Source organism: Carettochelys insculpta, chromosome 2 (genome assembly GCF_033958435.1).
Source record: "Carettochelys insculpta isolate YL-2023 chromosome 2, ASM3395843v1, whole genome shotgun sequence".
NCBI classification, from domain to species: Eukaryota; Metazoa; Chordata; order Testudines; family Carettochelyidae; genus Carettochelys; species Carettochelys insculpta.
In genome coordinates, this window is record NC_134138.1 from 223,018,589 (window position 1) to 223,089,885 (window position 71,297).

General features: G+C 43.9%; 1 protein-coding gene across 2 annotated transcripts; it reads left to right on the top strand.

Moving 5' to 3' along the window:
• The first annotated feature begins 43,369 nt into the window (after positions 1-43,369).
• Positions 43,370-60,188, top strand: AGR3 (anterior gradient 3, protein disulphide isomerase family member). Of its 2 annotated transcripts, none has more exons than XM_074986197.1 (8): positions 43,370-43,449; positions 47,024-47,168; positions 50,352-50,415; positions 52,162-52,214; positions 52,990-53,066; positions 53,238-53,301; positions 58,709-58,792; positions 60,061-60,188. In XM_074986197.1, the coding sequence occupies exons 2-8, from the start codon at positions 47,063-47,065 to the stop codon at positions 60,108-60,110; spliced, it is 498 nt and encodes a 165-aa protein (XP_074842298.1). In that variant the 5' UTR covers positions 43,370-43,449; positions 47,024-47,062; the 3' UTR covers positions 60,111-60,188. The 2 variants fall into 2 exon arrangements, with proteins under 2 accessions (XP_074842298.1, XP_074842297.1); XM_074986196.1 differs by lacking the exon at positions 43,370-43,449 and adding an exon at positions 43,656-43,713.
• The last annotated feature ends 11,109 nt before the right edge of the window (positions 60,189-71,297 follow it).

A 71,297-nucleotide genomic window follows, 5' to 3' on the forward strand; every position in this document is an offset into this window, starting at 1 on the left:
GCGGCGGCAAGGTGCGTCAATTTCGAAGTGCGGCGGCCGCCCACATGCTAATGAAGTGCTGAATATGCATTTCAGTGCTTCATTAGTAAACTTCAAAATGGCCATTTGCGTGGCCATTTCGAAGTCTGGGGCTCATGTAGACGTAGCCCAGAAGACTTGTCATTGGGAATTTGTAATAATTAACCCCTCCCTCTTCTTTCTGTTTTTAGGAAACTTTCCTTATTTTTATCTTTTTCTGGAACATGTAGCCAGTGCTTGTGTTCCTGACAAAACTGGGGGGCTGACAGAATTGGTAGGTCCCTGGGCAAGGTGAGTGGGGCAGCCTGGTCACTGCTCCAGAAAGTGGCAAGGCCAGGCAGCCAGTCCTCAGTGGTATCTGGAGCCCACTGTGCTTCCCTCCCACAAGCAAGCCTCAGCACTGCCTGGACTGTGCTGCACAGGGCTCCACTGGCAATTTAAAGGGCACAGGGCTCTGGTCACTATCCCTGCCGCAGTAGCAACTATGTGTATGTCCTATCCCCAGTCACTCCCTTTTAGCCCCATGCTGTACTTTCTCCTTATAATCTACTGGTTCCTGAGGTTTCCTCAAGTGCTTTCCTCTTTGAAAGAGCATTTTTGTGTCTTAAATTGATTTCAGAAAATCTCTAGCTGCTCCTGGAAAGTTCTGGCAGTGCTGTTATTATGAGCCAACAAAAGCCAGGGTGAATGTCACCCAAGAGGAATTAACAATAAAATCCAGATTAAAATAGTCAGCTATGCAATTACTTCACTTTTATGGATCAGGCAGAAGCCTAGTTTTCTATAAAAGGTTCACACTCAGCTTATTTTTGAACAGTTGTCTCTGAGCTGACACAGCTCTCCCTTATCCAGTTAACAAAAATTTACAAATGATGCTAACCCTGCCTAAAAAATAACTATGAATATTCATCGCTTCATTGAAGGTCTCAGTCCTTGAAATTGAGGCCACTAGAACAGTAGGTGACTGCTGCATTTTAGACATAAAGTTGTCCTAGAAGATTTTCAGGAAAAAAAAAGGGAACGTGATTGACTAAACATCCCTTTCTCATTACTACTTACTATTTTTATACTGCACTAATATCCCAAGACCAAAATAAATATTAGATTTCCATCATGCTAGGTGCTGTATAAAAGTATAAAATTAAAGTCCCTTTCTCTGCGCTAACTGAAATTATGGTATAGTTAAATCATTTGCAGGTATTGTAATATGTGTAGTCATGACACAAATGATAAATAAAGCCACTGAAAATGTGTACACTTTTCTTTCTCTTGTTCAATGTGTTCTGCCCCACTACCATGCCAATACATCAGCTCAAAAACACTTCTAAGTCTTGGCTCCAGCATTACTCAAATCTGGAAAAACATATTAAAAATAATAACTTGTTTTAATTAGCACAATAGCAGAAAGTCACTGCATGTCAACACATTAAGCACTGTAGTTTGAATCCGCATTGCATAATTACGTTAGAGCAATACTTTCTCCATTATAGTGTAGTTATTTGTAATGCAGTCAAGAATCCCATTGGCTTTTTAAACTGCTGCTGTGTGTAGGCCAAATATCTTTGCCGAGTTCTCAACCACGAATCCCTAAGGGCTCTGTTAAGTCGCTACAGCACTGAACTGCAAATGGAGGAGGAGGAGGAACACCACGTGCCTGGGGCTATTCAAAGGTATTCTTCCTGTGGCAGCCAAGCACAGTAGGTCTGATACGCCCCTGTTGTACCTTGTGCTGACGACACTTACACCCATGCAAAGTAACTCCAGGAGTACTTAGAAATGCAAGCCCTCCCCAGGGCTGTAATGCTACCACACATACAGTACTCACCACTACATTCGTCCTTTCACTTTTAACACAGAACTTAGCTATTTTGTATTATTCTTTGCTTGTGATAACAGTTGGCCAGCCAAACCCTGCATCCTCAGATGAAGTCACCAAGGCACTGGGTCTCACAGATTCCCCTGTCCTCCTTCACATGGAGAAGAGTAGCAGTAGCCTCCAGGCAGCATCCGTCACATAACTGTGAAACTTAATTTCAAGTTTTTTTTTTCTCATTTTCAGAGTTGCCTTGGTCACTTTCACCTTGACTCACTCCTACCACCGCAGGCCTTAGAGACCCAGCCTTGCTTTCATCCTCGTCCCTCCATCTCCTTGCTCTCTTTTACTCTTCCCTACACCCCTTCCCCTCAGTCTTCCTCTCTGTTTACAGACAATGCTCTCTTGTGCCAATAATCCCTTCCTATGCCCTGATTTAACCTCAAGTATCTTCCCACCCCTGCAGGAACAAGAGACATATCTGATGGCACATGCTACCATATGCTTGTATGCAGTGTCCATTTTCCTCCTCTGTGTTTTTTCATCAGTGCTTCAGGATGGGGACCTCTGATGTGTTTCCCTAGCACACAAAGTTTCCGGTCCTGACTGGGTCCTTTGGTGCTGCCTCAATATAAATACCAATTTACCATTATCCAGCATTATAGCATTTTTAAATATAGATCCTGAATATTGCCATGTGTCATCTATTAGACATGCAATGCATCTTACTTTTGTACATTCAGAAATTTATGACAAAAATTAGTTTCCACATGGAGGAATGAACTCTACTTTCTTCTAGCTGCATTCAGAGCTCCATTACCACATCTGAAAGTGTTTCTTGTCATCTCTTCTTGTTTATTATATAGATCCAGTCTGCTACCACAAATGTCCCAGATGAGGCCAGATATTTTCAACTATTCATTTCATGAAGATATTTTTTCAGTCACAGCTTCTTACTTGCAGCACAGCTGCTTGGGCCACATTTCACTTTAAGAGCCAAACTTCCTGATTATTAAACATTTCTGTCTGAAGCAGTTTCAAAGTGAGTACAGTCAGATTGTCTATGTAAAACTCTTCAAACAGCAATTTTTTTATTTTAAAAAAAAGCATTACTGCAGACACACAATGGCAAACTTTCACTGAAAGGATGAGAACCTTAAGAGGGGTGTGTTTATTGTCACACCTTCCTCAGGTTTGGGTTTTATTTGACACATGTGGCTATGGCCAAAATAGCACAAGCTCTACACTTAAACCATTCTAAGATTCCCATTAAACCAAGTTCTACATCCATATATGTGGCTTTTTAGGGTGTGATCCAATTACCTCTGAAGTCAGTGAAAAGACTCCTGGATGACCATGGGATTTGGATCAAGCTCTTATTCATGGAATCATAGAATTCTAGGGCTGGAAGGGACCTCAGGAGGTCATCTAGTCCAGCCCCCTGCTTCAAGCAGGATCAACTCCAACAAAATCAACCCCACCATAGCTATGTCAAGCCAGGACTTAAAAACCTATATGGATGGAGATTCAACCACCTCTCTAGATAACACATTCCAGTGTTTCACAACCCTTCTGGTGAAATAGTTTTTCCTAATATCCAACCTACTCCTCTCCTTCTGCAAGGTCAGACCATTGCTCTTTGTTCTGCCATCTGTCACCATTAAGAACAGCCTCTCTCCATCCTCTTTAGAGTCCCCTTTCAGGAAGTTGAAGGCTGCTATCAAATTGCGCCTCAGTCTTCCCTTCTGCAAACTAAATAAGCCCAAATTTCTCAGCCTTACCTCATAGATCATGTGCTCCAGCCCCTTAATAATTTTCTTTGCCCTCTGTCTTTGACTCACAAGTAGTACTTGCAAAAAATTCCCTAGAGTTACATACTTTGGGAAATGTGAGGTGTTGCTGATGGACAGCTACAATTTAACAATACTTCTGTGTTAATCAGCAAGACTCTTCCCTGTGTTTCAGTCTGCAAAATTAAGTATCTGCATGGAGTGTGGTTAGAGGATAAATATAGCCAGTTACAGAGCAGAGGAAGCCATGAACAGGATTAGAAAACCCTACCATGGTGCACCGTAATCCCAAATCTATCCCCCAGTAATAGATTTGTTTTACAGTCTGTGTGAATTCAAGCACTGAAATACCCTCTCTAAGACTACATCTCCCATCTCCTTACAGCACCCAAGAGCAGCATAGAACATATTCCAGTTTAAGAGACAGTGCAATCTCTGTAGCCTCTTGCATGCCTTCTGTATAGGGGCAAGAGCAGGAGAATCCATGTAACAGTAGGTCCTCATGTTGCATCTCGAAGCCACCTGTTTCCCAGTCCCATCTTATATGCAAGGGGTCTCCATGAGGTTGAATGCTGTACTATCCTTTATGTAACCACCCCAATTCTGCCCTTCCTCAGGCACAGGAACCTCATGCCGCCAGGAGCCCTGTACAGCTGGGAAAGAAGGACCTGGACCTGCCAATAACTGCATTACACACTGGAACTCAAACTTTGATGATCCTTGTCACATTTAAAACAAGACCTATTTTATAAACACAAAATAAAAATCAATTAATGATACAGAACTACCAGTGAAAACAGACAGTATATTATAAGGTAGGGAAGTTCCATTAGGTTATTGCTTTTCAATCACAAAACAACTAATGCGCCGTGAAGGAAATCCTGCCTAGATCCTTTTGGCCAGATCTGTATTTATATAAGATAGATAGACAGATGGATAGATAGATAGATCTATCTATCTATCTATAAATACAGATCTGGCCAAAAGGATGTATATATAAAGGTCTAGGTACTGTGGTATGAGTAGTTTAGTTTATACCACCTCAAGGTTTGTCAGCCTTTTCTTGCTGACATCCTGTTCTCTGAAATGATGAACAATGAGGCAGTTATAAAAAGTAACATGAAAAACTTCAGTGGGTACATTTTCTGCCACATCAAATACTGTGAGGTCATGTTCCCTGTCTCTAAATTTAAGGGACACTATTTTTCCAACACTTTCTTTACAAAGCTGGTTTACTTAGAAACCAGTCTATCAATGTAATGTATTTTATTTTTATCCCATGTTCTTTGGTATTACTGATTAGCCATATCAAAAATATAATCGTTTCCTAGAAGTTCATCTGTTCCTGTTGCTTTTTTTCCCTATATTGCGTGTTTCATATCAATTAGTTGCTATGGAAGCTATTGCAAAGTTATTAATGTATCAATACGACATCAAAATAGAGGAGCAAGTGGGAAACACTGAACTCTGTATGAAGAGAAGTTGTGTCAGAAACTGGGACATGAGTAGTCATGCCTAGTGATTGGAGCAGGCATTAGTAATCAGGAAAGGGCACGTGGATCAGAACAGGAGTTAAAGATCACAGGCTGATGCCAAGGGTCAGAGCAACGGGTAGAAGTCAGGAACTGGAATGGAGGGCAGAGCCAGGAGTGAGGTGAGACAGGGACAGGTGCTCTTTCAGCCATAGGCAAATGCTTTGAGCAGCCGCCTGTGATGCTGGCATACCAGGTACTTCATACCAAGGCTTAAACTGAGCGCTGACCCATCCATAACTGGAAATCAGTCTCACACACCTGTGTTAGCCGAGTTAAAATAGGTGTTAACATTTTGAAAATGTGTTTAGATTTTGTGGAATGCTTGTAGGATGCACCATGCAGTCATCTCACTTAAACATCTGTACTCCATGTTCCACGGTAACATCGAGTGTTTATTTGTAAATTCTCATCATCATCATCAACCATCATAGGCTCAGGCCCTGTTGGTGTCCAATGCTGCTCTCACTATTTACTTCCACCTTTCCCTGTCCAGTGTGGAGTGCATAGTTTCTGTAGCCTAGCCCTGCACCAATCTACCATGTCATCTACCCATTCTCTGTGGGGCCCGCTTCTCTGAACCGTCCATTATGCTGAATCCGGGGTCTTGAATTTTCATTCACCATTCATTCTGCAGATATGACCGAATAGCTTCCGTTGTATAATCTTCAGCAGTAGCTTCTCCTGTGGCTGTATCTGCATTGTAAACCTCTGTAACTGTAACAGAGATGTAGCCGTGTCAATCTGTACGCCAACAAAACAAAGCAGCAGAAATGTAGCACTTTAAAGACTAACAAACTGATTTATTCAGTGATGAGCTTTCATGGGACAGACCCACTTCAGTGGTATCTCGGAGATCGGTAGGAGTGCTGGTGGCATGGGGTTTGAGCAGGAAGTCAGCATTGCTGGATGGTCTGGTAGTAAGGGTGCCAATACCTGAAATGATAGGGTGTCCTGGGTTTCCAGGTTTGTGGGTTTTAGGCAGTAAATGGCATAATCCAGGTTGGGGCTCAGATGGTGTGTCTGAGTGAATTTGGTCTGGAGCAGAGGCAGGGAGTTCTTTAGGTAGATGGTGTAGTTTCTTTTGGAATTCTAAAGTGGGATCTGAGTAAAAAGGTCTGTAAAATGTGTTGTAGGAGAGTTGTCTGTCTGCCTCCTGTTCATAGTCTGACTTATTCATGGTGACTATATCACCCCCTTTGTCAGCCAGCTTGATTATAATGTCCGAGTTATTTTTGAGATTCTGGACAGCATAGCATTCAGCACAGTTGAGATTGTATTTCATTTGGTGTTGTTTGTGTGTAATTTCAGTTTGTGCACGGTTGTGGAAGCATTGTATATAGAAATACCACTGACTTCCTGAGGAAATTACAGACCATTGGAAACCTTCCTGACAATTCCACCCTTGCCACCATGGATGTAGAGGCTCTCTACACCAATATTCCATATGAAGATAGACTATAAGTTATCAGGAATACCATCCCTGATGTTACCCCAGCAAATCTGGTGGCTGACCTATGTAACTTTGTTTTCACCCAGAATTATTTCCAATTTGGGGACAATTTATACCTCCAGATTAGCTGCACTGCTATGGGCACCCATATACTAATATTTTTATGGCCAACTTAGAACAATGATTCCTTAGCTCTAGTCCCCTACTACCCCTCCTCTACTTACACTACATCGATGACATCTTTATCATTAGGACACATGGTAAAGAGACTCTGGAAGAATTCTCCAGAGATTTTAACAGCCTACATCCTACCATCAATCTCAGCCTTGACTAACTATTTCACAAGAATAATACATTTCCTGGATACCACAGTACAAATCACTGATGGCCACATCGACACCACCCTCTACTGGAAACCCACTGACTGCTACACTTGTCTACATGCCTCCAGCTTCCATCCAGCTCACACCACATGATCCATCGTTTACAGTCAAGCCCTTAGATACAATTGCATCTGCTCTGGTCCTATGACAGAGACCGAAAATTATAAAACTTCTACCAAGAATTTATAAAACTGAATTACCCACCAGGAGAAGTGAAAAAAACAACTCGACAGGGCCAGATGGATACCCAGAAACCAGCTACTTCAACATAGGCCCAATAAATTCAACAACAAAACATCACTTGTCATCACCTATATCCCCCAACTCAAACCCCTGCAATGCATCATTAAAAATCTACAACCTATTCTGGATCAGGATGCTACACTCCAGAAGGCTCTAGATGACAGGTCTGTCCTTTCCTATATACAATCTCCTAACCTGGGAAAGACTACCACCAGCAATCATAGGCTACACCACAATAATACGAATCCTGGAACTTTTCCTTGCAACAAACCCTGCTGCCAACTTTGTCCACATATTTATTCTGAGGATACCATCACTGGACCTACCCATGTTAGTTACAAGATCAAAGGCACATTCTCGTGCACTTCCAGCAACATTATATATGCTATTATGTGCCAACAATGCCCTGACACTATGTACATTGGATAGACTGGGCAAAACCTTAACCAAAGAATAAATGGACACAGAGCAGACATCAAGAAACTCAATACACATAAGCCAGTCAGTGAACACTTAAATGGAGTGGGCCATTCTGTTAAAGGCCTGAGAATTTGTGTCCTGGAACGTAGAGAATTTAACAACAGATTACAATGAGAGATTTCTGAGTTAGAATACATATTCAAATTTTACACATTAACATGTAGTATGAGCAGAGACATCAACTACCTCACGCATTACAAGGACTGTTTCACTTCCTTTGATGCTTGTAATTAGCTCAGACAGGACAATTAACATCCCCCGACCTCTCACCACCTTCCTTCTGTCCTATTTGATTTGCCAGTTTTTATTGCATTATTTTTTCTTTTTGGTCCTCTGTACTTATCAATGTCAGTCTGTATTGGAAATGAAATTGATCTGAGGAAGTGGGTCTGTCATCACCAAATAAATCTTTTGTTAGTCTTTAAAGTGCTAAATTTCTGCTGCTTTTCTCTGTAACTGCGGAAGTCATCCAACAGGTAAGAAACATTAAGCCATGTATAATGCTGGCTTTCTACCAAAAGTGTTAAGACCTGCCCACCAAGAATGCCCATTGAAACTAAATAAGCCATTGTAGAACATCAAAGAACAAAGACTTTGTTAATTACTCCCTCCCCGCAGCACACCCTGAAGAGAAGTAACAGAAAGGTAGCAGCATTAACCTATATTCTATCACAACAAACCAGCAGTCTTCAGATCTGAAGAAGTGGGTCTGTCCCACTAAAGCTCATCACCTAATACATTATTTTATTAGTCTTTAAAGTGCTACATGACTGATGGTTTACCCTGAAGATAAGGCACACATGGGGACCTGTCCCATCATCAAGGGAAGGGAATAAAAGTCCCTGACTAGAATCTGGATCTCTGGGCTGCATGGCCTTTGGAGGGTAAGATTTCTGAACATCAGTAAGGCATCCTCAACTGCTTAGCCTGGGTTAGCCCTCCAGTGTGAGAACGATGTCTGCCACTGGGTTTGTGGCTGGGATTTTAAGTGGCTGAGAAGCCCAGTTCATTTGCTACAGATTTTCCCATAGAAGTGACAAGTGTAATCTTGGAGGAGACATAGGTGTTGTCTGGACAGTTGTGCCCTTTGTTTCCTTCTTTGTCACTCTGTCTCATAAGTATGTCTGTTCTCCTCAAAAGCTGCGTCTACACGTGCACGCTACTTCGAAGTAGCGGCACCAACTTCGACGTTAGGCGGCGAGACGTCGAAGTCACTAACCTCATGAGGAGATAGGAATAGCGCCCTACTTCGATGTTCAACGTCGAAGTAGGGACCGTGTAGACGATCCGCGTCCCGCAACGTCGAAATTGCTGGGTCCTCCATGGCGGCCATCAGCTGGGGGGTTGAGAGATGCTCTCTCTCCAGCCCCTGCGGGGCTCTATGGTCACCGTGGGCAGCAGCCCTTAGCCCAGGGCTTCTGGCTGCTTCTGCGGCAGCTGGGGATCTATGCTGCAGGCACAGGGTCTGCAACCAGTTGTCAGCTCTGTGTATCTTGTGTTGTTTAGTGCAACTGTGTCTGGGAGGGGCCCTTTAAGGGAGCGGCTGGCTGTTGAGTCCGCCCTGTGACCCTGTCTGCAGCTGTGCCTGGCATCCCTATTTCGATGTGTGCTACTTTGACGTGTAGACGTTCCCTCGCTGCGCCTATTTCGATGTTGGGCTGAGCAACGTCGAAGTTGAACATCGACGTTGCTGGCCCTGGAGGACGTGTAGACGTTATTCATCGAAATAGACTATTTCGATGTTGGCTGCACGTGTAGACGTAGCCAAAGTGAGCTATGACTTGGTGTATGGTATAGCACCACTATCTTCTGTTCTGCACTGAGTCCTCCCAGTTTGTTGGGTTGATGCCTCCCTTCTAAGCTGTCCTTTCAGAATGTCTTTGAAGTGCTTCCACAGCTCTCTGGGAACACTTCTTCCATGATTTACCTGAGAGAAGATTTAGCAGGCAAGTGTCAGAATTATGTACACAATGGCCAGCCCAGCAGACTGGTGTTTATGCAGTCTGTGCAGAGCTGGCTGCATACTGAACACTGATGATAGTGTGTCTGTCTTCCCAGGCAATCCTGAGAATCCTCCTGAGGCAGTGCCTGCTGGAACCACTCCAGATGCTTGAGACTTTGTCGGTAGGTTACCCAAGTCTCACACCCAGAGAGAAGGGTGGGGACGGCAACTACCTTGTAAACCAAGATCTTTGTGCCTGCTTGCAGGTCCCTACTACTGCAGGTGCATTTGAGTAGCCTTTCAAAGAACGTGCTGGGCACAGTGGATCATGTATTAAATTTCTGTCACTGCTGGCTGTTTGGGAGAGGTGACTGCCAATGGAAAATGGTCCACCTTTTCCTGGTGCTCTCCACTGATGGTCATTTGTAGAGTGCAAAGAGTAGTGGTAGAGTGCCTTGCTTTTCCCAGTGTTGAGAGAGACATCATGGCTGTGGTAGGAATATGCAAGAAGATGCAAGATGACTTCGCAGGTCAGCCTCTGCGTGCAGGAGAATGATGCAGTCTTAAGCATACTGAAGGTTAGTGATGCCAGAGACCGAAGAGTTGGCCATCCATATAATACTCAATCCTGATTCCTTTGGGAAGGTGGCCACAGACAAGAATCTGGATCACAGCTAAGTATATGGAGAAGAGCGTTGGAGCAACGACACAGCCCTGCTTGACATCAGTGCGAATGATGAATGATTCGGCCTCTGAGCTGTTGCACAGAATGACGGCAGTCACAGAGTAGTCTGATGATGGAAATGTATTTTGGTGGACAGCCAAAACCACACAACTACTTCCATAGGGCAGGGGTGAGCAAACTTTTTCTGTTGGGCCCCACTTTTCATCCCCGCAATTAGCAGCCCCTCCCCCCACACTGTCTAATGTAACCCAAACTGATGGAAGTTTCAGTTATGTTCGTTAAAAAAAATAAACATTTTGGGGTATGTAAGGAAATAAGTCCGTAGAATGTAAACACTTCATTAATCTGTGGATAAATGTGAATGCACACATATAAAAACAGTGACTTATTTCAACAATTTTAACGAGATGGAGGAGCCTGACACCCAGCAGCTGATTGTGCTGTGCCCCCTTACAAATTTCCATGCCCCCCAGGAGGTGCACCCCACTTTGTGCACCCCTGCCATAGCGTATCAGAGTTGATAAAGTCAAAGGCCTGGGCTATAACTGATGAATGCCATGAACAGCCCCTGGTTTTGCTCTCTGCACTTCTCCTGAATCTCTCGTGCCACAGATGCCAGATGTGCCACACTGTGATTCCTCAGCAAGCGGGAGAAGGCAGTTTAGTAGGATCCAGGCAAGGATCCTCCCTGTGATGGAGAGGAAAACAATACCTCTATAGATCCCTGTGATGGGGTGTACCCACGTGCACTGGACAGTGGGTTGGGGACAGGCTTCATGGGTGGTAAAAGCCCTGCCCCCACACCCCTACTGGGCATGCTCCAGCAGCAGCCCTAATACAAAGGCCGGAGAAGCCAGTAAGCTGAGGATGGCCACCAGGGGAGAAGGAGATCCTGCCTTAGCACAGGAGCAGCCACCAGAGGCTGGTCAGAGCTATGCATCTGGAACAGGTTAGGAAGTAGCCCAGGGCAAGGAACCAGGAGGCTGTCCTGGTGAGCTCAGCATGTTGCAAAGGAATTTGCTGTTGAGCTTGTGGTTGGGGCCACACCCACCACCAACAGGGACCTGGGCTGGGGCTGGGTGGAGAGGGAGGGCCCAGGCCCCCCTGCCCCACCCCTGTGACCTCAAGGAAGGTGGAGCATGAACTGCTACTATTGCCTGGGCTGCTGAGGCCTGACTAGGGGTTGGAAGCCCTCAAGAGAGGTGCAGGGCTGGAGGTCCTGCCACATTCCCACACATGGATTTGTCCCCCTTCATGAACATTGTAAAGATACTGGCACTCTTAGGGCTTGTCTACACTTGCCCCCAGCTTTGAAGGGGACATGGTAATCAGGGCGATGGGAGATTACTAATGAAGTGCGGTGGAGGATATGCAGCACTTCATTAGGCTAATTTTCCCCAATGGAAACTTTGAAGCATCAAACTTTTGAGGCATAAAGGGACTTTGAAGTAGTGTGGACACTTTGAAGTGCCCGTGTCTACACTCATGCCAACACTTTCAAGTTTGATGCTTCAAAGTTGCCGTGGAGGAAAATTAGCCTAATGAAGTGCTGCGTATTCACCGCAGCACTTAATTCATAATCTCCCATGGCCCTGATCATCATGCCCCCCTTCAAAGCTGGGGTCAAGTGTAGACCTAGCTTTAAAGTAATAAGGAATATCTTCACTGGCCCAGATTTTGTTGAGGAGTTGGCAAAACTTGTACTGGTTCATTGTTGTACTAACTTTGAAAACCTCAGCTGGGCTGCCATCTGAGCCTGGTGTTTTGTGATTTTTGGTCTGTGTGATGGCATATGGGATTTAGTAGGCTCTCAAAGTATTCCTTCCATGTTTTTTAATGGCTGCTTTGTTCTTGAGGAAGGTGAACCCATGTATATTTCTTCACAATAACAGAAGTAGGAAGGTAACAAACACATGGTTTGATTACAGCTCAAGTCTCTAGAGGTTATTTAAATGAACTTAGTATCTAAGAGAAAATGGAAAATAACCCAAATGAAGCCAATAGAAGGAGCATAAACTATGGTGGTTGATGTTGAAGAGAGATATTAGGAGATATAAAGAGAATCTAAAAGAGCAAAAATCCAAAGTTATTAAACTTGTGAGAGAAATGCCATGTCTGCTGAAATCACAGAAGTAAAAGAGATCAGTTAAAGAGAATAAGCTAAATGATTTATTTGCATCAAGTCTTCATTATACAGGATGTTGGAGAATCATCTACCATGAACATTCACTTTTTAGGTGAAAAAAGGTGAGGTATTATCAAAGACTGTCCAAAAATGAGATACAAGAAACAACTAAACTTAAAAGATATTTTCTAATGCACTCACTCCTTTGTAGTGCTGGGAACTTTTTCAGTGATATGCTTTTCTGTAGAAAAAATCTGATGTATGAAAAGTCAATGGTTAGTGGAAATATGCCAATTTCAGTAAAATTTCACTGAAAAACTATCTGAGAATTAACTATTCCAATAACATCTGTTTCATTTCAACCTTTTCCAAAGGAAAATATTTTGGTTTCCCATTTAAAAATGACTTCTTCTTTTTTAAAATTTTATAACAAAATGAAAAGTCAAAATCAGCATGTTTTTCAGTTTAATTGAACTAGACATTTTGAGTGACCCTAATTGATTGTTTTTCAAAATTTCATTTTTTAATCGTTTTTTGGTTTTAGTCCACTTTGAGAATAGAAAAATATACTGGTTCATTATAATTTCCCATGAAACAGAAAAATCACCCAACTCTATTTCTTTAGTTTATTCCCATATTTTAGCCAGCCTCTGGAACCCAATAAAATCCCATTTCACTGATTATAGGCCATCACTGGAGTTTCTCTGTTTAGCCTCCTCATTGACAATCTTTGCTGAACATTCCTTGCTTCTTCCTTACATTAGATTGGGTGACTCCAGTCCCTCTTTGACCTCTCCCTTCTAGGCCATGTCTACACGTGCTCGCTACTTCGAAGTAGCAGCGCCAACTTCGAAATAGCGCCTGTCACGGCTACACGTGTTGGGCGCTATTTCGAAGTTGAAATCAACGTTAGGTGGCGAGACGTCGAAGTCGCTAACCCTATGAGGGGATGGGAATAGTGCAATACTTCGAAGTTGAACGTCGAAGTAGGGCACGTGTAGACGATCTGCGTCCCGCACCATCGAAATAGCGGGGTCTGCCATGGCGGCCATCAGCTGAGGGGTTGAGAGACGCTCTCTCTCCAGCCCCTGCAGGGCTCTATGGTCATCGTGTGCAGCAGCCCTTAGCCCAGGGCTTCTGGCTGCTGCTGCCGCAGCTGGGGATCCATGCTGCATGCACAGGGTCTGCAACCAGTTGTCGGCTCTGTGGATCTTGTGTTGTTTAGTGCGACTGTGTCTGGGAGGGGCCCTTTAAGGGAGCGGCTTACTGTTGAGTCTGCCCTGTGACCCTGTCTGCAGCTGTTCCTGGCACCCTGATTTCGATGTGTGCTACTTTGGCGTGTAGACGTTCCCTCGCAGCACCTATTTCGATGTGGTGCTGCCCAACGTCGAAGTTGAACGTCGACGTTGCCAGCCCTGGAGGACGTGTAGACGTTATTCATCGAAATAGCCTATTTCGATGTCGCTACATCAAAATAAGCTATTTCAATGTAGCGTGCACATGTAGACGTAGCCCTAGAGTGACATCTTTCCAGGGGTCTTGTCTGTTTTCTCGTCCATGCTCAAGTAAACCAAGTGCCTGTAAGCCATATTGGAAAAGTTCCAAACCTGAATCACTGAGGTAGATGTATCTTTCTAGCACCAATAACCATATAATATAGGTATGTAATGGGGTTCAGGGGTCCCCAAGCGCTGCATCCCATCTGCAGGCAGGAGTGACACTCAGGCTACGTCTACACTAGCCAAAAACTTCGAAATGGGCATGCAAATGGCCATTTCGAAGTTTACTAATGAAGTGCTGAAATACATATTCAGCGCCTCATTAGCACGCGGGCGGCCGCGGCACTTCGAAATTGACGCGGCTCGCCGCCATGCGGCTCATCCCGACGGGGCTCCTTTTCAAAAGGACCCCAGCTACTTCGAAGTCCTTATTACTATCTGCTCATAGGAATAAGGGGACTTCGAGGTAGCCGGGGTCCTTTCAAAAAGGAGCCCCGTCTGGACAAGCCGTGCAGCGGCGAGCCACGTCAATTTCGAAGTGCCACGGCCACCCGCATGCTAATGAGGCGCTGAATATGTATTTCAGCACTTCATTAGTAAACTTCGAAATGGCCATTTGCATGGCCATTTCGAAGTTTTTGCCTCATGTAGACACAGCCTCAGTCAGCAGGAGAACAGCGGGTTTATTAGCCAACAGGGCACAGCATTGTACAGAGGAGTCAGTACAGCAGGCAGAGACAGTCATTCCAATCCATGTTGGGGAGAGGAGGCCCCCGAGGAGGCCCCAGAGCTGGGGCCTTCCCCCCTCCTTTGTTTCTCTCTTCCAGTGCAGACTAACCACTTTCCAACATCCAGTTCCAATTCAAAATCCTCAGGCTCCACCTCCTCCTTTGTCTGCAGTCTAGAGGTGTCACCTGGTTGCCTAGGCTACCCTCAGTTGGAGCCCCACACCCTCTGTGAGCCACACATGCAGACCCACATATCCCCCACTACATCACAAAGTATCAATTTCCTGTATCAATTATCATTGGAGTCCAAAAATATTCCTCGTACTCACAGGCTGATATTTTGATTTATTATGGGGGTATTTTTATATAGTTAGCCCCAAGAGCTAAAATTTTGAGGAGTAAAGGGACTTCGAAGTAGCCCAGGCACTTCGAAGAACCAGCAGGTTAGCTGTGGCTACACACAAGCCAGCACTTCGAAGTTTAACACTTCGAAGTTGCTGCGGGGGAGAATTAGCTTCATGAAGTGCTGAATATGCAGTGCAGCACTTCGTTAGTAATCACCTGGCACCGTACTTACCATGTTCCCTTCAAAGTTGGGAGCTAGTGTAGACACAGCCTCTGTGATCCAAAACTTGATTGTGATGTAGGATATTTCATTGGCTAAGTTTCTACTAAGATGCAGTCCGATGGAATGTGGCAAAGTAGAATTTTGAAGACAGGATACAATAAAGCTAAAAATATTTATGTAATTAGTAGTCTCAGTGATTAACAACCACTTTTTCTTAGGGAAATAAATCCTTTCCTTTCTTTTATTTTCCCTTCTACATACATGAATCCATGGGCATTAATGTTCTCCTGAGAACAATGAAACCACCAACTTTCAGTTATGCCTTGGTTACTTTTTCTAGTATATCTCAAGTTTGACTAAATTGGAAATACTTTGAGAATCATCTCCTGGTGATATTTTAAAACTTCCATTTCCACACATAGTTCCCATGATTTTCAGAGGTATCCAAAACAGTTATAACAAAATATATTTAGAAGGCTAACTTACAGATGGTCAGTTTTGTTCCTGAACTATTTGCCCACCCTACAGGGCCCAGCTACTGAGAGTGGCACCATGCATAAGGCAATAAACTAAGAAAGGTAATTACAGCTGTAGTAGTGAACTGTTAAATCATCCAGACCTTTTAAGTCAATGGCTGTTTTCAATTTGAGAGTCATAATATGTGGCTTCGTCCTGTTCTAACCCTCTCTGCTTTGTTTGACGTTTGAATATGGCAAGGAATTATATGTACAGTAGATCCCCGACTTTTGTGAGGGTTGTGTTCTCACAAGTCAAATTCCCCGCACAATGCAGAGGAGACAGGAAACTGACCAGGGCAGTTTCCCAGCTCCAGGGTGTGGAGGGGAGCAGCGGGGAACAGGCGGCAGCCTGGCTCCCATCTCCCTTCTGCTTGCAGGAGCTGGGCAACTGACTGGCACCAGTGCTGGTCAGTTTCCTGGATCCCACAGTGAGGTATCCACTGGCAGGATTCAGGGAACTGACCAGCACATCACTAGTCAGTTTCCTGGCTCCTCGCCACTCTGGGAGACAGGTGCGGCTTCTCCCCAGCTTCTCCCACCTGGAGAAGCTGCACCAGGCAGACACCTGCAGCACAGCTTTTCCCAGCTGGGGGAAGCCAGAGAGAAGCTGCAAAAGCACATCTGTCTGTTCGCCTGGTTTCCCCCAGCTGGGGGAGCCAGGTGGGCAGACAGCCGCAGAGTGGCTTCCAGCTGCACTTAACTCACATTAATAATGCAAGTTAAGCGCAACTCAAAGTTGTGCATTTTGGGGGTTTACTGTAATTTGTTGCAATCCTAACTTTATTTAATGATATTTATAGATCATCAACACAAACTGGCGCAGTTAGAAACAAGGAACAAAACTTCTCTTTGACCAACTGAAGAACTTGATTCCTTGATTCTTAAGAGCTGGACTGAAACAAATCAAAGCAGTGCAAACTGCTGGCCAAATTAATTAATTAAAAACAGGGAGTAAATAACTGGTTTTCAGACTACCTCATTGTTACCTTGGCATTATCCCAGCAGTGTGAGTAATTCACCACACATAGCAGAGTTTGCCAATGAAAGGTTTTGTTTTTCCACAAGATGAAGAGAATTGAGTAAAGTTAGGTCAGAGAATGGTACAACAATCAACTGATGTTTGATATTAATACTGTGACTCATGTCTTATTCTTATATTTTCCAAGTGAATAGGATGCTGCCTTAGGGGAGACGATGGTCAGCTTTTTATCCATGCAGCCAGTACAGTATGGATGTATTTGTCTGCACACTGCCTGAATCCTCTGCTGAATGCACCACTAGGCTCAAATATATGATATCCATGTCACATACATTGAATAGTTACTGCAGCAGCAGGTTTAGCATCTGAATGGACAGCAGTCCAGGATGAAATGCACTGAGACTAACCTCATTTCACTTATGCTGCTTTTTGGCACTGCCAGCCTGAGCTGAATATCAGACTATGACCTCAAAAGTTCAGTCTTCACACCCCATTAACAGTCTCCTTACCAGTCCAGTTCCCACTCAGTAAACCGCTTTACCAGCTAATGCTGTTGTGATGTTTCACTGAGAACCAAGTTCATTACACACTCCAACTCATGTTCACTAACAATATGGCATGCTATAGTTTTTCTCACCAGGACATTTTCCATTGACCACAGCTGTGTGATTTGTCTTGGATCTTCCTACTCTAATTAGATCTTGCAACTGGAGGTTGTTGGGTTTGGGTTTTTGTTTTTGTTCTTTTGTTTTTGGTTAATTTATTTCAACTTGCCTTTCCTGGAATGCTGTACTCTGTCAACAGGGGCAAGTGAACTATGTCCGGGGCAGCTGTTATTTCATTTCACAGTCTCAGCACTCTAATCCCATAACCACTGATGGAAACTAAGTCAGTTTTCTTCTCTCTCCCATCCCACTCAAGGAATGTCAAAGTGTAAGTTTTCTATGTCTCTTAAATAGTAAGCTGTCCATCGTTAGCTCAGCTTACAAGTTTAAATGTCCACCAGGCTCCTCCAACTGCCAATCCTGTAAACACAACCACAATCTGAAACTCAGGTTGCCTTCGTTTTGGCTGACATAACACCACTAAAAAAAATATTCACTCAGTTAATCGGCTGCAACTCCCATTTACTTCAGTGAGTGTTGTTTCCATATAACCTGAGGAAGAAATAGGCTCCTTCTGTCTCCAGTGGGATTGTACAAGTATAACTGAGGGCAAACTTTAGTTCTAAATCTGAAATTTAAGTCTTGTTTACAAACAGACATCTAGGAAAATTACTCCGGATGTGCTAAGGGTGTGAATTTAAAGGAGATTGCTTAAACAACATTAAATGTCCATACAGACCGTATAGAGATCATACCTCTACATTGCGGGAAAAAAGATGATGTCAGTTAGTCTTGGAGCCTGTAGCAATTTTCTTGGGCTCACACTACAAGGCAAAGAATAGCAATATAAATGATCCCATTCCGGCTGAAGCCCTAGATTAGATACTCATTCTGGCTGCTTGTATGTGAGTGGAAGGGGTAGGACAATTGTATTTTGTTTTCTGCAGTGTAGACATCCCCACAATTAAAGTGTCTTAATTTAGTTCATTTAATCCAATTCCAGCGTAAATTAAGCTACACCGATTTAAGGCCACTTTAATTATGAGTAACGACATTCACACCATTTCATTTCAAATTCACACCTTTAGTTAGTTCAGATTAATTTGCTGGATGCACCTGTGTAAACAAGCTGAAAGTAAGTACATTTGTTGCCAGAGCAGAATCACACTCCATTTTCCCATAGCTCTACTGTATCTTTAGTGCAAAGAAGATTACAAAAAGAGAAGAACACCTGTGACCTAGCTGAATAGCTATCACAGATGATATTTATACCATCATTTTCAGAGTGGAATCATATTCTAGAGGAAAACATATTTATGAAAAACATGGTTATGAACAGATGCTTCGAGATTGCAAAGAGAAGGCCCTTAGCCAACAAGTGAAACACTTTCTCTCTTCAGGGAACAAGAGCATCAACTGTTTTCATCATCAAATGGAGCCCCAGACCACTGGAACCAAGTAGGTAGGAGGAATTTTTAAAAAAATAATAAAAAAGGTGTGTTTTGAGGACAGAAAAATAAGTTTATCGAGAGAACCCAAATGACATGGAAACTGCTTGGATCCAAATGAAATAGAGGACACCTATATTTGGGGAAGTGGGGAAATATTGGCAGCCTAGGAAAAGCAGAATTTTTTTATACAAAGAATACAGAATCTTTGTTTTCCTGGTCCTAAAAATCTCACCTAGATCATAATAAGAAAAACCTCTTCTGGTCCATAGAAAAAAACATTGCAGGAGAGGATTTACAAATCAATTTCTTTATGACCAAGAGTAGCATAAGCCCAACAGAAGCAAAGTTTATTTTTTTGTGGATCATGAATCAGTAGGAAACTTTGTGGATAAGCAGTCAAGACATTGACACTAGCTTTGGAGCTTAAATACTCAGACTTGGTATCACCACGTAGACTCATAAGAAGGGCACTGCTTTCCAAGACACAAGTGCAGATCAAGGATTTCCATTCCTCTACTTTGTGTAACCATTTTATAGTAATGAGCTGAAAGATTACTATTTTGGGTGACATCCTGGCTCCATTGAGGTCCTTGGGGCTTTTGCCAGGATCTCACTATTTGCATTTATGTGAAGGAACGTCCTGGAAAATAGTTGCAGATTCTTGGTAATTTAAGGTTTGGAGAGGTACCTGATATAAGTGTAGGAGGCAAGTGCTTTAAAATGTTCCTTACTATGAATTTGTTCCTGTTTTGACAATAATATTTTGCAATTCTAGCCTTTAAGATCTCATGCTACCCCATTAGCCTACAAAATGGCAATCCTTCCTTTTGTAGACACAGAGAAGGTTCAATACTTTGCCCAGAGTCAGTGCAGAAACACATGGCAGAACCCAGATGTCTCAGCAAGTAGCCCATACCTTAACCACAAAATAGTGTTTCATAAGGCACCATATGTGGCATAAAAAGGAGGGGGGATACAACTGTTTGAGCAATATGCATGACAATTGCAGAGAGCTAGACTGTATAAAATAGTGGTGCATCCTTCATAACATCAGGGAAAGGAAGAAACAGCATGCTGGTTTCTCTACCACAATGGAATAGTCATCATGATTAATCAACAGTGGCAAACTTTTCAGTCTGAATCTGTAACTCCCTTTCATTCTGCGGTGTCTCACTCACAGCATTGCAAGAATAGTCCGTATTCTGGAAAACCATTTATGAAGAGCTGGGTGCATGCTTCCTGTACCATCTGGAAGCTATCACAACTGGGGCCATGAAATAACAATTGTCAGAGCAGGTGTATCCGGCTGGTCAGTTCTAACCAATGTCATAGCTTTAGCAGCTCAGGAAGATTAATGTATGTATCTATAATGTAGTTACAATGTTTAACCACGTGATGAAATGTATGGAGCTTTCAGTAAACTGTCCCTAACACTGGAGAAAATTCAGCCTTGTTCTCTACCCAGTGTAAAAGAAATCAATTTGCATTTGAGAATGTTATAACTGGGGGGTTGAGAGCTGCCATGGGCCCTGGGACAAGGTGGAAGGTGTGGCCAGCTCCATGCCCCCAGAAGGGTCATGGCCAAGGGTGGAAAGAGCTGGGCCTAGGGCATTTGGCCCTCAGCACCACCTGGACTGTGGTGCTGGCCCCTGCCGCACCCTCACAGCCATGTGCACCAGCACAGCAGCATTGCTGTGGCAATTCAAAGGGCTCTGGAGGTCCAGCTGATACTGCTGTCAAAGTAGCAGTGGTGTTGGATGGAGCTCTGGGCCCCGTTGAAAAGCCGGGGCCGGGGTGTTACTGACCCCTTTGCCCCACCCCCTAGTGACAGGCCTGATTACAACCCTTGTTCACCTATTCACCTTAATGCTTATTCTACATCTTCTGCCAAGTCTGAGCTCTCATCTTAATTCTTTGCTATCAAAGCTATCGAGAGCAGCAGTAGTATGACAGATAACTCTCTAAATCAAATCCCTGTTAGTATCTTACCATTCCCAAAGTGTCATTTCCCTGACAGAAACATCTGTGATGTACTTCCTGGAATCATGTTCAAAACCAAAAATGTGGCATTATAAACACACAAATATTTTACTGAATAGCGAGATGGCAATTAATTTGAAGAGGCTTTTGTGTGTTGTGCTGCCAAGAGAAGCACAGAGGCCGTGTCTACACTAGCCCCAAACTTCGAAATGGCCACGCAAATGGCCATTTCGAAGTTTACTAATGAAGCGCTGAAATGCATATTCAGCGCTTCATTAGCATGCGGGCGGCTGCGGCACTTCGAAATTGACGCGGCTCGCCGCTGCGCGGCTCATCCCGACGGGGCTCCTTTTTGACAGGACCCCGCCTACTTCAAAGTCCCCTTATTCCCATCTGCTCACAGGAATAAGGGGACTTTGAAGTAGGCGGGGTCCTTTCGAAAAGGAGCCCCATCGGGATGAGCTGCGCGGCGGTGAGCCGCGTCAATTTCAAAGCACCATAGCCACCCTCATGCTAATGAAACTCTGAATATGCATTTCAGTGCTTCATTAGTAAACTTCGAAATGGCCATTTGCATGGCCATTTTGAAGTTTGGGGATAGTGTAGATGTAGCCAGACAGATTAAATAATACATCGCACTGTGATTGAACAATCTGAAAATGTTCTGCTCAAATGCAATAACATGTAACACAATTAATCATCTTCATTAGACTAAATCTAACATGGGATAGAGTCAATGAGTTAACCTATAAAAACACTGAATTCCTTCATTGACCAATTTTATTATAGTATCAAGGTGTTGCAGCAGAGATCTCAAAGGTATCTTGTTTCACTGTATCGTTCACATGTCCAGATCACTTTCAAAATTACATGTACAGGTTGAGCCTCCCTTTTCTGACACCTTGGGAGCTGGCTGGTCCCAACCAGGGAATTTGCCAGACCAGGAGAAATCAATGCCAGCCTCTGTGCTGCCGAGCTGCACGCTGGTGGCAGCAGAGGGGCCGATGTTGACAGAGCAGGAACAGAGAACACTCAGGGAAGGGGCTGTGCCTCCATTCCCCTAGCTGCCAGCTGTAGGGCTCTACTCCCAACCACCAGACAAGGACTCCACTCCTGGACCCCAGTCACAGGGCCCACAGCTGCCCTGTCTCTTCTCAGAATCACAGAAGATTAGGAGGGGCAGAGCCCTCAGGTCATCCAGTACAAACCCTTACTCAAAGCAGGACCCACCCCCATTAAATCATTCCAGCCAGGGACTTGTCAAGCCCAGCCTTAAAAACCTCTATGGATAGAAATCCCACCACCTCCCTAAGTGACTCATTCCAGCATTTCACCTCCCTCCCTGTGAAACAGTTTTTCTGAATACCCAACCTACATCTCCCCTCACTGCAACTTGAGACCCTTGTTTCTTGTTCTGTCATCGGCCACACCTGAGAACAGCCTAGTTCTGTGCAATTTGGAACCCTGCTTCGGGTAGTTAAAGGTTGTTAGTAAATCTCCCCTCAGGCTTTCTTTTGAAGACTAAATAAGCCCAGTTCCCTGAGCCTCTTCTCATACATCACATACTCCAACCTCTTTGATCATTTGTGTTGCCCCTGCTGGACACGCTTCAATTTGTCTACATCTTTTCTGTAGTCAGGGGCCCAAAACTGGACACAATACTCAGATGTGACCTCACCAGTGCTGATTAAAGAGGAATAATCATTTGCCTTGATCTGCTGGCAGTGCTCCAGCTAATGCAGCCCAATGTGCCATTGGCCTTCTTGGCAACAAGAGCACACTGTTGACTCATATCCAGCTTTCAAAAGAAGAAAAGTAGTGTAGAGGTGGCTCTTTTGAAAGTAAACCTCATCCTCGAAAGAACCCTTCTTCCTATTTTTTCTTTTTTTAGGAAGAAAGGTTCTTTTGAAAATGGGGTTTACTTTCAAAAGAGCCGCTTCTACATGTCCACACCGCTTTTCTTCTTTCGAAAGAAAAATATGCAAATGAGGTGCCAGCTATGTAAATCTGCACCTCATTTGCATTTTCAATTTCCTTCATTTGCATGCCTCTTTCAGAAGAGGAATGCAAGTGTAGATGCAGCCTCAGAGTTGGAATCAGTACTTTAACGACTCTCCTTCATTTTGTAGAGTGCTGAGGGTGTTCATTAAGAGCACTTTCTTCACAGCTCATCACTGCAGGAGGATGAACACAAGAGGGACAGGAAAAGTACTTCAGCTTGTAATGTGAGTGCTGCATTCATAGCTGTTTAGTAAGCATTTGACCCTGCACCATTTGACCTTGACCCAGCATGCATTAAGTACATGAATAGTCTTACTGACATCGGTGGGGCTGTTTAGAGGTATGTTCTCAGCAGTTGGCTGGCTCAAGCCCGAGCATTAAGAAAGTTCTGTTGCAGAAAAGTGGGCTAAAAGGAAGCCCAAAGTGAAGATGTACTGAATTCTTCCCATATTCTCTGGAGTCAATGCCTCGCAGAAGTTAAGCCCTAAGATGGACTATAAGTTATAACAATAGGTAAAGGAAAGTCTGTTCTCAAGGGCCAAATACTTCCCCTTTACAATGTTTTTATTTATATAGTATTACATTTTAAAATAGAGAGTGATGTCACTGCAGAAAATCACCATAAAAATACTGCAGCAACAGACATCTCTTTCAACAGATGCCTGGCTGGCTCACTTTCACAGCTGCAGCTAAGTATTTCAATCTGTTTCTGGAGAGCAATCTTGCTTGTGAAGTCTTTAATAGGACACTTTGACCGTAGGGGAATGCAGCCGCTTTTTATTTCTTGTGGCAGTCAGAAAGTTTCATTGAATAGTTCTGAGCTCTGTTTCTTCCAAATACATGCTGAATTTCCTGGCTTTCTTCCCTAAAATCTGGTCTGAGTTTCTGCCCCTCTCCTGCCTCAAATTACTTTATGCACAAATAAAAGGCCAAAAAACCCCTAAAAGCATTATTATTTAAATTCATTTTAACATTTTTTTCTGAGCTTTGTGAATATTTACATGTAGTTGGTTTTTGTTTAAAGTGTTTGTCCTGAACACATTATGAGGCTCCAAAGAAGCTGTAACAAAAACAATCTTTTAACTATTACCAATGCAACACTGCCAGCTAGAGGAACTGTATCTTTGACGTTCTTGTCTCATGAACCACAGCAGTATACTTTGAGGGTTGTAAAGATATAAATATTGAAATTCCATATTTGCTCAACAGGAACACAACACCACAACTCCCAAATGTATCGGTGCTTGTCTTTGTTTTTCTATAGACCTTTGTTGCTTCAGGAAGCCATATATGGAGTAGAAACCCACAAATTCTTTTATTCACTCAGTATTTCCTCTTTCCAGAAACTCAGATAATATGGCAAGACAGTATTATTTTCCGCCTCCTACAAGAGTCAATAAGCATTAAATAGCTAGTTAAGAAACAACACATTGTATGGATGAAATACTGGAACCTTTGCCCAACACTGATATATTCACAGTTAAAAACAATTTGTAATCTATTCAGATCACTCATATATTTAGCCCAAACCTGCAGACATTCTACATGCAGGATGGCTGGAGGATTACAACAAATGCCACTTAGACAATGCTTCATATCTTCCAAGTATAAACATTAGGCAATATGCACACACACACCCTTGTGAAAAAGTAGTAGTTCACTTTTAAGCTGGTAATGTATAGGATTGGGTACAGATAACATACACCCAGAAAGAAAGAGGCTTAATTATCACCTTGCTGTATTTGGTTCTTCAACTTTCACAAACTTACTATATCATTGTGTAACCCCAGAAGTATTGAGACCAATTGCATTTGGACAAACTCAGTATGATCAATGTTTCTAGGTCGGGGTAGACACTATGGCCGTGTCTACACTAGCCCCAAACTTCGAAATGGCCATGCAAATGGCCATTTCGAAGTTTACTAATGAAGCACTTAAATGCATATTCAGCACCTCATTAGCATGCAGGCGGCCACGGCACTTCAAAATTGACGTGGTTCGCAGCCACGCGGCTCATCCCGATGGGCTCCTTTTCGAAAGGACCCTGCCTACTTTGAAGTCCCCTTATTCCCATCTGCTCATAGGAATAAGGGGACTTCGAAGTAGTCAGGGTCCTTTTGAAAAGGAGCCCAGTCTGGATGAGCTGCACGGTGGCGAGCTGCGTCAATTTCGAAGTGCCGCAGCTGCCCACATGCTAATGAGGTGCTGAATATGTATTTCAGCGCTTCATTAGTAAACTTCGAAATGGCCATTTGCGTGGCCATTTCGAAGTTTGGGGCTAGTGTAGACACGGCCTATGTGGCGCATATGTCAAATGCGCTTCACCAGGGGGTCACCTCTCGTGGGCCACCAGATGCTTTATTTACCTAAGCGTCCACAGGTAGGGCTGCTCAAAGCTCCAGCTAGCCACAATTTACCATTCCTGGCCAATGTGAGGTCCAGGAAATGGTAGCCCAATTATCTGACCAGTCTGACCATCAGACACAGACAATGAAGATATATTTATATGTTAGGTAGACAAAGTACAATACCCTAGACATGGCATGTATACACTAGCAGGAGAGAGAAGCTCCATCTGAGCTTATTTTTCAACAAATTCATTTCAAAATTTACTAGACTATAAAAAGCAGGGAAAATAATACATACTTCAGGAGTCGAGCCAGCCATGTTGGAAGAACAACCATGGTGAGAAACTTCTTTGAATAATTAGTCTCACAAGCATATTTTTTTAATTTTTGTTTGTAACCATTTTTATCATTATTCCTTTTACCTTGCACTTATAGACATTTCTTTATAAAATGTTATTTTACTTTTTACCATATCCAACTCAGTGCTTTGATGGAAGTGGAGAATTTGTCAACCCAGTAAGTTCTTGTGTATCATGTCTTTCAAAGGAGCAGAGAACTAAGTACAATTGTGTGAACTTTTAAGTGAGAGAGAGTGGATGCTAGAGAAAGCAGGTACTCTTTGGCTGCGTCTACACTACAAAAATAACTTCAAAGTTGTTTACTTCACAGTACAACTGTGAAGTAAGCAACTTCGAAGTTGAGTGTCTACACACACCCTACTTCGAAGTTAAACTCCTGGGAATGGAGTAAGGACTTTGAAGTTGGGCTGCCTACTTCAAAGTTAACTTCAAAGTAAAGGAAAATGTGTGTAGACTCTCTGCTGGCTACTTCGACGTAGTGCCTAATTTCAAAGTTAAGTTCGAAGTTCGTTCCTAGTGTAGACGCATCCTTTGCAATGAAAGCCAGGCTGAAACTTGCATATTTATATGCTGGCTGTAGATGTCAGAGCTGAGCTACAGCAGCATGGCATTCCAGGCCCCAGGAGTTGGAAAGCAAGTGATAACCAAACCCTTTAGTGGTCTGGATGAACCGCAGTGCATCACAGATGCTGTCCTTACTGAGTAAGTGCAGCAAAGTATGCTTTCTAATGCACACCAGGGAGCCCAAAGGAAATGGGAGCACAAAGGCTCCTGGAGCTGCCCCTGGAGCAGTACTGCTGCAAACCATTCCTTAGTACCATTCAGTGATACTAAGATGAGCTATCCCTGGGAATATTAAACCGAGTCTAATAAACCCACCCCGCCCTTAGTGACATTTTACGAGATTATTTGACAGTGATATGTGACAGTCCAACCTCCTCCAAAGATCTGGCTGCAGACAAGGAGCACTGGTTGTATCTACTAGAGCTGCTCAAGTAATATTAATTATAGTATATGGCAACTTGAATTTTTCATGTTGAAGAGGTTACCCAACTACACCTGTGGATGCCTGGTTACTGTCCATCAACACACACTTTCAATAATACATTCAATTTTTCCTTACATTCATCCATCCCAAGTATATATCAAAGGAGCGGGAAGCTTTGAGAGGCTTAAAGTGAGTAGGAAACAATCTTCCTGGGCAAAGGGAAGCAGATGGAAATACAGAAGCCAGGGAACCTCAGAACTTCAGAGCAGCTGAGAAAGCGGCGGAAAGTTTCCCAGAGGAGATTAAGGAATCAAGGTTTGCCAGGGGTATACTGCAGGATAGTTCCAAGATTGTTGGGGGGAAGTGTTAGAGTGACCCACAGCACCAAACAAACTGCAGGGGATAGTAGATGACAGTACTGAAACAAAACGAAGGCTAAGATGTGAGCCAGGGAAGCTTAGCATTAGGCTAGGGAAAAGAGTAAAACTTACAGCCAATATAAACCACTGAGAAGAGTAATTCAATAAGTATTCTTCCAGTCATGATGTTAGGCTTACTGTAAATATTATGGAAAAGTAACTACAACACAAGCCCAATAAAAACAGTTATTCAGAAGGGGGAAAAACATGAAGAAGTAGCAAACATTGTACTGTTATCATTCTAGCATCACCTGGAACACTTTATATATATATATATATATATATATACACACACACATATCCACATCTGTTGTGAATCATTTGAAAGGCCCGAAGTGGAGTTTCCACAATAGTGAATGGGCCACTGGGGAGATCAGGGGAAAACATATGATATCTAGTTTTCATTCAACTGCTTTACTGAGATGAATCAGAGAGTTCTGGTTGTCATTCAGAACCCCCTAAAAAAAGCAGGTACTTTCACTGATGAGTGGTTAGAAAAACCCTGGAAGTTAGTGTGTGGGATCCTTGGGTTGCTCTGAAATCTGATCCTCCACTACATTGTTTTAAAATGCTTTTTCCCTGGTTATGATGTTATTATTGGCCTGGTACAAAAAAGCTGATATGCCCAGCTGTGACCACTGCCATCAATGGGTTGCTGAGAACCTCAGCCTCTCTAAAGAGAAATCAGGCTATAAATGTTTTATGAAGTATTCTCATCCTGTTCAGCGTATAATCTGTCTTGGCATTGTGTTTTGTGGTCCATTTACCTAATTAAGATGTTTCAAATACCTTTTGAAGTGTATATGTTGAGAGTTCTTAAAATCTTTTGGAGCTCTGTGCAGAAGTATAAAGTGATCTTGAGAGGGCAGTTCTGAATGACTTCCTCTGCTCCAGCTGGGCTCTCATCTCCTCCCTGCCTACAGTCTAAAATGACTGTCCTGAATTGTTACCCAGGTGACAGGTTTGTTTTCTGGGTGAAGCACCAAGCAGCTTTTGAATGTTGAGTGTTGCCTGCCAACTCACAGAATCAGCTCTCAGAGAATACTGAGCCGTGATGGTAGAAGGCACCAACCTGTACAAAGCCGGGACCTGTTTGTGCTCAGCCCAGCTCATATTGTGAGAGCAGGAGTGTTCATCTGTGTGCCTTAAACGAATAACTAGTGTAGTAATGAGAGGCTCTGACAATCAGGCTTGGTGTAAGGCTAAACGCTTAATGCCTGAACAGTCAACAGAGGAAGAATCATAAAAGAACTGACTTTACTGGAAATACACAGGAAACAATAGTTTGTTGCCAGATGGTTTTCAATGTTCTTAATGTGACTGGTCTATTTTTTTTGTTTGTTTTTACTGTAATTTTAGAGATACAGGTTCCAGTAATACCACCAAACTTCACACAGGCATACATACCAAATGAAATTAAGCAGTTGCAAAACTGGCCATAAATACTGGATTACACAACCATCATAAAGCATGTGTGGGAACAAGGAATAAATCACATTGATCCCAAGTTTTTACAATTTGATAAATTTGACAAAATACCTAAATTACATCAGGAGGATGCTAAACATGTGTCCCTCATGATGGTCAGCCCTAAATGGATGCAGAAGCCTGTCAAGGTGTATTATGCAAACAGCATGGGGACTGACACGCCACATAAAACATAATGGCTGGTGGTTGCATGAATTGCTATGCTACAGCGATACCAAAAGAGGCTGGGTTCAATTGGTACACAAAGAATTGGTTACAAGAGGTAGTATGTTTACAAGATGTGGTCTGTGCTCTGAGTTACTCAAATTTTTCTATACCTGAACACACGTGTGCTGCCAATGATATTGGATTTTGTGTGCATGCTGCCAGCACAGTTCAAATTGGGGCCCGTGCCTTTTGGCTAACAAGCAGTGTTAGCATGACAACTGTTAGGTCACTCCTCCTGGGCACCTGTAAGACCTTTTGGTTAACTTGTTTCCTCCCATGGAACAATTACAGAAGGACGCATATAACTTGGTAGCTGAAACAAAAGAGGCCCTAGTACCTCATAGCCCTACTTACATCTCCTACCCCCATTCACATAACATCCCTTTTACTCACTCTCCTATCCACATGTTACATGGATGGACCTGATATACTTATTCACAAAGAAATATCCGATGCATATTACCTATGCATCTATTCTACTGATTTATATATGTTCAATGTAATCAGTTATAAGCATTTATAAGCATTTATATTCAGGACTAAACCCCTTGTTCTCAAATAGACACACAATGGCCATGGCCATGTCATGACATTGAACGCATTTAACCCCACATGGCAGTTATGGTCTGGGGCCTAACATTCCCAGGTCTACCATGAGGGACTAATCACAATGGGCAAATAAAATATGTCCATCAGTCATATGAGGGAATGTGCAAACTTTGGGACAGATGGGGCATGCGTGTGTAGACGGGGAAATTAAGGTGGCCATCTAACAGCGTTTAACCCACTGGGTCACCTTCAGTCTATGCATTATGCTTTTCCAGGATGATGGACCAACATCTCCCTATAAAGAAGACAAAAAGTGGTAGAATGTAATAATAAGAGGGTCTGACAACCAGGCTTGGTGTAAGGCTAAAGGCCTAATACCTACACAACAGTCAATGCTTTGCGGACATAAAGCCTAAACTAAAGGCCCTCAGCCTGGACAAGGCCTGAACAGTAAAGCTAAGGGTGCCTCAGGCCTAAGCAGCACAAGAGGTTAACTAAGATAACATAAAGCAAAATGTATGTCTTGCTTACAGGCATTTGACAGAAACAGGGCTGACAGGAAACACATGCCAGGCACCAGATACTGGTTATACATGTACACATTCCAGGAAGGTAACAGGACGTCTTGAGTGGTACCAGCATACTCCCTTTGGATTAACAGGTACAGTCCGACCCAGGTTCAGTGCAGGGTTGGGATGACAGCATGATGGATAGAGTTGTTTTGATGGTACCATCATCTACGAGGTAATGGGTAATATCTAGTTACTTTAAGGGGTGTCAACTTATTACAAGTAGAGGTTGCCCCCCTGGTTATGTCATGGACATGAAACTTGTTTGTACCTGTGTATAAAAGTGTCACCTTGAAAGGCTGTATTGTCCAGTGTAGGGGACAGATTTGGGCGCATCTGCCCCCTGGATCATGCAAAATCCATTGTCTCGGCACATGCCTGTACCAATGTAAACTGGTAAGTCATAACTGAGACTCACAGGATGTTGGAGCCCATGTGCTGTTGAGAATAAACCTGGTTCCGGAGTCTTCGGACCTCAGCTGATTTGTGGTTATCAGGAGTTCTTAGAAGTCTGCAGTGTGGGCTAACTGCAGGGCCTACACTGCATTCCAAACAGAGCCCACGCACACAGCCAAAGGTTATCAACACAAAAGAGAGCAGAACAGACGCCTGGACGCCATAGGGTCCTCCAGATGTGCAGATGCACTGGGGCCAGTGGGCTGCCATCCCTTGGGGGCACCAGTCACTCATTCCTTGCCTCTGTCTTGTCTTCTGCCTCCTCCCTGGGGCTGCCTGGGAGCATGGAAAGGCTGTGCTGGCCCTCAGATGTTGCAACAGTGGGGAGAGATGGGGAGGGTAAGTCCTTCTTGCAGCACAACTCCAGGGCCCCGTCCGCCCACTGCCTCCCCCAGTGGTCGCAGCCCCCATGCATAGGCTGAGGGATAGTGCTGTCCAGGGTGCGCATGTTCACATCCTCACAGGGTGCGCCCAGCTGCATGGTGTGCCTGTGCCACTGGGGGGAAGGGCTGAACCGCATGTCCCCAACTCTGGAGATACATGGGGATCCCAACATGGGTGGTGGGGGGCCTGGGGCTGCTGGGTCCTCCCCAGAGCCCTGCTGCACATGCATGGCATACACCACTGTACAGGGACCTTGCCAAGGGTCACCCGCCCGCCCCAATGACTTGGAATGTCACAGGGCCCCCCTGGGGGGGTGGCAGCAGCTGCTGCCTGCTGTGTGGGTGGTATGCATTGCCAAGGCCATATGCACAGGTGGCAAGACCTCAAGGTACCTGCCCCCCCCCACCCCCAAGGCCAGGGGGGTGTGACAGCCAGGGTACTCACCAGGTGGTCCAGAGAACAGGTCTGGAGATGCCCATGCAGAACTGGTGATGATGGTAGTGTGGAATGGAGGGCAATCACCAGTGAGCCCTGGCTGGACTCGGGGTTTGCTGCTGACTCCTGCTGAGGAGGCTCCAGCAAGCTGGGTGTCTCTGAGGAGGCACCTCCAGTGGGGGAGGCTGCTCCCTGGTGGCCATGCGGGCAGTGCTGGGGGCTCCATCCTTGCCCCCCAAGTAGGTGGTCCAACTCTCTGGAACAGGGGCCCTGCCCCCAACCGCCAGTGCACATGCCGGGCCCGCACGTAGCCCTGGCAGAGCTCTTCTACCTTTGCCCACACCTGCTCAAGGGTGGCTGCACTCAGACAGGCTTCAGCCATCCGCCCATAGCCTGGGGCATTCCTACACTCGGCAGTAGGGTCCAGGACTACCTGCTCTTTGGCCCAGAAGGCCAGCAAGTCTTTATTTCAAGCCCACCTCCTGCTGCCTGTTCTGGAGCCCTGGAATCCCTCCCCTGAGCTGCAGGAGGGCCCAGCACAGTCCACAGCTGCCTGGGACGTCTTTTCTGCTTCCTGGGAGTGGCTGCTAGGGCATGTAGCCACCCCCCCAGCTTCCTGCCTGGGGCTGCTGGGGCTGCCAGCCCCTTTAAGAGCAGCCAGAGGCAGAAGTGATAGAGTTGTGGCGGGGGGAAGGGTGCCTCCCGGTGCCAGCCAGCCAGCGCCATGGAAGACTTTTTCTGTTGAAAGAATGGGCCACAAGCATCTACATGGCAGTTTTGTTGACAGAATACTGTCAACACAGTTGTTATGCTGGCTCAGGGAGAGGCACAACACTGCCGGCTGAAGGGCAGGGTTTTGTCGACAAAATCTCAACAGAGCACTTTAACTGTATTGACGATCTGTGACTTTTGTCAACAAAAGGCTTATCGGTTGACAAACAGTGTCTGTGTAGACCCAGCCTTACTGTATCATACAATACTAACCACGTCAATCAACCTTGGGCTGGCTGCCTCTGCCAAGGAGACAAGGGAGGGAGCTGACAGAATTAGGGATGTTAATTACAAACTGTCTCATCTATATAGGCTGTGCAAGTAAGGAGGTTGTTTGTACCCTTTGGCTACATCAACACTTGAAGCAGCTGCCTACAGAAGTTACTGTCAGAAGAGATGTTGGACAAAACTTCTGTCAACAGATCGTGTCTACACATAAAAGAGGATCGATCTTTTGATCCACTGTCAACAAAAGGGCCCCTAGAGTGCCTACGGCTTTTTTGTTGACAGTTTCTGTTGACAAAATGCATTTTGTATGTAGATGTGTGTGATATCTAATAATAAAAGCTTTAGTCGATGTTGTTTAGCAGTGATTAAATGACTTCCCAACATTCATTTCAGTAGTTTTCACCAAAGAAGTTCAGCAACCACCAAAAGAAAATCTCAGCTGAGTTTTGTCGTGGGGGCCCCATTCTTGCCCCCGAGGAGGTGGACAAGTTTTGTCAACAAAACCCAAGTTTTGTCTATAAAACTATCTAGTGCAGACATAGCCTTTGTGCTCTGCTCACTTCCTCTAGCACTTGGGGGCCTATTTACAGCGAAGTGAACTCTCCACTTTTCCACTCACAGACCCAGAAATGGAAGACGCCTGAGCCCATCCTCAGACAGAAGTAGTAATAGAAAATGGCATGTACCAGGAGGGCATTGTTCTCCACCCTGTCCAGCATACCAGGCCACCTAGTACACCACTCTCTTCCTCAAAGTCTTTAAATGCAAAGAAAGTGCTAAATAGGCTTCTCAAGCCAAATAGCCTACTAACCCACCTGCAAAGAAATTAACTGGAAAAAAACTTGCAGAGCTATACAGGAAATACCTTTGTTAGATCTACTGAGTCAGTAGTGCTAATTTGTAACATACACCTGTTAGGGTGCTCTTAAAAATTCCGTGGAAGAGTCTTTTGAGAATTAGCTTTGCACGAGCCATTATGTGACTAATTTTAGAATGTGTTTAAATTGCAAAGGACTGGCATTACATTTTAGCTTTTGTTTTCCTATGCTTTTACTTTAGAAGGTTGAAACCTAAACTTAAATGATTATTGGCCTTGTAGGAAATCAAAGGTTTCGGTCTTATTTACAAAGATGGACTTTAAATGTTGTTGGGTTTCAATCTGTGTAAAGTTAGACTGAGTGCAGTTTTAGTTTCTGAATCTGGTTTTTGTGTATTTAGTTTTCAATTTAAATCAAGCGAGAGACATTCTTAACATAATGGAATAAGTGGAAAGTTTCAGGAGTATCACTTTTCAAAGTCTTTAGAAAAAAGAAGGCATAAATACAATCTTCAAAAATAAATAACAAATACCAAAAATGATCCTGTTACAGTGACTGTTTATACAACATTAGAAGAGAACAGATTTACTTTTGGTGGTTGCTGAACTTCTTTGGTGAAAACTACTGAAATGAATGTTGGGAAATCATTTAATCACTGCTAAACATCTACTAAAGCTTTTATCACAAAGTGGTATATTGGTCTTCCATGGAGAAAGGTCTGTTTCCTCTGGTACTATTCCAAGGTGAATATAACCAAAAATACTGTATTCCTATTTGCCATCCTGTGAGTTCAATCTCAGAATGTTGTTTTCCTGTAGTTGTACTTCCTCAGCTCATTGCTAGAAGACCATCAAAAATATTAGAGGATACATTGATCTGTATGGTCCAGCCTCTTTGTGTCATTCTGCTGGTACAAAGCAATGCTAAACTCGGCTTACGTGGCTGATTACACTGAGTTTATAGTGATTTTGCCCCACTAGAAAAGTACAAAGCACCTAAGTCTATGAGTGAATATGGCCTTGGATTTCCTAACAGTGGAACTGAACTGCAATCAACTTTTTGGAGTAGAGACCATCTTTTTGTTCAGGACCTGTACAAAGCCTAGCACCTCGCTAGGCCTCCCAGTAGCTATAACGGTATAAATCTGAGAACTGGATATGAGCTGAGGAGGTTTTGAGGGATGGGATGAATGAGGCTGAAAACCAAAGGCAGAGTTCCCTGTACACATCACTGTTCTTAGCACCAGTTGCATCTGTATCGTAGCTCAGAAAGTCCAATCAACTGAACTGTAAAACTGAAGATGCTAAACAACTAACCATGTTATTAACTTGGTACGCTAATAAGGTAATGGCCTGTCTCTCCACTTGATCCATAGCTGGACAAGTATTTCAGAATTCCATGTGAATAATTAACAGGCAACTGTGAACAGACACTTCAATGTGAAGCTATTAATGTGAAAGTGTTTAAAGACTCCAGAAGCAAGAGATGGAAATGAAGCACTGAGGGTGTAATTCTACATTTTCCTATGTTGCTTTTCCTCTGCAAAGCTCCGGAAAGTTGATATAGAGAAACTATACACAAGGTCTACTTTGCTTGTCACTGGAATGCAGCTGCGCCTATGGGGCAAGGCACAGCTGCTGAAGAATTCCAACACAGCGCTCTGGGACAGCAAGTAAGTGAAGATGACTCTTCACCACGAATTCACCATGGAAACCATTGCAGTGACAGGTAGCCAATGATCTGAATAGTACCATCCAACTAGTTATAGTGAGATGTGCTGTTATCGGTGTGGTACAACGCTGCCTTCCAGCACCACAACGGCCTCACGGAGGAGCAAATCCACTAGGAGGACAAGCGGCACCGGGACCTCACATGAGGGTCAGAGAAGTGGCTGGTCCTGGTGGACCAGCTCCTAGATATCACCGAGGCCTGGGTGGCCTGGCCTGGCCTGGCTTGGCCTCCCCACAGGGCCCGATGCCTCGGACCCCATGCCGTATGTCATGGCACATGCCATGCGGTGGGCAATGGACATGGTGGGGATCCATCCCCTGCAAGGATCCTCTGGCCCTGCTGCCCCACCCGCCAAGCCTGAGGCTGCACCAGCCCTGCCAGCCCCATACCTCCCTGTCAAACCAGCCTCAACCCAGCCCTGTGGTGGCAGTCATCCATGGGGAACGAGGGGCTCTCACGGACACCATGGGTCAGGGACCACATTCCCCACCCTGAGAGATCCCCTTCCCCAGTTGGGATGGCCCCCTTCCCCAGTTCAGGAGTCCTCCTCCCCTAATTTGGATGTCCCCCTTCCCCAGTACGGGTACCCCCCTCCCCCAGATTGGATTCCCCCTTCCCCATTTGAAATTAGAAGCTGTATGTTAAAAGTTATATTTTTATTGCACCTATATATTTGAGATAAAGGTTATGTTTCCACACCCGACTGGGAGCTGCTGGTGGGAGAGAGGTATGCTGGGACAGTGACCTCCCCACAGGGTGGCCTGGTGATGGTCACAGGAGGCCACGGGCAAACGTCCCCCACACGGACACCTGAATGCACACCGTTGGTGTGCACCTACCAGTTGTGGGCTATCCTGGGTTGCTCATAATGGGCCCCTTCCTCCGGCACCCACCCTGAAGGAACTCCACCTCCCTCCCCTCCACCAGGTTGTGCAGTGTGTACCATGCGGCCACAACCCTGGGGACGGCCTTCTCCCCCACGTCTAGCTGCATAAGAAGGCTCCAGAACCTCCCCTTCATCCAGCCGAAGGCGAGCTCAATGGTGTTTCTTGCCCGGCTGAAGCGGACATTGAAGGCCTCCTGTGTGGTATCCAGGTGGCCCATGTAGGGCCCCATGAGCCATGGGAGTAGTGGATATGCCGCATCCCCCATGATGTAGGGGGCATCCATGTATCTCCCATGGCCAGCTCCTGGTGGGGAACACAGGTGCCCCCCTCCATCCTGAAGAACAGGCTGGAGTTCTGCAGCACCCATGCATCATGCATCCAGTCCAGCCACCCAACTTATATGTCCAGAAACCAGCCTCGATGGTCCACTAGGGCTTGCATGACCACTCAGTGGTACCCTTTGTGGTCTATGAAGCTGCCCGCACTGTGTTCCAGGGCCCAGATGGGGATATCTGTGCCATCCAGCACCCCAAAAGAATTGGGGAAGCCCATGTGGCGGAAGCCAGCCACAAGGATGTCTGTGACATGGATCTGGATGATCCTCCGTAGCAGGGTCTCGTTGATGGCATGCACCACCTGCAGGAAGAGGAGCTAGGACGTGGCCATGAGTCACTGGGGGGTACGGCACACCTGGGACCCTGGAAGCTCCATGGCCCTCTCCCCTTCCCTGTCCCCCCATCCCAACACCTCCTGTGCCCCTGCCCCTGACTTCCATCCCTCTGCCCCTTGTCCCCTATCCCCTGTGCCCCTCTCCCTCCCCTCCCATGCAGCCCGAGGCTGCCATACCTGCATCAGGACAGCTTCAACGGTGGACTTCACCACCCCGAATTGATGTCCCATGGACTGGTAGCTATCGGCTGTCACCAGTTTCCATACTGCTATAGCCACCCTCTTCTCAAGGGTGAGGGCGGGCCACCTGTTCATGTCCTATCTTCACAGGATGGGGGTGAGCCTCCAGCACAGCTCGAGGAAGGCGGCCTTCCACATTTGGAAATTCTGAAGTTGGTGTGGTTGTCCCATTGCCCCATGACTAGACAGTCCCACCAGCATGGCTGGGCACATCAGGGCCCCCAACAGGAGGGCCCCATTGTCTGTGGGTTTCTCCTTGGGGGTCATTCTCCCAGATGTGGTGGAAGACCCCCACGAGGACCAGGGAAGTGGGAGCAGCAGCTGCCCCTTGTCCCAGGCAGCCATTGGAGGCTGCCCTGCCATGCCGCCAGCTGTCACTGGTGGGCTCTGTGAGCTCCGGCTGTGGTCCCTGTAAGTGCCTAGCTGTGGCTGGGTTTGGGGACGGCCTTTAAAGGTGCATGGAGCCAATGCACCTGGAAGGGCTTGCCCTCCATGCAGGCTACACTTCCCTCTGTCGACAGATCTGGGTGCCATGTAGACAAGCTCTGTTGACAGAGCAGGAGCCTCTTTAACATATGGCCATTCTGTCAACAGATGTTTTGCTGAGGTATGCTGCTGACAGTGCCATCTGTCAGCAGAGGGTGCCCATGTGGACATAGCCTAAGTGTATGCTTGTGTGCTTATGCATTCTTACTAGGATTATAGCAGAGCTCATCAAATAACACATAACAAATTCAAATACCGCTGAAAGTCAGCGGCAGTTGGGTGCATCACTCCATTCGGAGTTTCCGAAAATGCAGGGTGAAATTCTGGCCCCCTTAAAGTCATTGGCAAACCTCCCAATAAATTCAGTGGAACCACGATTTAACTCCCATCCTTCCATTCAACATGAACCAGGCGAAAATGAGCAATGGCATTAGCAAACCCATAAATTTTCCTCAGTGACATTGTCTTTCTGGGACAATGCAGAACCGAGAAGCAGAAGGAAAAGCTTCAAGAGTGAGCTACTTAGCAGTGGAACTATGAATTGAACCAGATTTCACCCCATCCTTCACTTTTTGTCCTTCCAACGATTATTGTAATACGTTTTCTTTTCCCTGCTTAAACCTGATTTCTTTTAATCATCATCATCATAATTGAAGATACTCATTATTACTTATTTCCAAGCCAATGCCTCCAGGTGCTGTTTTTCAGCTGTTTAAAAATTTGCCGTCAGCTTTTAGCCAGACTGACTCATTGAAAGTTTCTCACTGCTTCTGGTTGTTAGCAAGGCTCGACTGTATCAGCAGATGGCGCTATCCACTCGAGTAATGAAATCACTGATCTTTTTTAGAAATAAAAGTATTCTTTCTTCCCTACCTCACTTTTTAAAAGTTAAAGTACTTAAGAAGGAGCCCTCAGCCATGAACAAAATCCACCAAGAAGCAGGAAGAAAAACAAATAATTTTGGCTACAGTTACACTAGAGAGTTTTCTAGGCAAAACTCGGCTTTATAGACAAAACTCCTGGAGTGAGCACACACAAAATGTGGTTTGTCAACAGAAACTATTGACACAAAAGCTGTGTAGACGCTCCAGAGGGCCCTTTCGTCGATAGAGCAGATCAAAATATCAATAGGCTTTTATGCGTGGACGTGATCTGTCAACAGAAGTTTTGTAGGAACATCTCTGCCAACAGTAACTGCTGTAGACAAAGCGCTATAGTGTAACCATACCCTGGGACAAAATGAAAAGAACATAAGATATGTCCAAGTCGGACAGACATTAAAAATCATAAAAGCTAAAAATAAAAACAGTTTGAGAAACTTATGGTAGTGCTAGTCTGCTATATCCCCTGTTGATCTCTATGGTTTACAATGTTTAGCTGGGTATTTATAAAAGATTAAAAGAAGGGATCAGGGATGAGTTTTTCAACTGCGCACAAAAGGTAAAAGGTTGGAGTGTTTTAATGTGCAAAAACAGAAGAAGAGACATCTGGTATCATTTTAATCAAATGTGATCTCTCTTCCTTGTAATAGCAGGTGTTAAGATACCTTCATTTGTGGCAGCCAAATGACAAGGGGTCATATATTTGGCGTGAAGATGAGCCCAGGCATATGACAAAACAGCATTCAGCAGAGAAAAATCCTTCGATTTTGGGAGAGGGCAGTTGCAGAAGTTGTTTGGTATCTTGACACTATAATGTGAGTTAACTGAGTGAAACCAGAGCATGGAGCATAATCTTGCAGCTTTATGGCATGGGCTTAATGCACAAATGGTTGGAAGAGGGTCTTTGGTCTGTGTTATGCAGGAGGTCAAAGGGAAGGCTCACAATGGTTCCAGCTGGCTTTAAATCCTATGGCTATGTCGACACTAGAGAGCATCTACACACAAAATCCATTTTGTCCAAAAACTGTGAACAAAAAAGCTGCATAGACACTTAAGGGGAGGGGCCTTTTGTTGACAGAACAGTTCAAAGGATCGATCTGCTTTTGTGTGTAGATGCAATCTGTTGACAGAAGTTTTGTCCGACATCTCTTCCAACTACCTTCTGTACACAGATGCTTCTAGCATAGATGTAGCCTATGCTCTAGAACTGCATACAGCCTAACTAAGGAGCAGAAGGACTTCAGCATGAGCCAAAATGGGAGTTTAGAAATCCTGAGGTCCCATTTTACCGTGTCACGACCTTACTGCAGAGCCTGGGGCAAGTCACTGCACTTTTCTGCCTCACTTTCCTCAACTGTAAAATGGGGTTGCACCACTTACTTATTTCCTGCATTAGAGGTTTTGGAACATATGAAGTTCTATACAAACATTAGGTTATGCTATTCTCTCACTATATATAAATGACCAAAATTAATTGAAAGGTCACTTTTTAGGGTAGGATTTCATAGGGAACTCCTTGGATGGGTCCCCACTCACCTTAACCACCTTTAAACTGTTATTGAAACAAAGACTAGCAGTTCTGTTTTCTGGCCACTTTCCAGCAACTCTCCTCTTCCTAACAGACTACCTCTCTGTGTGCTTTATTCAGACTTATTTACAGCCTAGTTACGGCTTAGTTCCCATCTAACTTGTTCGCATGCTTTCTGATGTTAGAACTGGGTAGGTACAGAATTTGCGTGTTTATAATATATTTCTAATTAGCAGATGTACCCTCTGTTGCTCAGGCCTTTAACTGAAGTTTTTTTTTAATAAATGAACAACATACATCCTTCTTACAATGGCAGAATGAAGAAAAGCAACGGCTGGAGTGAGGCAGGGTGAGTGGCTTAGGGCAGGTTTGGTGGGGGCTGACGGCAGACAGCTCAAGGCGAAGGGCGGGGGTGCAGAAGATCAGGCATATGAGAAGTCCAGAAGTTAGGACGGGAGGTCTCAGGACAGGGGGTTAGGAGGAAGAGGAAGTTACTGGGGCTGTCTGGCGGTGCTGTTCTGGCAGCAGCTCCTCCCAGGGGACCAGGGCTGTGCTCCCTAGCCTGCAATTCTTCTTGGGAGGGAAGAATCCAGGTCTGCATGCTGCAGGCCTGAGGGGGCTGGGCTCTGTGGGCCGACACCAGACTGCAGCCTGTCATGGGGCGGGAAGCACTCTGGGGCCAGCTGCTCCAGGAGGTCACTGTTTTGGATAGTGGCTGCCCTGTTCTACAGCCTGTTGGGGGGCAGTGCTCTGCGGGCTGACTCCAGCCTCCAGCTAGCCCCAACCCCAGCCCTGCACTGGTCTGGGTGAGTGGTGCTTTGGGAGCTACCCTCCTCCAAGGCCTTCAGTGGCCCCCTCCCTCCATCCTGGAGTCTGTTTGATGGGGTGCTCCTAGGGCTGCCCAGGCTCTGGGGCCTGCCCCCTCACTCCAGCACACCCTGCAGCCAATGGGCTACTGGGGGAGCGGAGATCAGGCTCTGAGAGTGGCCCCTCCATGCAGCAGACCCCATCTCTCAGAGCCAGCAGGCTGTCTGCATGAGGTGAGGTTCCAGGGGCTGCCCCTGGCCTCCAGCGCCCTGTCCCATGACATGCAGGCTGTCTGAGGCCTGCCCCCATTCCAGCGGTCCCCTCTGCAACCTGTAGGGTCTCCATGTTGGGGGGAGAACTCTGGGTTTGGGGCAGGGGAGCTACTTACCTGGTCTTTGTGGCAGGCAAAACGGCAGACACCCCCCCCCCCCCCGCACACACCTTGCTGGCCTCTCTCTTGGTGCTGCAGCTTCCCCCAGTGGCCAGTCTCAATATCGCACTCCAGCCTCCCTCTGGCTTTTTCTTTTCACTGTACTAGGAAACAGCCCATTCCCAGCATTTCCCATTTTCCAGGCACAGCCAAACCCTGACCTTAGTTTGAGTTAGGGTAAGAGGAAGCTGCACACCAAATTTTATGGTTTAAGAGGAGTTCTTGAACAAATGTAGTACTGACAGACAGACATAAAATTTAGAGTGTGTCTGACTATCTATAGATTAGCTGCTACTTTAGAAACAAGTTCATTAGGGCAAGGGAGGAAAGGGCACAAAATACACAAAATTTTCCTCCCCCGCCCCCCGCCACATCACCATTCTTTCCAGCGTTGGTGGTGAAAACCCCAAGCCTTGACGAGGCAGCGCACAAATACATGTTCAGTGTAAGAATTCAACACCTGGCACCTGTACTAGTCATTGTTTGATAGTTAGGTAAGTGCAGCTGACAAGCAGTGATGGAAGGCTGGCTCTGCTTGTATGAGCTCCATTTTCAAACCCACACTGACCTGAACACTGCAAATAGGCTATACAGGTTGGAGTTCCCTGGTCCGGCATCTTCAAGACCTGACCAATCCTGAGGAAGGAAATTTGCCAGACCAGGAGAGGTCCCCTGCCCCTTCTCCTCCCACCCACCCTGCCATCCGTCTATCACTGGTTCCACTTCAGCCCTGGCCACACCCCTGCCTCCAGTCCCCCTACCTCCTGCCTGGCTGGGCTGCCAGTCCTGCCCAACTGCTGTTTCCCAGCTACCAGATGCCAACCCCATCTGCACTGCCAGACCCTGGCCCTAGCCCTGGCTCCAGCCCCCTGGACACTGACCCCACTGGGCTCTTAATTTGACAGGGCCACCAGCCCTCCTGCCACTGGGCTTCCATCTGACAGAGCTCCCACCCCAGCCCTCCTGCCACTAGGCTCCTGGCCCCAGGATTCTCTGGTCCAGGAACATCTGTGGTCCAGATGCTGCCAAACCAGAGAGTCATGGTGTTGGGAGATGCACCTTTAGTAACAGGTTACAGGGCTAAAGTTATGTTCCACCACATGAGCGCCTAGCATGACCATTCCATTCAACATTCAAGGCAATTCCATCCCCTGTCAAAGCCCTCTGTTACAACAGTGACATCCTTTTGGCAAGCCTGCTGTCTACCAAGTATGTGCTTGCAAAGCCTGTTAAAAGCACAGACGTGTCAGATTCTTATGCCTGAGGAATGGGATTTGGAGATCAGAAATATGGGCTCTGCCCCTGGCTTTACCAAGAATGTTATGTCTTTGGGCAAGTCATGTGGCCCCTCTCTCTTGGTTTCTCCATCTATAAAACTGAGAGGAAAAACCCTATATTTCCCCACGCAGCGGCAGAGACACTGACTTATTCAATAGCTGTAAAGTGCTCGGGATTTTCTGATGAAAGGTTCTGAAAAAGCAGACATGTTAGAGAGGAAGAGAATTGTGCCTGTGCTGTGACAGTGAAGCAAGTAGATAGAACCTGTTGGAGGCCGAGGGGGGAGCAGCTAAAAGAAACGGCCCCAAGTGAGTTTGAGGGACAAGCAAGTAGATAGAAGGGAGGCAAGAAGAAGCCAAAAGGTAAATAAGGTTGACAAGTAGTTCCAGGTTCTGACTGATCAGAGTCATGTTAAATATATGCCAAAAAGATATATATTAATCTTCTGAGCTCCTGGGCCTGTGCTTACTGGTTGTGCATGAGAAACAAACCAGACTGTGCAGGATACATAGGCAGGAGCACAAAAGATATTTGACAGGGCAGAAGCCTGGAAATTTAAGCAGCTTCCTATTTAACCCTTCTCCAGTTATAATTCCAGCCTATTGAACTGTTATGCCTCGAGTCTCCATAACCAGTACCTGCAAGAAGCGAGGAACAATCCTGTCAAATCTATCAAACAACAAAGCTTCAATTTTTCCAGAGCTTTTTTTGTTCATATCTGGAATTCTTCTTGTGAGAATTTCAACCTCAATGAGCTATATGCAGGAATGGCCCAATGTAGCAGGGCTAAAGCCTGGAGCCAAAATTCAATTGGGAGAAAACTGGAGGAAAGTATTTCAATTTAAGGTGCATGATCCTTCGCCTATTACTCCAATATAAATCTCATTAATATAAAATGTCCAGGTAGAGAAAGAATCCAAAGAGATCACTTCTGATGCATCTGGATTTCTATGCAAAGGGGCACCAGCTCGGACAAAGATAACCTAGGGAATTCTCTTTTATTCAAGGGCTATGAAGCAGTTCTATGTTTGTCAAGCTGGCTCAGAATTGTATTAGGTATCATTTAAAAAAAACCTGCTAGTTCTAAATTTTAACTTAAAAATGTAATCCTTAGCTTCATTATGTTTAAAATAGCATCCTGTTTGCCTCCTAAATTTAAAGAAACAAGTTACCTTCATTTGCTAATTACATTCCTCCACACAAAGTAACTCTTGTGTCTTCCTATTAACTTCATACCTAATCTCCCAGAACCAGTGAACCCAGCCATTCATAGGGAACAATAGCACATACAGTTTAATCTTTCACTGATGGTTTCTTTTTTCACTGGACAAAAGCCAGACCCAAACTATCTGGGGGGGAAAAGTCACAGACACACACAAGTCACTATTTATTTTGAGTCCCAATATGATGACACCTGATACAAGCCAAGACGGAGAGAAATCTGAGCATTTACTGTACAACCATGAGAATTCACATGAGTAAAAGTTAAAGGGTGAGGGCAAGAGGGGTGTGGGAATTAAAAAAAAAAAGCTTGGTTTCTGACTAGCTGGTTCCTGTTGTTTCTGCAGGTGAATACGCTCTTGTTTCCATGCTCATACAACCGTACAGGTCAGATATTCTTGCTTGTATAAATCACACACATTTTTAAACTATCCACTTCCAGAAAGAGGAACTTTTGTCAACAGAACTGATCAGATAAGGTGAGCTAATAATTTTCAGCATTTATGTATTTATTTGATAGTGAATCTATGTTATCTAGAATGTATATAACCATCTATAATGAGCATACGGACGGGGAAAAAGAATGGGAAAGGTTAATTGGTCAAAAAAATTCTTCTGAAAGTAATATGTAACAGAGGAGTGAGGCTGATTTCAAAGGTGTGTCCTACATGAATGCATCGTTTAAACCAGCATATTGGCCTTGGATCGCCAAATATCAAAAATGGATTTTGAAGGCTGCAATGGTAATACCTTTCATAGTAGCCATTGTGTGTTCTCTTGTTGATGATTTTCTAAAAAAGGTTATTTAAGTAAAAGAAAATATTTCTGTTGGCTCTAAGCTAAAAAGCTGTTCATCTCCTGAGACTGAAGAGATATTTTTCTTGATTGTAAGAAGCATCTTATTTATCTCAAAGGAAATGATTTATTTGCACTATTCAGAGCTGGTCTATAGTCAGAAATCTGAGCCTATGTCAGAAAGTCATAACCATTAATGTTTTCACAGCACTTTGAAAATATACTGTAAAATATAAGCAACAAATCTATCCAAGATGAATACTAAAACCAATCTAATGCTAAACACAGCAATAATGACTATTTTAATTGGGCTTATGCTGCAGATTACAGACCTACAATTTTAACGGTGATGAGGTAATGCTCTACACTGCCCTGAAGAGAATTCAAGATTGATTTTCTGTTCTTAATAATTTTTCAGTCCCTGGGTTAAAAGAGTAGCCTTAGTCCTTCTTTGTGGAACAGTAAGAGACCTGTTACTGCATTCAGCTTCAAGCCCTTCAGGGAGCTAAAGAGTTCCAAAGGGGCTACACACAACACCGAGGGTGAGGTATGTAAAGCAAAGAAAAAATTGTAGGATTCTTAAAGTCCCAGAAGAAAAAAAGTGGACCAGGGTAAATATTATGGTGTTTTTACTGATTATTTTAGAAGTGTAGCAGTCTCCTAATAGCTATGAAATCCTTTTAAGAGAACAGCGCTTGCAAGGAATTTTTTTGTTTTGTTTTCTTTTGTTCTAAGAAACAAATTCTATTGTGGCCCCTTTGAAGAGAGTCAGTTTTTTGTGTTGAGACTGACAGAAGTAAGAGAACCAATACTGTAATGCTCCTGCCAGAACTGAAGTTGGTAACAATAACACATGAAGCACTGGAGGGCTTATGTACAGGCAGTGTAAAATCCTCCTCGGATTTTTCATGACTGCCCATCCTGTGATGGTGTGGTGGATGTTACACTGATAACATTCATTCTTGGTTGGTCATGGTGAAATTCCATAGCGGATATAGCTACGGAATTCAAAGTAAGATATTCTCCATCGCAATAGACTTAATCCTCACTTTGTTCGGTTTTAAGTCAGAGCCTCTCTCATAGATTTTAAGGCCAAAAAAGACTATCATGGACACTGATCTCCTGCACACTGCAGGCCACAGAATCTTGCCAGCCCACTGCTAAAACAGATCCTGAACTCTGGCTGAATTACTGAAGTCCTCAGATCATTATTTAAAGCCTTTAAGATGTCACCGTTTACACTAGTTTTAACCTGAAAGTGATCATGCCCCCGTCTGCAGAAAAGCAAAAATCCCCCAGGGTTTCTGCCAATCTGACGTAGGGGGGAATTCCTTACCAATCAGTTAGACCAGGGCTTTCAAACTTCATTGATCTGTGACCCCATTCAGGCAACAATTAATACTGCACAACCCCACAATGAAGGGACTGAGTCTGAGCCCACACATGCCCCACTACCCTGAAACGGGGAGAAGGGTTCAAAGCCAAATCTCAATGGCTTCAGCCCCAGGCAAAGGGCCTGTACCCTGCGCCTCCACTATCCAGGGCCGATGCCCTCAGGCTTCAGCTTTGGTCCCAGCTCATGGGGCTCAGGTTTCACTTTCTGCCCCAGGCCCCAAGAACTGTAAAACAGCCCTGGCGACCACAGTTAAATCAGGTCATGACCTACTTTGGGGTCCCAACCCACAGTATGAGAACTGCTGACATAGAAATGAGCATGAGGGGAAGACTCAGGAGCCAGGCACATAGTAAAAAATTCTCTGTAGTAACTCAGAGCCCTCCCCCTCTTATGTTCGGTCCTTGGCTTTTTGAGGTATTCGATACCAGCAGTTGCAGATCAGCTATGTGCCATTGTTGGAAGTCTCAACATACCATCCCTTCTATAGATGTATCAAGCTCAATGTGGAAGCCAGTTAGGGTTTTTTAACTTCCACCAGTCCCTTTGGATGGCTGTTCCAGAGCTTTTCTGATGGCTAGAAACCACTGTGAAATTTCAAGCCTAAAGGTATTGATCACCAGTTTCTATCCCTTAGTTCTTGAGTTGACACTGGTCTTTATCTTAAATATACACTGGGGTGGGCAGAATAATCCCTCTAATTTTTTATAGTGGGCAATTTTAATCTATTATTAGTAATAATAATAGATTGTGTGCTATGCATAAAGCACTGCTGCTAAAATTAGCATGACAAGTCATAGTGAACGGTTATAGAGATTCAGTGTTCGTATCTGAAGCGTCCAATTTCACAAACAAAGTATGTTTTGCCAATGACATTCAGACAACATGTAGGGATTTGGAGATGCAAAGCATAGCAGTGATTGGACAAGACCGGACGGGAAAAGTAACTTTTCTAACAACAGAAATTCTCTCATTTTTTACTTTAAAAAAAATCCTGTTTGCACAGATTTTGCATTTCACACTTCTAAGCAGAACTGAAATCATGACATTCCATGAGCGGCTATTCTCATACAAATTCCATTCAATTGCCTGAGTTAAGATACTCAGATATTTTGGACAAATGTTGAAAATACAATCAAACTTTCAAATACTGGGAGCAATGAATGTTTTGTTTTCATTATTAAAAGTAATTTTTTAAAAAAGGTAGTTAGGTCTTTTCTACTATATAATTTTAAATTACAAAAATAGTCATCTGTTTTCTGGGAAATCCCGTATGATGTTTCTCCAATGTGTCTTGTTACATCAGATTCTACCAGAAGATAAGCTATTTGCAATTTCAGCTAACATTTCTGGTGTTTTAGAGTTGGGGGGACAGCATCAACTATAGTTGGAGAACAAAAGATCCTGTAGAAATGTTCTCATGCCATTAGTTTTTTTAATTATTAATTATCATTATAATTATTATTAATTCCCACTATACATTTGGGGAAAGGCAAAAACAAACTCAGGAGCATTGTTCTGACGTGTTTGCCACCCAATAATTGCAATATTAGAATAATGCATGACAACTGGAGTGTGAAAATGACTAGAAATAAAAGTGAGACTTTCTTATTTTTCACAGTTCAATATCATAGTAGTAATTACATATTTTTCTACAGTTATATTTCTGACAACTTCACAGTATGTTTAAGTACCTAGGATAAGGCACCTGGACTGTGGCCTATTGTCATTGAGCAAGTCCTTTGTTTCAAGAAACAAAGAAAACAGTGCTGGTGGTGTAGATTGTTAGAATGCTATTAAAATCATCTTTCAAGTGACAACTTGCAATGAACCCATCCAACTGAAAAGGTTGCTTTGTCTTCCAGTTTCACAGCTGCATTGAAAGGAGCTTTCTTAAAAAGAGAATGATTCATTCAGCACTGGCTTTGACGCTCCTGCTCATCGCAGTCACTTCCAACCTTGCAATGGCAATCAAAAAGGAAAAAAGAGCTCCCCAGACTCTGTCGAGAGGTGCAGTATGTTGGCTTTATTTAATTATTTAGTTAATAGAAAATGTAGCCATGTGTTTAAATTCAACATACTCTTATAATTTAAGATATTTGATAGAATATGATATTAATTTTAAATGTTCTTTTTTCCCTCTGGAGAGGACTATATAAAAAGAGCACAGTCTTTCAAAAGGTGTCCTTTTGGAAGAGATCTTCCAGAAGGGCTTCTTTCAAAGGAGTGTGTCCACACACAAAAAGTGGATCAAAAGAGCAATCTGGTCTTTGAAAGAGAGTGTCCTCACACAGCCCCAACTCTTTTGAAAGAAAGGACTGAGGATCAAAAATCAGGCCCCACGAACACTGCTCTTTTGAAAATAAAGGGCCCACGGAACATATACACGTTTTCTTTTGGAAGAAGCTCTCAAAAGGGAGCGTTGTTCCTGAAATGGGAGTGGAAGGGCTATTTCTAAAGGAGTGGCACGTTCTTTCAATTGACTTTTGAAAGAATGCACTTTGGTTGTAGATGCTCCACAGGATCTTTCAAAAGAGCCCCCTTCTTTTGAAAAACCTTTTGAAAGAACTTGCTTGTGTAGACACAGCCTAGATGTAGCCGTCGTGCTAAGGAACTCAGCAGACCTCAACTACTCACATTTGGCAAAATTCATCCCACACAAAAAGAATTCACACAATATAATTAAGCTTAAGTAGGTTACCAACTATTTAATTGCACAAAATCAAAGAAAACACCTGCCCCACACCTTTTCCTGAGGCCCCACCTGTTCTCTAAGGTCCTGCCCACACTCACACCAGCCCATCTCACTCACTTTTATTGGGGGTGTGGGAAGAGGTGCAGACTTCAGGGTAAGGCCAGATATAAGATGTTCAGGTGTGGAAGGGAGCTCTGGGCTCGGCAGGAGGTAGGGTGAAAATTCTGGGTGAGAGATGTGGACTCTGGAGTGGGGCTGGGATTGAGAGGGTTGGGGAGCCTGGGGTGGCTCCAGGCTGGACTGAGATAGTTTGGGCACAGGAGAGGGCTCTGACCCGGTGTGGGGGTTGGGGTGCTAGTTGAAGTGCAGGGTCTGGGATGGAGTTTGAGTGTGGGAGGAGGTTCTGACCTGGAAGTTGCGGTACGAGTGGGCTGTGGGGTCTGGGGGGTGGGGAATTAGGTGCACCGGGTTCTGTCCTGGAGTAGTAGGTTGCGGTGGGGGTGCAGAGTCTGGGAGGGAGTTAGCAGGTGCAAGTGGGTTCCAGCCTGTGGCAGCAGTTTCTGGGTGGGGGCTCTGACTGCGCAGTGCTTTCCTCAGGCTGCTCCTGATCAGCAGCACTTCAGGGATGGGGCAGGCTTCCTCCCTGCCCTGGTGCCTGCTGCTCCTGGAAGTTGTTGGCATGCCCCCCATAGGCTAAGACACGGCCAGGCAGCTCACTGTGCTGCCCATTCCCATCAGCTTTGCGCCCCGCCCGCCCACCCATCTCCCATTGGCTACAGTTCCTGGCCAATGGGAGCTGCAGGGCTGGCAATCAGGGCTGGGACGGTCCACAGAGTCTCCCTGATTACCCCTGCTCCTAGGAGCTGCAGGGACATGCTGGCTGCGTCTGGGAGCTACATGGAGTCAGGGTAAGGAGGGAGACTGCCTTAGTCCCACTGCACTGCCATACAAACTTTTAATTGCCTGGCCAGCAGCGCTGACTGGAGCCACCAGGGTCCCTTTTTGACCAGGCGTCTTGGTCAAGAGCTGGATGCCTGGCAACTCAATCCTCAAGACCAGAATATGACTAAGTGGAGATGAGTGAATAGGCTGGGAATTCATCTGGAAATTTTTAATATTAATTCTTGTTAAAAACTGCACATATGAATAAAGTGTCACAACCTCCTGATGTTCAAAAATAATGATTCAGACCCCAAAATTATGAGATTAAAAATAAAGGGCTTTTAACACTGAATTTGAATTTCATAGACTCATAGAACAATAGATCTGGAACAGACCTAAAAAAGCCATCAAGTCCAGCCCCCTGCCCTGTTTTCTTTTGGTTTGAAATTTTAGGAGTCATAGGTTCAAACTTTTTTCCATAACTATGAGGGCTGGGAAATATTTTTTTCACCCTTCTATTGGCTTCAGGTTCTGCATCAAATGTAAATCAGCTAGACTCAGGGACTTGGGGATAGATGAGCGGCATTTACAAAGTGCTTAACTTTAACTACTAAGCTGCCTAGATTCTTTTGAAATTCCATCCTAGTGCTGATTTGCCTTTTTAGAACTTGACTACTTTTGTAAACATGTTCCCCGGTATTTTGTGCCTAAGTTTACTATCCATAAAACGAGTGTACAGTAAACCCTCAATTTAATGGACCCTGATATAAGGGAGTTTGGAAATAATGGACAGTGTCTGCCAGACCCTCCACTCCCCCCCACCCCCAATAAATGCTGGAGACTCACCAGAGCCACTGCCAAGGGTGGAGGAGCTGCCGGAGAGGCTGGGGCTGCCAAGGCCAGAGGAGCTGGGGAGGCAGTGGGGAGCTGTGGCAGGACAAAGCAGCTCTCCTCCCCCAAGCCCCATGTGTGTGGAGTGTGCCGGCACCTGGCCGCCGCTGCCTGCAATGGCACTGAGCAGCAGCCATGGTGTTGGAGGTTGCTGCCTGCTGGCAGGCTGGGGGTGGCCACACTCTACCTTCACACAGACAGCTTGGAGCCAAGGGCTGGAGGAGCTGCAGTGCTGAGAGCTGCAAGAGGTGAAAGGAGCCAGGCCAGCATTCAAGCTCCTCTCCTGGTAATTGGGAGAGGGAGATGGAGATGCAAGAGACGAGTGGGGCAGGAGGAGGAAAGGAAGAGGCAGGGCAGAGGATAGGAGTGAATGATGGTCTGGGAAGGTCATCATACAGTGCAACCATTCAGATTTAACAGAGTTTTGGCATTAACGGACATGCCTTCCCCCATTAGTCTGTTAAATCGAGGGCTTACTATAATACTCGAAAGTTGAGAGACTTAGTATCTATGTTCAGTTTTGAAAGCACAGGATTAAAAAAATTCCATCTCTGCACAAGATAATAATAAATACCCAGAAGATGCGTTATTTTCAAAGACTGTAGTAGACATCCTTCAGTCTGCCTAGACTATGGATCGCGCCCTTTAAAGTTTCAATTGAGGACTTCATTTACAGCGTCTATTGTGACTGTGTTGGTTGATTAATCCCTCCATTGTGATTCCAGGCTGGGGAGATGATATTACTTGGGTGCAGACCTATGAAGAAGGGCTTTTTCAAGCAAGAAAAAGGTGAAGTAGTCTTCAAAAAGAACATTTTGAAAAGATAGCGTTGTGAAGTCAGCTGAAATATCTAGTCAAAATACTGTAAATAAACAAAGCAAAACAAAATGTCCCATTCTAGCTAATCTAGAAAGCACCTTGTTAATAAAACAAAAATTTAATTCTATAAATAAAAGCAGCATCTTTTTCAGTAATCACAGCATGACTTACTGCATCAAATATTTTTAGACAAGATGTTGGCATTTGTGCATGTATTACGGAATAGAAAATTGCCACAGGATAAATGTCTAATATTAGAAATTAAACAGACTTGTTTCATGATGGTGTTTATCTCTGATTAATTCCTCAGCTTCAGCACATCTTCATGAGACAGTAATGGAGTTCATGCAGTATCCTACTGCGTTGGCTGGTCTCACACAGTCCTAGACCAATTTACCAATCCAGGTTTAAAAGAAGGGAAAACAGATCTGATGTATACTTTGTGAAAGCAAGAAGGAAAATCCTACTTACTGCTATTTATTGCAATTGCAAAACACATAGTCATAAGTGATTTGCTGAGCACTACAGCCAGTTCAAAAAAGAATAAAAATTTGTCTCACCAGAGTTGGGTGTTGAAAATATTCTTCTCCAAACTGTTGAAAGAGATCTATTTGTTTAAATTTCATCACCAGTTCCACAGCCCTCCACCCCCTGAATTTTTTAATGAAACTTTTCATAGGCAATTTTCAAGAGAAGGGAAGTTTAGTGAAAAATAGATTTTTTGACGAAAAAAAATCTTCTAGTAAACCAGATGAAGGAAACTTTGACTAGATCTATTCAGTGGTGTCCACAGGACAGGAACTATGGCATAGAAAAACCTTGACGTAACTATATACTAAGCCGGGGTGTCTAACATGTGGCCGGCAGGACAGAATCCAGCCCACAAAGCCTTTTTATCCAGCCTGCAGAACCAGCAACCGTGACATTTTGAAAGCCACCGGGGCAGCTCCAAGCTGCATGTGGCTCTTTAAGGAGCCATTCGTGGCTCCTGCTGCTGCTGTCACTCACTCTTCCTCCAGGTCCCTGCACTGCTGCACTGAAATTGTAGAACTCAAAGCAGGAAGGATGCAGCCATTAAACCAATTAAATTGAGTCCCATTATTTCAGTGCGGCAGGGCAGAAAGTTGCACTTGCCGCAGGTGGGGGAGGCAGTAGGAGGGCTGAGAGGAGCTGTGCCACTGTACTGAGGAGGAGACAGCAGCCCCACAAAGGTGCAGCAGGGGGCGTCAGCACATGGGGCTCCTGTGTAAATTAAATTAATCCTGGGTTTAGGGCTGCAAGAGGTTAAGCCTGTGGGGAGTGTTTTGGGGCTGAGAGGGGTTAAGCCTGGGGATGGGGGGGTGGGTTTGGGGCTATTTTGTGTTTGGCCCCCAGAACATATAAAAATTGCCATGTGGCCCCTGATGAAAAAAGTTTGGACACTTCTGTGCTAAACAATACTAAAATAATGATCCTCTGCAAATTCCAGATTGAGTACCCTCCTGTTTTAAAGTACATCTTGCACCTCCGTTTTGCTGAGTTCCTTTTTTATGAGATATTACATGATGCTCTTATCCCTAAGCTCAGAAATATGCACCATCCTTCCCAATGCTTCAGCCTAGTTTGGTGTAATATAAGATACAACAGCAGTTATGTATTCATGGCACTTTGTGAAGTTGGAGACACTTGGATACTAATCTGATGATCTGATTTTGTAATTTTTTTTTACTGTTAAAGTAACAAACCACTGATGGTCATTCATCATCTGGAGGATTGTCAATACTGCCAAGGTAATTTTAATTGTCTGCTTGTTAAATTAATTTGAGGATTTTTAGAATATATATTTGCAAATACCTATATTGTTATACCATCCCTAACTCTATTTATCTGTAGCACTGAATCACTTTCTTGGGTGTGTTGCATACCAATCAAAAGTGTCTCCAAAAACTAAAGAGTGAAAACCAGGTGCTTACAAATCTCACCACATGCCTTTTACAACAGAGAACAAGCACAAAAAAAATTACCCTACAAAGCTGTTTTGCAAACCCTGATGCAGCATTAGATAGTTTAAATTAAGATACCTGAACTTACTCCGGACTCACACATGCAAAAAATACCCTACAAAGCTGTTTTCCAAAGCCTGATGCAGCATTAGGCAGTTTAAATTAAGATACATGAATTTACAGCAGACTCATTGAACAGATTTAATATTGTTCTGTCGTCCTGAATTGGTAACAAGAGAAGGAGACTGGAGCATGACTGCTGAAATTGACCTAAGAAGAATTTACCAAGAATAATACACTTTTGTCAAGCTGTGGCTTGATACCCATTGAAACTAAAGGCTTCAGAAATAACAGGAGAAAGCTTCCATTTGTATTGCTGAAGGTTGTCCTGACACAGGACAAAAACAAAGTGTGATGATAGATCTGTGACCTGTCTCGTTAGACGTGTGGAGGAACAATGTGGTGAGTCTCATGCATATGTTGAGACAGTGTAGAAGGAAAACCAGATTTTGGAAGTAGTGGTTGAAAGCAACTTTTAAAACCATCACAACATCTTTTCTAGCACTGAAGAAGGTTTTTGCAGAAAATGAGGAAATACAGGAAATGGCTCAAAATAACTTCATCATGCTAAATCTCATGGTAAGGAGATATAGATTGCATGTTTTAAACTGATGTATCTCAGCATATGTTGTCACTTGAGCATTATCCCCTTTGGCTTCATATGCTGCCATCATATATTTCATATACAGATGCCAAGTTCGCAAAGTGTGATTTGAATATTTAATCATTTGCTTTTCATTTTCTTGCCAGCATGAAACCACAGATAAGAATTTGTCACCTGATGGACAATATGTACCTCGAATCATGTTTGTGGGTATGTACAATATCTATCTGCTCCTTTAAAAAAGAAACTTTGTTGCAACAGTGTGTATGTGCAGTTGGATAGTTACCATTTGTATTTAATAGTTTTTGAGTGAGCATGTTATATTCCAGAACCTTGCCTCTTTCAAGGGCATACAGGCATCAAACAGGACCATAGAAATGTAGGGCTGGAAGGACCTTGAGAAGTCACCGAGCCCATCTGCCTGCTCTGAAGCAGGATTAAATATACCTAAATCATTTCAGATAGGTGTTATCAAACCTGTTCTTTAAAACTCCATAACCTTCTCTGGAAGCCTATTCCAGAGCTTAACTGCCTTTGTATAAAATGTTTTCCTTAGTATCTAAATTGCCCTTGCTGCTGACTAAGCCCATTGCTTTTTCTCCTACCTTCAGTGGACCCACAGATCCTTCTCTTCTTCAACTGCCTTGTACATATTTAAAGGCTTACTAAATACTCCCTCAGTTTTCCCTTCTCTAAACTAAATATCCCCTCCTGCGGGGAGAATACGGAGGAGAGATGCACACACACGTACAGAGACAGCAAAGCTCATCTCCTCCAGCAGTCTAGAACAGGGGTCAACAACCCCTGCTATGGGTGCCAAGAGTGGCAAGCAAGACAATTTTCATCAGCTTGTGAACTGGGAGCTCAGCCCCTGTCCTTACCCCATGCAGCCAGGAGCTTGCTCAAAGCCAGGCCACCGGCGGATTAACAGAATACCAGCTAATGCTACCAACCACCACCTAGATGGTAAAGCTCTGCATCTTTATTTATTTATTAATGAAGCTGTTGTAAGTGGGACTGTTAGTGACTTTAAAAGGGTCACGGGCACTCGGAAAGGTTGCTGACCCTTGCGCTAAGGTGCCACAGTACTGCCTTGTTTGTGAAGCTGCAAACTAACATAGCTACTACCCCTCTGGGCCTGTGATGGGAGGGAGGTGGTTGGGAGACAGTGGGGGCCACATATTGGAAAGAGGACAATAAATGAAAAGTGCAGCACTGATAGGTGGTGCAGAAGCTGAAGGGATGAATCAGCTGTTAAAAAAAAATCAGAGATTTCAAATCAGTCCACCCAGGCAGCTTGCCACAGATCTGTCCACAAATGCAATCAATGCTATATATATATATATTCCACCTGTCCACCACAAACAGGCAGAGTGTCTGCTATTGGCAAGTCTGGCAACGGGGATCTACCAAGTTGCCTAATTGGAAAGGCCTCTCGGTGCATGTCTAATCAAGTGCTCATTCAGCACAGCAGTAGTGTGCCTCTGCAGATAGTCTCACATTGAGGATACTTTGTATTTTTAATGAACTTGTCACTGGGCTGGGCTGGTAAAAAGAGATGTGTTAGCCCCATTTTGCAATACAACCCTGCTTTGCACCTTGCCAGCTGACCCCAAAAATAGGTGACTACGGTGCCACAAGGGGTCAGGTGTCCTCCGAAGCTGCAATGCAACCTCAGGGCTCCTCAAGTGGAAGAGGCTGTAAATGAGGAAATTATACAAATAAGTTTTTTGACAACATCTTCCCCACCCCCACTGCTGCCATTGATTCTGCTGCTTCTTTTTCCAAGAGCTACTCCCCAACCAGCTGCAGATGAAAGATGGATATTGTGGCCAGGTCCATGGGCAGTGGGTGAAGGCCAGGTTTGGGGAGGCAAGCCCCAGTCCTAACCACTTCTGTGCCCACTGACCACCGCCCCCCCGTCCTGCACCCTCCACCCAAGGCTGCGGCACATCTCTAGCCCCAGCATACCACAGCCTCAGGTCCAGCATCCACCCCCAGCTCCCAGAATGGGGCAGCCCTCACTTCCCCCAGCCCTGGGTCTGGACCCAGACCTGGCTGTGGGAGGAGTGGGAAAGCTATATGGCCCAAACCCTGACCCAAGCAACAGCTGGGCAGCCAGGCAGCGGTGGCCTAGAAGGAGACAGGCAGCTGCACTTCTGTGGTTCTGTCTCTCATCCTGGCTCTGGGAGCAGCTGGTCATTGCAAAGCTCAGGAACAGCTAACTGTAGCATTGGTCAGGAGGCAACCACACTGCAGCCAGTGCCCCGGCCTTCCCAGACAGCTGGGCAGGTCTTTTTGGAAAGGCAGTGGCTATCCTTGCCTCTATTACCAACCACCTACGATCAGGTCTTTATTTTTAAACAAGTTGCCTCCTTCAGGAAAGGGCCAGTGAGGGGATATAGACTGATAGCTACAAACATGCCACACTGAATCTCCAAAGCAAAAGGTAAAATTTGTCTTCTATAAAACAAAACAAAAACCAAACCACCAAACCTTCCACAAAGCAGGAGAAATCAGGTAGTTCAAAGTGCCGGGGCAGGAGGAGTAAATTTTGAGGCGTAAGGGGACTTCGAAGTTGCTCCAGCACTTCAAAGTACCGGCACATGTCTAGCTGTGGCTCACCTGCTGGTAATTTGAAGTTCAAAACTTCGAAGTTGCCATGGGGGGTGCAGAATTTGCTTAATGAAGTGCTGCACATGCACAGCAGCACTTCATTAGTAAACTCCCAACACCCTAATTACCATCAAAGGAAGGTGGTAGTGTAGACAAGCCCCCTATGATTTGAGCTGTCTTTTGTAAAATGAGGATAATAATATTTCCCTACATCACAGGGAAGGATGAATGCGTCAAAGAGTGTAAGACACAGACACTGCAGTGCTGAGGCCATATAGGTCAAAAGAATAATAGTTAGGAAACATGAGACAGGAAATGAACCAAAAAGAGCTAATTAAAGTTGGCCCTCCGAAAGTAAAAGTTTGAGAATCACAATAATATATGATTTTGGCTCTGAAAGCCCCACATAAATCATATGACTACCTTACCAAATGTATGTGTGTAGTTTTATGCACTGAATATTAGGCTGTTGCTTAATTGCAGTTAACTCACATGATTAACTCAAATTAATTGTGATTTAAGAGATTAATCATGATTAGTGGAAGTTTTAATCACACTAAGCACTAGAAAATCAACCTATCATGAAAGTGCAATTTACAAATACTGATATTTTTCCATTACATAACTGTACTCAAAAACAATGCATTGTAAAATTTTAGCACCAACACAACCATTCAGTCCTACTTCATCTTCAGCAAATGACAGTGCCTACACCTACACTAGAGAGTTTTGCTGACAAAACTCATGGAGCACACACACACAAAATGCATTTTGTTGACAGTATGTTGACAAAACTTGGTCCTGTTGTTGACAGCCTTTTGCCTCTCCGCCATGAAGTAGAATGCTTTCTCAACAGACTCTGTCAACAAAACAGCTGTGCGGATGCTCTAGGGGGCGGCCTCTATCAGTAGACAGGGCTTCTAGCTCTCTGGGCAGCCTTGTGTGTTGTGCTTCCGGTTGGCTATTCAGTCACGGGAGATAATGCTGCCCACTTTAGTTACAAAGTCACCGGAAAATGAGAACAGGTGTTCACTAAGCACTTTTGTAGCCAATATTACAAGATATATACATGCCAGATAATTACATTTGTACACCTTTTCATGCTTCAGCTGCCATTCCGGAGGGTATGCTTCCATGTTAATGACATTCAAAAGTTGTTAATTAAATTTGCAATTGAACTACTTGATGAAGAATATGTCTCCTTCTCTGTTTTACCCAAATTCTGCCATATATTTCACATTACAGCAGTCTCAGGTGATGACCCAGCACACATTGTTCATTATAAGAACAATTTTACTGCAGATTTGACAAACAGAAAGAAGGTACCAATGTGAGATTTCTAAAGATAGCTACTGCACTTGTCATGAGATTGAAGCACCTGAAGTTTCTTCCAAAAATCTGCGTGGGACAAAGTGTGGCACATGCTTTCAGAAGTCATAAAAGAGCAACAGTTTGATATGGAAACTACAGAAACCAAACCACCAAAAAAGAAAATCAAGCATCTGCTAGTGTGAAAATGAACGTGCATCCATCCACACTGCTTTGGATTGTTATCAAGCAGAACTCATCAGCAGCATCTGAACTGGAGGTTGAATCATGAAGGGGCATATGAATCTTTAGCACATCTGTCACAAAAATATCTTGCAGTGCTGGGTACAATAGTTCTCATTTTCAAGTGACATTGTAAACAAGAAGCAGCCAGCATTATCTCCTGCAATTGTAAACAAACTTGACTGGCTGAAAAAGAAGTAGGACTGAGTGGACTTGTAGACTATAAAGCAGGGGTGGCCAACATATTTTCATTGGGTGCCACATGGCAATTTTCCCATGTTCTGGGGGATGAACACAAAATCACCCCAAACCTGCCCCCCAATGCACACCCAGCTTAAACCCCTCACAGCCCCAAACTGCCACCTCCCCACCCCGAGGCTTAAACCCCTTGCAGCCCCAAACTGACCATCTGTCCCCAGGCTTAAACCCCTCACAGCCCCAAACCCAGGATTAACATACCTTACACAGGAGCTCTGGGTGCTGCCCCCTCCCCTGCTGCACCTTTGTGGGGCTGCCATCTCCTCCTCAGTGCAGCTGTGCAGCTCCCATCAGCCCTCCAACTCCCTCCCTCACCTGCAGCACAGGCAGTTCCCTGCATCTCTCCTGCTGGCCCTTAAACCAATTAAATTGAGTTCTACTCTTTCAGTGCAGCAAGGCATGGAGTTGGAGGTGAAGTGAGCAGCAGTGGTGGTGGGAGCCTCAAATGGCTCCTTAACGAGCCCCATGTGGCTCAGAGCCATGCAGCTGGCTTTCAAAATGGCATCACTGCCATCTCTATGAGCCTAATGAAAGGCTCCCTGGGTCAGATTCTGGCCTCTGGGCCATGTGTTGGACACCCCTGCTCTAAAGTTTCACATTGTTTTATTCATAATGTAATTGCTTTTGTACATTATTCAAATTCAATTTTCATAATAGGTTGCACTGCAGTACTCATATGAGGCAAATGGAAAAATACTATTACTTTTATTTTTTACATTGCAGATATATTTGTTATAAAAAATAAATACAAAATGAGCACTGTACGCTTTGTGTTTTGTCTTGTAGTTGAAATCAATACATCTTAAAATGTATAAAACATCCATAAGTATTGAAATAGCTGCATTTTCTCAATCACATGCTTAATCACAATTAATTTTTAATTGTTTGACAGCCCCGCTGAATATATATTCAGTCAGACTGGGCTCCTGTTGTTCCTTTTAAACATTCAATAGAATAGATATGTTGATGAATGTAACATATCCTATTTAAAAATGAATACATAATATTAAAAATCTCACTTGTTCAGTACATATCATTGTAATAAGAATGCAATTATTCCATTTGTTCTAAATCAGTATCTTCCAAAACTATATTTAAGTTGGTTCAGCCTCATATTCACAAGCAACAGATATTGAAGATGATGGTCTTGAGACTGCAATGGGATAATTGTAGAATATGACTATTTTTTCAGATCCCTCTCTCACAGTAAGAGCGGACATCACTGGGAGATATTCTAATCGACTCTATACTTATGAACCTCAGGACATACCATTTTGTAAGTATCCCGGCTCTGCCTGCTTTGCATTTCACACTGTGACTTGTGAGACATATTCTACCGATTGAGCAGTGCTTGGAGATCGTTGTCCTTTCTGCTCTCCACCCAAAAAAACTATCTAGGGAAAAATCTTTAGTGGAGTCTATAAAACTATGATAATGAGCTTGATCCTCCATGGTATCAAACACTCAGGTGTTAATCCACCAAAGCACTTACATACACAAATAATCCCACTGCAGTTAGGACTATTCGTGTTAGTCTAGTTAAGCATGTGTGCAAAAGTTTACAGGATCAGGGTATAACTGAAACAGTGAAAATTACTATCCACAAGAGGGCTGTCAAATGGGAAAAATATGGAGAAAATGTTTTTTATTGACTTTTTAAATTTAGAGTTATTTAAGTACAACCCAGAGTTATACTTCGTCAGACAAGAGAGTAATTTTTCAGTATGACCTTGTCCCTTTCATGTCACAGTATCTATGTAAAAGCATAGCTTTTTTCTTACGACACATAGATGATTGAATGTACTGAAGACCATCAATTTATGTTACTCTTCTGTTGCATCTACACTAGCAAGTTCTTCTGAAAGATTTTTCAACAGAAGGGGGAGCTTTCGAAAATCCCGTAGATCATCTACACACAAAAAGTGTTATTTTGAAAGTAAATCGAAAGAATGAGGCACGCCTTTCAAAATCGCTCTTCCTTTCCCGTTTCAGGAAGAGCACCCCCTTTTGAAAGCTTCTTTTGAAAGAAAATGTGTGTAGATGCTCCACAGGCCCATTTTTCTTGAAAGAACAGTCCACATGAGACCTGATTTTTTGATCCCTGGTCCATTCTTTCGAAAGAGCAGGGATTGTGTGGACACCCTCTTTTGAAAGAGCAGATCACTCTTTTGAACTGCTCTTCTGTGTGTGGATGCAGTCTTTCGAAAGACATTCTTTCAGAAGAGATCTTCCAGAAGGGCTTCTTTTGAAAGATCTCTGTCGTGTAGACATAACCTTCAAGTGTGATTATAGGATTTACTGCTGGAGTAGTTTGAAAAGATGAAAAAGTGGTGAAATGGAGATTGTCAGGTTCTTAGTAGTCATTAATTATGAAACTCTACTCCCTCTGGTTCTGTAAATGGTGCCAGAAATTCCATAGTAAACAACCTACTTATATTTTGTGCCCAAATATATTTCAATTAATTCACATGCAAATTATTATAATAAATTAAGATTAGAAATGTACTTCAGGTATATTTAATTTTCTATTAATTCTTCTTCCAGTGATAGAGAACATGAAGAAAGCATTACGACTCATTCAAACAGAACTATAACTTTTGGCTCTGAAGTTCCCATGACCTCTGTAAGGTGAAATGGTACAAGAAACCCCTACAATATGTGAAATAAATCAGCTAATGGGTGTGTCTGTATTAGCATTTAAACTTTATAGCAATATTTCCCAGGTATATATAAGGTACTTTTGAAAGTGAATTAGATGTTTTTTTACAGATGAACAGAGAAATATAAAACATGTAAAATGTTAGCTTCATAAATAATTCAGAAGACTGGTAAAAGAGGCAAAAAAAATGGAATTCAAGGTCACTGATTCAAATCTGGTCCCATTAAATTGGACCAGAAGTTGTAGCCCATCCCATCTGATGGCTGCTTGGTAGCCTGTGCCAGTTCATAATCTCATCTCCTCTCTTATTTTTATTCGATACTTGTACAGGTCTGTAGCACAATTCAGGTTTATTCTGTCATTTCTTGTTATAAGTGGGGGAAGAAAGCTGTGTTGAGAGGGTCAGAAGACATTTTCTAGAGTAGTTGGAGTAGAAAAGGAAGGTACATTTGTTGTAACTCTTCAAGAAAAGCTAAAAAGGAGATCAGAGTTCCCTTCCGCTAGTTTTCCAGAGACAACTGTGCAGTACAAATACACAAGAGCAGCTCTGTTTAATATCAGAGGGGTAGCCATGTTAGTCTGTACCTGCAAAAACAATGAGAAATCCTGTGGCACCTTATAGACTAAGAGATATTTTGGAGCATAAGGTTTTGTGGGTTAAGGCCCACTTCGTCAGATGTGTATGCTCCAAAATATCTGTTAGCCCAGAAGGTGTCGCAGAACCGCTCTGTTTAATGGTGTAAATGGCTGAAGACAATACAGGCATTACAATTTACAAAGTGCTCCAGCAAAGTGCTGTGCTCCATTAGTTTCTGCTGTGCTTGTACATGACTCAACAAAGCAAGTTAGCAGATGTTTCATCCTAAGACAAGAACAAGAGCATAGTACCACAATGATACAAAGCACAGTGACCCCTTTAGCTGTGATTTCCCCTTTTATACAACATTGTCTACGCAGAAATGTAAGAAAGCAAGCAGAAGTACTCAGAGAGATGATTCAGGACCTGCATCTCTGTTTGTTAATTTACAGGACATATAGGCTACATCTACACTAGCCAAAAACTTTGAAATGACCATGCAAATGGCCATTTCAAAGTTTACTAATGAAGTGCTGAAATACATATTCAGCGCCTCATTAGCATGCGGGCGGCCACGGCACTTCAAAATTGACGCAGCTCGCCTAGACGGGGCTCCTTTTCGAAAGGACCCCGGCTACTTCGAAGTCCCTTTATTCCTATGAGCAGATGGGAATAAGGGGACTTCGAAGTACCCGGGGTCCTTTCGAAAAAGAGCCCCGTCTGGGGGAGCCGTGCAGCAGTGAGCCGCGTCAATTTTGAAGTGCCATGGCCGCCCACATGCTAATGAGGCGCTGAATATGTATTTCAGCGCTTCATTAGTAAACTTCGAAATGGCCATTTGCATGGTCATTTCGAAGTTTTTGGCTAGTATAGACACGGCCATACAAACTCTTTTGTTAAGAAGTAGTTAAGTTACTCCTAGCTATAAAATAAAATGTTTTTCATCAGGAGAGCAGCTGTTATAAACAGAGCTTGAGAGCAACTTGCCAAGAAATGAGCTTTATAATTAAAGAAAAATGCAGTTTCTCACATTAGTCACTAGATAGTGTGTTATCTTGACAACCAGTGAAGTGACTTTTGTACCTGTAGGAAGATGCTGAAAAATAAAATAAAACACCCAAATATGTTCCTCCTAGTCCTATTGGGTTTTATGCACTTGATAAATAATTTGAATTATGTTTGAGGCCTAGGAAATGTGTAGAACTCTCAGAATACTAGAGTCTAAAATGATATAGCTTTACTGTCACTTTCAAGTATCATGATAAAGTGTGTTTAGCATGGGTGAGGGTATTCTGGTGCATACCTGAAATTTCAATTAAAATTTAAAAATTTCAGTCTATAATTATTTTTAATAAGACCTACCTGTCAGTCCTGGAGTCTTTCATGTATCTTTCATGTATCATGCTATGCCGTATCCTCAGGTCAAGTCCAAAAAGCTCACTATCATTCCAGGGGCTGTAAGAAATATGCATAACAATCATAATGATTTCCACTCCTGCTTTCCAGTGATTGAAAGTGCAATGAGAGTCTGTGAAAGAAATAAATGGAAGAGCTCATCTCATGGAAAACTTCTTAAACCAAGTGTTGGAGACTTGATGTTACTGCATTTTAAGACTCTGTGAACAAAAGAAATCTTATTTCCTTGCCTATCACATAAGCTGTTACTATAACATTTGTAAGGGGGACAGGGCTGATCGTACAAGACAATAATCATGCATCCCTCTTGCATCCTACATATTCAAATGCTGCATGCATCATACTTACGGTAATATAAAGAAAACAGCTGCATTGCCCTAAAAGACTGCTTTGAGTTTATATGATGTGTTAACATTCTTCTATTGCTTGACTTTTTATTGGAAAATACAAAACACGTACATTGAAAATAAATTCAGACAGAAATAACCTCAACTAAATGTTACAATGATATTGTGTGAAAGGAGAAAACCACAGATCCTGAATTTGGTCACCCCAGCGTTACGCAGAATATAAGAAATGCTCAGCTGCTTCATGCCGATGGTCTGCCTAGCCTAGTATTCTGTCTGTGACAGCAGCCAGTGCCAGTGTGTCAGCATCAATGTACAGAACAGGGCAGCTGAAGTAATCTGCCCGATCTTCCCCTTCCAGCTTTTGACATTGAGCGGTATAGGGTTAACTCAGGACAGGGCTGCATCCCTTACCATCTTGGTTGATATGGTCTTACCTTCTATCAATATTTATAGTTCCTTTCTGAACGCAGCTATGCTTCAGTTTACCACAACATCCCACAGCAATGAGTTCAACATCTGAGTTGCGTGTTGTGTGAAACGGTACTTCCTTTTGTTTATATTAAACCTGATACTATTAATTACATTTAGTGAACCCTGGTTTTTATATTACAGGAAAGGGTAAGTAGCAATTGTCTACTCATTTTTTCCCTCAGGAATAACTCCACTGAAGTCAAGAGTGTTGTTTATTTTGATTTATAAAAAAAATGCCTATAAATGGTTCTAAGCAACTTTACTATGAGTCAAAGATACAAATCCCCACTTTAACTAAAAGGAGAATCAGGCATATCATGTGCATACTGAATTTTGCATAAGTCCAAACCCTAGGGCTATGTCTGCACTAGATAGTTTTGTTGACAAAACTGTGTTTGTGTAGACAAAACTCACGGAGCGTCTACACACAAAATGCATTTCATCAACAGAAACTGTCAACAAAAAAGCTATGTAGGCACTCCAGGGGACCTTCTGTCAACAAAACAGGTCAAAAGATTGATCTGCTTTTATGTCTAGATGCAATCTGTTGACAGAAATTTTGTTGGACCAGCTCTTCCAACTGTAATTTCTGTAGGCAGATGCGTCTAGTGTAGATGTAGCCAAACAGATTTCTTCAGGTTCTATGTCAAAAGCGACATTCGTCCTATGATGACTAATGCTCTCCTTGTCCTCTCCATCAACAAAAGCTGTTCCACTAAGGCTACGTCTACACTGGCCAAAGTAAGTTGACCACAGATACATTGATTTTTGCTGTGCAATTGCTGTAGCTAACATTGTGTATCTGTGCTCAGTTAACTTGGCTGAGCATACTGGGGATAGTCAACAGGACAGTTTTTGCAACTGCAGCCCCTGAGAGGTTGATTTCACGTATCCATACTAGATGTGCAAAATTGAACCCTGGAAGATTGACCATGAGAAGGCTGATCTTCTGAGGTAGTGTGGACAGAGCCTAAAAGATGCTACCTCACCCGTCTTGTCCCTCTCATATCCTAGCATCAACACCGATTCACCACCACTATAAACAAACCTCCTCTATACCTGTGATGCTCCAGACAACCATAAACATGTCACTGAAATTAACCACCTGTGGCTTGTACATCGAGCAGCATGGCAGAGAAATTCCACTGGGGGCATACATGGTCTATTTAGAGACAAGCATTCACACAATTTTATCTTCAAATATACATGAGCTCCAGCCACTGTGACAGACCACAGCCCGCATCAGGCTACAGCAGCCTCATGGAGGGTAAATATGTGGGCAGTTGGGTCTGCGCCTTTATGTTTGCTAGAGACTGAGGAGTATCCCAGATCAGCCAGCAGCAGCAGGATAAACCAGCACCTGCTGCTAGTTCAACACCTGGGCCCAATTCAGGCCTGTGGAAACCTTTAAAAGGGTTTCTGTCAGATGAGTGGGGGGAAGGAGATACAGGAGGGATGAGGAGGAAACAAGGAGTGGGAAGGAGAACTCCCAGGAAAAGAGGGCTGCTGCAACCACCTGAGGAAGGTACTGGGGAAGCATCTGGTGGAAGTGGCCCAGGGAGGCAGTTGCTGCATCCAGAGGGACCAGGGAGGAAACCCTCTCTAGGTGCAGCTGCATAGGGTTCCTGGTCCACAACCCGGTATGTGTGGGAGGGGCCTGGGTCCCCCCCACCAGACCACCCCACACTCCAGGGCAGTCCTAGAGGATAGGAGGAGACCAGGCACACCTAAGGGGTTCTCCTCCATGAATGACTGTGCTATTGACTGTGCCAATAATGAGAATGGCTCAATGATGCCATAATCCAGGCTTCTGCGAGAACAGAAGGCAGAGCAGGGACACAGCGAGCGTCTGAGGCCACACCTAAACCACCCTGAAATACAGGACCCAAGTAGGACAAGCTTGGGCCTCTGCCACATCACTAAGACTACATCTGTCATTTTGCCAGCAAAAATTTGGGATCCAAATCTAATGCATACAAGAAAGAATTCATGCAACAATAAGGTTGGGTAGTTTCAGAATAATTGCACCAATTAAGCCTCCAATTGCATTGTTAAAACAGCTATGTTCCATATCTTGTATATTTTATAGACTAATTTACTAATGGAACTAGTAGCAGCAAAGTTCCTCTTAATAGCGCAAACGTGCAAGGCAGCCAAGCATTTGCCATTACACATTTTTGAACAGATTTCACCTTCACAATGCTCAGACTTGTTTTGTGTAATATCGCAATACCCTATGCTGGAAGTGATGAGGAGGAGAGGCACCGGAGAAGCAGAACTCGCAGTTGCTGGGCTTAGCACAGCCTTTTTCTCCATGAAACAGTGCACTACCACTGGAAACAATGCAACTTCTGCTCCCATATGCAGCAAGCCAGTGCTGTTGGCCTATTTGGGAGTGTGGGACAAGGCCCCAATCCACCCCTTTTACAAAGGCTAGTGCCGATAGCGGTACCAACCCCTCAGATACTTTATGCTTCCAGAGTGCAAGGCATCCCATTGAGCTTGGCCTCTGTCAGGGTGAGAACACAGAAGGGCTTTCTGAGCTTTAACAAACAACTTGTATATTCCCGTCCATGGTTAGGAAAACAATCACCTCTCGTGTTGCAAGTTAGGGTACCTTGAAACCCCTGCTGTTTCATTTTAAAATCATTGTGTGAAACAGTTTATTTTGGTGATAGGTGCATCTCCTTATGCACAAAGCCATTCATTCTTTTTTAAGTAACCCTTTAAATTTCCTATCCTTCTCTCACAATCCTAGCATTCCTATCAATAATGCTCACTTTACTCAACTGAAATAAGTCACTCTCAGAGCTGGGGAAAATTTTTCATGAGAAAACTTTTTCACAGAAGAATGCAGATTCAGGCTGACCAGAGCAATTCATGATTTTGAGTCAGTTTTGATTAACTTTTTCTGCAGAAAAAGAGAAAAAATAAGTCAGACACATGGAAGCCATTTGTTTTGATATTTCTGAAAAACAATATTCTGAGGTTTTCTTTTAGAAAGAGGACTCATTTTGGGATATCCCTAGCTTTTATTAATATAAATAAAAGACTTTGAAACAATGCAGTTTGGTTGATGTACACAAAATGAAATAGCTCTCAACATGTCAGTTGCATGTCTGATTAGTTCTAAGTTGTCTACTAGCTTGAAGATCCATTTCAGATTTCATCGTCTTTCTTCTCTTTTTTATTGGGTCCTTTTAAATATTGGGCTCATTTCTGCCCTCGGTTGCAGCCTTGCAAGCTCATTAACTTCATCCTAGGACAGAATATGATCTTTAATTATGACACGTATTGATGACGTGGGACTAGATGTCTGTTAAAATTTATCAATCCTGTGTAGTGGCACTAATCTACACAGAAAGCAAGATTTGGGGCTATTATTATTTGTTTTATAGCAAGACCCTCAGAGGTGTGAAATGGTGTTAGACATAAGAATGCGTACACTTTGCCATAAAAAGTATAAATGTGAAAATTGAAACTCAGGAGAAACCTCATCAAATCAACAGAACAGCAGCTTATGGTAGAGAAGTAGGCAGTATCACAAACATGGTGACTGCTGATAATTTAGCCTCTTAGGACATGAAAACAAAGTGGCTAACAATAGGTCAGATGCCAAAAATATTAACACAAATCAATCAAAATCAAAATTCAGAAATATTTATCAGAGAGGATCTTGAAAAGAACATGGCTGTAAGGGGAAAAATGAGAGGACTGAAAAGCCTGAAATGGTGGAATAAAAGAAAAAAGACTTCAGGAGCCGTACGTTAATGAGGGTTCAATCGCAATCCATTGGGTGGAGCTATGTATTCAGAGAACAAAGGTGTGCGTATTTGTAATGTGATGTTCAACATATTCCTCACTGATTTTCATGTCTCTTTAAATTAATGGCTGACTTGCCCCTTTCTCCTTTATTTTCCTTATATCAGACTTGCTGCAGTAACAAGAAGCTGAAATCTCATATTTATGTCATTTCTCAGTGATGTATATTTTAAGCTATCTAACACACAGGCTCTGATGACAGGTGTGACCAGCACTATCTTCCCACGCTGACCCCTCTGATCCTGCCCTGAAAAGATAGGATGAAATGGTTAGAAGAGAGACAAAGTCTCCTCCCTCTCTCGGCTGTTCCTCTACCAACCTGTCCCCAACTCATTCATTGTATTAGTTGCAGACAATGATTTATCATTTTTTATATCCTTCTTTCATGATATTGGGGACGACCCTGGTCCTTCTGTGTCTTTATTTATAGACCACAATTCATTGACATTAGAAAGTCTGGGTGTTTGGTCTCCCCTGTTTAGATTACAGCTCAGAAGGCTGGGAAAGAAAGAAAGAGAAAAGCTGCTGCTTTTTTTGCACTGAATCGAGTTTATAATGGCAGAACTAGCACTTGGGAAAGCCAATGACATATCCTTTCATACAGATGTGCAGAGAAAGCACGTATATTAAGAGGAGATATCTACGTCACTGGCATTTTCCTAGCACTCATGTAGACTTGCTTCATTACAACTGTAGCCTCTCTCGTCTCACACAGTTTCCTGTCTGGACTTATCAGCTGTAATTTGAACAGGGAAGGTCTAACGAACTTGGACTTTTGAATGTCAGTGAATGGAGGCCTAAGAATTAGGAAACTGACGGAACAGGATCCACCCCATATCCGTCTCTGAGCAAAAGGGTGTTGGCTTTTACAAGCAGATGGCTGATGTATGGGCCTTTGAAGCAGAACATTTCCAAATGTGCAAATATTTGCACTGAACCGGAACAAAAGCAAAACACTGTAGCTTTGTTCACCATGGAGACCAGAGGCTTTGGGACACCTCAGCGTTTAAGCAGTATGAACCGGATGAATGAGCTCTGATCCTGATTTCAATTGTTTTGTGTTCTTGTCAAAGACTGGTTAAAGAAAAGTTCCAAATGCTGAGCTGTACCTCCAGCAGACCAGTCAAATCAAGACTTATTGCTTTCTTTTCTTTCCTTCCATTCTGTGGGGTAATGGCTCTTGCAGATGATCAGTGCAAGAGGGAAAGTAGAAAGCCTCACAGCAAATAAAAATCCTGTGGCACTTTTGAGAAGAGTATGAATATTGGTACTGGTGTCTGGAACACTCCGGGACCTAATTGCCCAGACTGACTACCACATTCTCTTCGTTGTTTCAGTGGGACGTGATGCTCTTCATTTGTGTCCGAAAATACCACTGTGCATTATTAAATAGCTGCTGTATTGCCTCAGGAGGGCCTCAATTTCAGTACCTTATTTGGTATTTCCTGTGTATTAATGGCAGGTCTATTTATGAACTTTTTTGATGAAGAGATGGTGCAAGTGAATAGACCATCTTGTCTCCTTGTGTGATCAGAAAGGACACCAGTTTAGTGCAATTATTTCTTGGGTCATACAACCCTGTCAAAGGGCATCTTTTCATGTCCCCCAGACTTTTTTCACCAGGTCCACAAAATCTAAGAAGATGTTAAGCCAGAATTAAGTTCCACCTGTCTTGAAGATGTTGGGTAGGCGGGGAGAGCCTCCATGTTAGGTATCATTTCCTCTTTAAGCCTGGAGGCATCCCACACAAGATAATGAAGCCAGATTTCTCGTGTATTGGTTCAAACATGACTCTACAAATATTTAAACAAATAAAAGGAAAAGACCTACTTGGGTCATCTGTTATGGCACCACCTCCAAGCAGGATTTTCTCCTACTCTAATTTAGTACTTTGCATACTCCAGTTGTAAATGCCCAACAGAAGAGCATTGCAGAAGTCGAGCAGAGTTTCGCAGAAACATCCGACTCTGCCAGTGAACATTCAGTCTCCTGGGGGAGGTTCAAGTTGAGTTCTGCTGAGCTATTCAGGCTACTGGAGAAGCAAAGCACCAGATATAAGGAAGTGACTGTCTAAGGAAAAAGGCTTGGGAGTGTGGGCTGAAGTGAATTATATCCAGGAAGGGAGCTGGGGAGAAATCTTGAGCTGAACTTTATGCTATTGTTATTTTCTTTGTTAGCCTCCTAGAAAGCAGAGTGTTTTTGATGGTATATGGACTGTTTTAAAGCAGCTTGGAAGAGGCACCTGCTTCCACTCCTCCAGCTTGGAAATCAAGTCCACCTTCTAGAAAAGCTAACCTTTGGCAAATATTCTCTCCTGTATGTGGTCACAAGCAACAGTCAAGGACTGGATAATTGGAAGAAATATCAGCCTTGTTCTTGAAGTGAGTTTTTTGTGGCTTCAACTAGTTAGACTATGCTGCACTTCTTATTAACTTGCACTTTCTCGACCTTCCTGTCAGACTCTCCTACACACACACAAGCTGTGTCTACACGTGCACGCTACTTCGAAGTAGCGGCACTAACTTCGAAATAGCGCCTGTCGCAGCTACACGCGTCGGGCGCTATTTCGAAGTTAACTTCGACGTTAGGCGACGAGATGTCGAAGTCGCTAACCTCATGAGGGGATCGGAATAGCGCCCTACTTCGACGTTCAACGTCGAAGTAGGGACCGTGTAGACGATCCGCGTCCCACAACGTCGAAATTGCTGGGTCCTCCATGGCGGCCATCAGCTGGGGGGTTGAGAGATGCTCTCTCTCCAGCCCCTGCGGGGCTCTATGGTCACTGTGGGCAGCAGCCCTTAGCCCAGGGCTTCTGGCTGCTGCTGCGGCAGCTGGGGATCCATGCTGCAGGCACAGGGTCTGCAACCAGTTGTCGGCTCTGTGGATCTTGTGTTGTTTAGTGCAACTGTGTCTGGGAGGGGCCCTTTAAGGGAGCGGCTTGCTGTTGAGTCCGCCCTGTGACCCTGTCTGCAGCTGTGCCTGGCACCCTTATTTCGATGTGTGCTACTTTGGCGTGTAGACGTACCCTCGCAGCGCCTATTTCGATGTGGTGCCGCGCAACGTCGAAGTTGAACATCGACGTTGCCAGCCCTGGAGGACGTGTAGACGTTATTCATCGAAATAGCCTATTTCGATTGTTGGCTTCACGTGTAGACATAGACACACACACACACACACACACACACACACACACACACAGACCTCAAGGAATTCAAAGTAGAAATTACTGTGGATGGTGGCATTTTTCCTCAATCTTGTTCCTTAGAAGGATTTCTCTATTATTTGATTCATTAACCCTTAGTCAAAACACTCTAATGATCTCATGGTACTATTCTATTGTTCAAAGGCCTTTTTCTAAAGATGGAAGAGATATAAAAAAAAATCTTTGGATCTTGTATAGAAAGCCAAAGATGTGCTATTCTCAAAGACGTTGCTTATGAATAACATTGACAGTGTTTTAAAGAAATTGGGTATGAAGATTACTTGAATCTTTAGGGAATAATGATAATATGCAGGCGTGAGCAAGTTTACATGTAACCCTAAGGTCTTATATGGTTTCCATAACCAGAATATCTGAATGTCTCACAGTCCGTAATGTCCTGGCTATGTCTCACAGTCCTGGCTATGCCCAGGAAATGGGAAAATGCTATTATCCCCGTTTTAGAGATAGTAAATCGAGGCATAGAGAGGCTTTGTGATTTTCCCAAAACCTTACAGGAAGCCTGTGAAAGAGCATGGAATTGAAGCAGAGTCTGGTATGTCCCAAGTCAGCACTCTACCCACTAAATCATCATGGGGCACATGAACATATGTATATGCTAAGGCTGTGTCTACACTAGCCCCCAATTTAGAAGGGGGCATGGTAATTAGAGTGTTGGGAGATTACTAATGAAGTGCTGCAGTGCACATGCAGCACCTCATTAGGCTAAATCTCCCTCACAGCAACTTCAAAGTGTGAAACTTTGAAGTGCTAGCTTGTGTGTAGCCTTCTCTCAGCATAAGGAAGCTCTAGCATTAATGCTGGAGCACCAACACAGAACTGGTGGGAGAGATCGGTCAGGCCCCATGATTGTAGCAAAGCAAGGAGAGTGCAGAATTCCCACCTCCACGGCTGTTGACTTTTTGGGGAGGGATCTCTGGCAGGTGTACAAGGAAGAAATGGCAGCATTCAGCAAATCAAAATTATTGCTCCTGAGACTTTTTACCCTACACCTGAATGCAACCATCCATGTAAGTTAACGTAAGGGGATCCAGCTGTGACAGGCTCGTCTACTGTAAAGAAACAGAACATACACAGGGCTACTGAAAGTAAGCTTTCAGAATACATTTGACACCTGAACTTTTCTTAAAGCATCATACATTATGGTGATAACTGTACTTCCCTTTTGGATGGATGCCAACTTCCTTCAATGAAGTGGAGCCTTGCCTTGAGCAATGATGTTCCTAAGCTGAGTTTAGGGGCACTGAAGTAATCCAAAATCTTTTG

Bases quoted from the DNA above. Each gene is read 5' to 3' on its own strand.
- AGR3 (XM_074986196.1), top strand. The intron at 53,067-53,237 runs GTAAGGAGATAT...TTTTCTTGCCAG, and splicing joins TCATCATGCTAAATCTCATG to CATGAAACCACAGATAAGAA. The intron at 58,793-60,060 runs GTAAGTATCCCG...TTCTTCTTCCAG, and splicing joins ACCTCAGGACATACCATTTT to TGATAGAGAACATGAAGAAA.